Source organism: Microtus oregoni, unplaced genomic scaffold (assembly GCF_018167655.1).
Source record: "Microtus oregoni isolate MIOR12 unplaced genomic scaffold, Mior012 000019F_ref0000042, whole genome shotgun sequence".
NCBI lineage: Eukaryota > Metazoa > Chordata > Mammalia > Rodentia > Cricetidae > Microtus > Microtus oregoni.
The window spans coordinates 34822873-34892209 of NW_024543078.1; the positions used below are offsets into that span (position 1 = coordinate 34822873).

Sequence of the window (69337 nt, forward strand, 5' to 3'; positions counted from 1 at the left end):
CATTGCCATTCCTCATGCTTAAACCTCCTTAACTGAGCACGGAGGGCACAAAGATGCCCCTTTAACAGGCAGGGAGACACACTAGGCTGAAGGAGAGGTGGCTGGCAGACCCATCATCACCACATCTTTTCACTGCCTTTGACTAATGGAGAATCAGAACCTTAAAAGCACTGGCTGCAGCCGGGCAGTGGAGGTGCACACCTTTAATCCCAGCATTTGGGAGGCAGAGGCAGGTGGATTTCTGTGAGTTCAATGCCATGGATCTCAGTGAGTTGAAGGGCAACCTGATCTACAAAGCAAGTTCCAGGGCAGCCAGGACTGTTACACAGAGAAACAAAACAATAACAAACAAAAAGTGCCGGCTGCATCTTGCCTGTGTCAGCTTCTTTGTCACATGTGGTTCTGTGAAAGGTGTTTTTGTTTGTTTTGTTGTAGTGTGGGGAGTGAGCCTTATACGGTGCATGCTAAACTCTCTGCCCCAGCTCTCTGTACATAGCCCTGGCTGGCCTGAAACTGTGTAGATAGATAGATCATGCTGGTCTCAAATTCACTGGAGTTTTATAAGATACTATGTTTGTGGGGGAGTTGGGTGCAGGGCACGAGGGATCTTGTTTACTTCAATTGCATGTGAGTCTACAGTTATCCCGAGAGAAGGATTTAAGTTTAAAAGAAGTGGATCATCTGTATGATCTCACTCTGCTCCGGCCCCCACCTTACCCTCTGCCTTTTCCACAGCCACGGGGTTGTGGTGGCTGCTGTGTCCTGGGGGTGGGCTCCATGAGAAAGACAGGCTGTGCTGCCCACAGGGCTCCAGTACTACCAGGACCTGAGCACCCCAGTTGGGCGAGCCGATGCCGAGGCTCTGCAGCAGGTGGTGGAGGCGGCCGTGAGTCAGACTCTGCCTGGAGCCGCTGTCACGCTGACTGGTGGTTTCCGGAGGTAAGGGGGCCCACCATACCTTCTGAGTATGCACCAGGCTCTTCCCTAAGGTAGGGACTGGAGTTGTGAATGCTGAGGTGGCCTTTCCACTCACTGAAAAGGACATGGCTCTGTGCCGAGGCCAGAGAATCAGACTTTCTCTTTCAGGGGGAAGTTACAAGGTCATGATGTGGACTTCCTGATCACTCACCCTGAGGAGGGCCAGGAAGTGGGGCTGCTACCCAGAGTGATAAGCCACCTACAGAGCCAGGTGAGGCCTCCAGTGCCCTGCACAGGAGTGACCACTGACCAGCCTTCTACCTTCCCAGAACCATGGCAGCACCCTGCCACACCTGCCTCCCCTCTCGCAGGGACTGGTCCTGTATCACCAGCACCATCGCAGCCACTTAGACTCTGCCCACCTCCTGCGGCAGAACTACAACATGGACGCTTTTGAGAGGACTTTCTGCATCTTGTCCTTGCACCAACCCCCACACACAGCTTTAGAGGGGCCCCTACATCCCTGTCCAACCTGGAAAGCTGTGAGGGTAGATCTTGTAGTCACCCCCAACAGCCTGTTCCCTTTCGCTCTTCTTGGTTGGACTGGCTCCCAGGTAGGTCATGTGTTCCTTGGGGGTCTGGGCCTGGGGTGGCCCAGCCCTGCTAAAGGCAATTGTCCTCCCCATCTCTCCCCAGCTTTTTGAGCGGGAGCTGCGGCGTTTCAGTCGGCAAGAGAAGGGGCTGTGGCTGAACAGCCATGGGCTGTTTGATCCTGAACAGGTAAGTTGCCAGGAACTAGGGTTAAAAACAGCTCCCATAACCTGAGTCCTGGTTCGCAATCTCAAATATGCTGTACACTGCCATGTAGTATCACGTGATCCCAACTGCACTGTGCAATAACATGGCCTGGTCCCATCCGTGCATGGGAGCTTGGCCTGGCTCCAGCTCTGCTGCATGGGAGCATGGCCTGGCTCCAGCTCTGCTGCATGGGAGCATGGCCTGGCTCCAGCTCTGCTGCATGGGAGCATGGCCTGGCTCCAGCTCTGCTGCATGGGAGCATGGCCTGGCTCCAGCTCTACTGCATGCAGTCATGGCATAGGCCCCAGCAACTAACCCTCTTGTTCCTTGCAGAAGACATTTTTTCATGCAACTTCTGAGGAAGACATTTTCAGACTCCTGGGTCTCAAGTACCTTCCTCCAGAGCAGAGAAATGCCTGATCCTGCCCGCTGGCCGCCACACCCACCCACAAAAATGAGGGGTTTCCTCATGTTTGACCAGGGATGTTTCTAGACAGAAGGTGGACTGCCACCTCATGGCCTTGCCTGTGCTAATGGAATTTTCAGCTGCGGGCACATTGGCAAGATGTGGCCCTGAGTCAGCTTTCAGCCTCGCACTCCTCAGGGTCAGGGGCTCTGAGCAGTCCATACATCATGGAACTATGGCCGTCTGACATCTTGCTTCTGGTCCTGGTATGAGCATTTGGTCTCTCCAGCTGTGGCTGTCGTCTGCTGCAGGGTACCCTGTTCGGTGTGCTAGAAAAGAGACATGTGTCCCTGCCCTGTTCTTGAGCTGATATAGGAAATATAATTCTGGCTGTGAGGTGTTACACAGAGCAAGAATCCTGACCGAGGGCTATGCTGCCATGTCTAGAGGAAGAAGTGACCTAGGAAGGAAACCTCCTGTGCTGTGGCTGTCGGGCACCACCACCCACAGAGCTGGGAGCCAGACTTCATTAGCAGCACAGCCCCAGAGTTAGCACCCACATTCCTCCTCTTCCACTCCTCCACACTCCAGCCTGAGCTGAGCCAGGCCTGCCCACCCACAGTCTCTTGTGCATTCACAGTCCCAGCAGTGACGTCTGGGAGGGCTGGTTCCTCGGACAGACAGTGCAGCCCAGCCTGGCAGCGGTACTGAACACCAGCAAGATCAGCGGGCAGCAACCGAGGGCTCTCGCCCTCCTGAGTCGTGAGGTGCAGGCTTCCCTGTCCCATCTTTTCCGACAGCCCTGCAGCAGTCCCAGACCTGCAGTCCTCACGCAGGTCCTGTGGCTCTGGCATTTCTGTTGTCTCTTCCAGTGTCAGCTGTGTTCCTCTAGTTCAGTCTCCCCCCACTTTCCCAGTTCACTGCCCGTCCCTGTTTGCAGACCCTGTGTGACCAACCATGTCACCTTCTCTGAGGCAGACATACTGAAGTGCTCTCTAGTTCCTCATTCCCAGGCACCTCTGGCTCAAAAGGCCCTCATCCACTGTCCTAGTGCCCACTCTCGCTGCCTTCTTCAGGGCCTGACAGAGGAGAGCCTCCTAGATCAACCACGGCATTAGCAAGCGTTTTAAAGATTACCATTCAATAAAGTGCATTCTTACAGAGTATGAGCGAGGCTTACCCCCAACTCACGCATTTGGCTTTGTCCCTACAAATAGGTCACAGATGTGCAGCTAGACTTTGTGTCAGCCATTGTTGGTCTGGGTTAGCAAATGCTCTTGGGGCCCCTGCAGTGTTACATGTATCAAGCTTAGTACTCCAGCTGCTACACGTTGTGAGCATTCCACTGTCCGCTCAGGTCCTGAAGGTTTACACTGGCTTTGTGACCGTGACTAGGACTGCTATGGGCATGCATGTAAGTGTATCTGTGAACAGTTGCTGGGGTAACATACCCACGGGACATTGCTGTGCTTGGATTTCTTGTTTCCTGTTTCGTGAGTTTTCCCCTTCTAATAAATAAAATATAATTGTTTTATCCTTAGCTAGCCTAGTTATTTCAACATTGCCACCCCTTAATTCTAGACTTGTGGATCCTGGCTATGGGAGAAACCATACCATATATATGGGATGTTAACTCAAAGCCTAAATTGTCTTCTGGAGAATCCTGTCCCAGCCCTCCAAACTGCTGCCTCCTAGTTGGTGCTGTAACTGTGTCTTCAAAAGATTGTTCCATCTTTCTATCAGGTCAGCTGCTTCAGGATGGTGGAGAACATAGTAAGACCAGTGGGTTCCATGGTTGTGGCCACTGTCACACTTCTTTAGCTGTGAAGCTCCTTGGTAAGAAGCAATACCATGATGGTGGAGAAGGCATTCTGTAAGTCCACAGATGGTAGTTTTATGACAGGAAGCATGATGTGCAGGAAGGCAAACCCGTAACCAGAATAAGTATCTACTCCATAATTCACAGAACCATCAGTAAAGCAGGCCCTGTTCTCTTCCTTAGCGGATCTGACACAGCTCACGAGGCTATAGGTGCATGCATTGCAGCAGACTGTATTGTATTGGATTAGAAGCCATTTGGATGACTTCTTCATGTAACTCCTAACAGGAGACTTCAGGACCCGCTTGGGCCCAATCTCATGTATACCACTTCTATTTAATAATAGATTGCTGCTATGCAGGTCCCACTTGATGGCTCGATGGCTCAGACAACACCCAGCTCATGATAGGCAGCTCAGGTCACATGCTATCTTAGTAATATTGTTGCCAAACTCTATGGTCCAATAGCAGGCCAAGAGCTGTCTCTCAAAGGGAGAATAGTTGTCTGCAGATGATGGTAGAGTCTTGCTCCAAAATCCCAAAGGTCTTTTCTGTGATTCACCTATAGGGGCCTGCTAAATGCTCCAAACAGCATCCCTAGCTGCCACTGACACCTCAAGTACCATCAGGTCTGCTGGATCATATGGTCCAAATGGTAGAGCAGCCTGCACAGCAGCCTGGACCTGCTGAAGAGCCTTCTCCTGTTCCAGGCCCCATACAAAGCTAGCAGCTTTCCGAGTCACTTGGTCTATGGGTCAGAGTAACCCCCAAGTGGAGAATGTGCTGTCTCCAGACTCCAAACAGGCCAACTAAACATTGTGCTTCTGTCTTGGTGGTGGGAAAGGCAGGTGCAATAACTTATCCTTCACTTTGGAAGGAACATCTCTACATGCCCCCCCCACACCACTGAACTCCTGATAATTTCACTGATGTAGAAGGCCCTTGAATGTTGGTTGGATTTATTTCCCATCCTCTGGTGCACATGTGTGTTACCAACAAGTCCAAAGCAATTGCTACCTCCAGCTTACTTTGTCCAGTCAGCATGATGTCATCAGTATAGTGAACAATGTGACACTTTGTGGAAGAGACAAACAACTGAGATAACTTCCAACCAAGTTGTGACACAGGGCAGGAAGTTAACATGTCCTTGAGGTAAAACTGTAAAGGTACGCTGCTGGCCTTGTCAACTGAGAGTCAATTGCTTCTGGTGGTCTTTCTGGAGAGGTACTGAGAAAAATGCACTTACTAATCATACCAGGAGATGTGTTAGTCTGCTCCAGTAGACACCACATCTGCTATAGCAGCTGCAATTGAAGTCACTACCTGGTCGAGTTTTCAATAGTCAACTGTCATTCTCCACAATCCATCTGTCTTCTGCATAGGCCAGATAGCACAGTTAAAGGGAGACGTAGAGGGAACCACCACCCCTGTACCTTTCAAGTTCTCCAGGGTGGTACTAATTTCTAAAGTTCTTGCATGGATTTTGTTTTGTTTTGTTTTTGTTTTTTGAGATAGGGTTTCTCTGTGTAACAGCCTTAGCTGTCCTGGAACTAGCTCTTGGTAGACCAAGCCAGCCTCAAACTCACAGAGATCCACCTGCCTCTGCCTCCCAAGTGCTGGGATTAGTGATACTGTTTTTAACTCACTATTTTCCTTGTCAGGGGCAGCTCTGGAGTGGGACTGGGGAAATAAGCACAGGTGAGTTCAGGGACCCACCGGACCTACTGAGTTGGCCTTCAGCCAACCTCCATTAATCCCCTGAACTCCATAGCCCTTACTGTATCTGGAGGGCCACAATGTTACTTGGGGTCTCCTGGAATCAGTATCAATTCAGGACCTTAGTTAGGGTTTCTATTGCTGTGAAGTGACACCATGACCACAGCAACTCTTACAAAGGAAAACATTTAATTGGGTGGCTTACAGTTCAGAAGTTTAGTCCTTTATCATCATGGAGGGGCATGGTGGCATGCAGGAAGTCATGATGAGGGAGAGATAGCTGAGAGTCATACACCTGGATCCTCAGGTAGCAGGAAGTGACAGTGGCACACTGGCTAGGCCCTAGTGATACACCTGCTCCAACAAAGCTACATCTACTCCAACCAGGCCACACCTCCTAATAGTGCCACTCCCTATGGACCATTTTTATTCAAACCACCACACCAGTAGACCCTGGAAAGTCTGATGCTTCCTTTTTCCCTTGCGTACAGTTACCCTTGTAAAAAGGTCATAGGTCCTTCTGGGGAAAGGACTGGAGAAAATTTAACAATAAAACTCTTAGATGTTTTTTTTTTATCAAGGCTGTTCCTCAGAGGTCCTAGGTCTGCAGACTGGCTCAAGTCTGTTTCATGCCTGGAAACACCATTATTAAGTAGCCAGAACCAAAGGTCAGTACAAGTCATGCTACCATGAAAATCTTGCCTGTGCTGCCCATTATGGTTCAGGCTATTATAAACACTGCTTTGTCCATTTTCATAACCTTGATTTGAATGTTCAGTGCTGCCACCTGGGTGGGCCCTATTCCCCAAGGCCCAATTAAAGCCATTGTATTTAATTCATCCAATTAGACAGCAGCACCTCCAACCCTAAGGTCTGACACAATGAAAAGAACAACAAGGCTCTTCAAATGTGCGGGTGCCCCCTCACCATTTTGTGTCTTATAGGATCAGTGAAGGGTGTGTCTTCTGGGCCTTCCTGTTGCAGAAGATTATGTTTTAACACAGCATCCTTTCATCTAACCCAAGGGATATCAGGCATCGCCAACTCCTTTTCAGTAGGCCATCTGTCAACAAATGTTTCAGGGCTGGAGAGATGGCTCAGAGATTAAGAGCACTGGTTGCTCTTCCAAAGGTCCTGAGTTCAATTCCTAGCAGCCACATGGTGGCTCACAACCATCAGTAACAAGATCTGTTGCCCTCTTCTGGCCTGCAAGCATGAATGCAGGCCAGAACACTGTATACATAAATAAACAAATAAATAAATCTTTTAAAAAAATCAACAAATGCTTCAACCAATCATTCAAACAAACTTTTGACACTTTTTTTTTTCTGTGCAAGCTTCTGTTAAACTTAGAATCTCCACTCAGGGACCTATATCAACAAGATTGGTTTTATGTTCCTTCCACCATTATCCCACACCCTTGAAATCCTTTCTCACACATATTCCCCAGACTTCTGCCTAAATTAATTAGCGAACTCACCATGCTCTTTAGTAGTGTAACACACCTCCTCATGGACTTTTTACCGCCCCTCTAGGAGCCTGCTTTAAGTCTGGCTATAGGTCTAGAGGCAGCTATTGGTGGCCCTGAGAGACATCTCTATTGTCTTGCCGTGGACTATTATTTTAACTGACAAAGGTGTGTTACTTTTGTTTATGCTGCATTTGTTTAAAGATGTAAGGGTGTGTGTTTGATTATGTAAAGAGGTGTTGCATCTGTTCCACCTTGCCTGACTAAGGCTCCTGATTGGTTTAATAAAATGCTGAATAGCCAATAGATAGGCAGGAGAAAGGATAGGTGGGGCTGGCAGGCATGGAGGAAAAATGGGAGGAGAAATCTAGGCTAGAGAAGGAAGAGAGGACAAGGGCCGAAGCCAGAAGCTAGGTATATGCCAGCCAGCAGACACAAGAAGCAGTGAAAGTAAGATATACAGAAAGAACGTGAGAAAGGTAAAAATCCCCAAGCCAAAAGGAAGATAAAGAGAAATGGGTTAATCTGAGCTAAAAGAGCTATCCAGAAAAGAGCGAAGCTAAGGCCAAGCATTCAAAACTAATAAGAAGTATCCATGTCATGATTTGGGAGCTAGTTGGTGGCTCAAAAGAAAAAGCCTGGCACAGAGTCTCCTTCAGGGAAAATCCCTGTTGGCTTAGCATACAATGAAGATCGTTTTTCTCAGTCAAAGGAGGAAAAGGAGATATCTCAGGGAACAGAGGTAAGAGTACATCTTCTGCTGAGGTGGAGAGATTACCTCCCCAGGTGAGATAAACCCTCGAGAATCTGGGAGTTCAAGATTCTCAGCCTCATTGGGTCCTCCCCCAAGTTACAGGTTCCCATTTTTACCAATTAATGCCCAACCTCTGAGCCTGGGACTTGGATTTTCTTTGTAATTTAGCCAATCTTATAGTGCAGGCTTTGGTTTGATATTCTGAACCTGAGCTCTGTGGCTGCTGAGAAGATTCTCTTGCAGGGCAAACTTAGAAACCTTTATACTGTTTGTGTGTACCTGGACCTGGTCAGTTTTATCACTGAGTTTATTATCGTCCTTCACCATATTCTGAGACACTAGGAGTTGGTTGTCTTATTCAGCTTGTGTCACTGTGAAGAGACACCATGACCATGGCAACTTGCATAAAGAAAATAATTTAATTGGGGACTTGCTCTAAAGTTTCAGAGGTTTAGCCCATTATCTTGGTGGCACACCGGCAGACATAGCTGAGAGTTCTACATCAGGATCTACAAGCAGCAAGAAGACACTCTGAGCTTGGAATGGACTTTTTGAAACCTCAAAGCCCACCCCAAATGGCAGACTTTCTCCAACAGGACCACACCGCTTAATCCTTTCAAACAGGGCCACTCTCAGCTGACCAAGTATTCAAATCTGAGCCTATAGTGACCATTCTCATTCCAAGAGCCACATTGATTAATTTTTTTAATATTTATTTATTTATTTTGTATACAATATTCTGTCTGTATGTCTGCTGACCAGAAGAGGGCACCAGACGTCACTACAGATGGTTGTGAGCCACCATGTGGTTGCTGGGAATTGAACTCAGGACCTTTGGAAGAGCCGGCAATGCTCTTAACCACTGAGCCATCTCTCCAGCCCAACACATTGATTAATTTTATAATGGAGTTCATGCTTTTCCTCTCTCAGTTTATCCAAAAATGTTAGGAGCAACCAACCAGGAGCATCATTTTCCTTGTTTTTCCACAAATTGTCAAAAGTTGCTTCTCATAATTGGTGAATCAGGATAATCAAATGTATTTGTCTCCTAACGATTGTAAAACAGTTCACACCACAGACTTTCAACGCACTCTGAGCTTCTAAAACAGGCACTGGCAAACTGGCCTATTCCAGATACTTAAAGCAATTCATCCTTATACATCTGTTGTTTTAGAATCTACCATTTATCTAATTATAGAGAGAAAGGGGATTAGAATGACTTACTGACTGTGGCCCAGCTAGTCCAATAGTGGCTGTCTACCAACAGAGGCCCAGGAATCCAGTCATCGTCCAGTTCGTAAGGCTGGATGTCTCAGCTGGATTCAGTATATGTGCAATCCTGAAGAAACGGCTCCACGACAGTGAAGGAATGGACTTGCCAGCGGGGCAAGAGCAAGCGAAGACAGACTCCATCCTTCTTCCATGTCCTTCATAGAGGCTGCCGGCAAAAGGTGGCCCAGATTAAAGATGAATCTTTCAGCCTCGAAAGAGTTGGATTAGAAGCAGATCTTTCCTGGCTGGCATTTTGGAACCTATTACCTATGGTGGGATACTTTGCCCAGCTGATTCAGGGGAAGGGGCTTGGTCCTGCCTCAACTTGGTATCCCAGACTTTGGTGACTGCCCAAGGGAGGCCTTACACCTCTGAGGAGTGATGGGAGTGGGGGAGGCAAGAGAAGGGGAGGGAGGGGGAACTGGGATTGGAATATAAAATGAAAAAAAATTTAATTAAATGAAAGAAAAGGCTTATCTTTCCACCTCAAAGATCAATTACTTAATTAAGAAAAACAATCCCACAAGGTGGTGGTGGTGTACACCTTTAATTCCAGCACAAGGAGACAGAGGCAGGTGGATCTCTGTGAGTTCGATGCCAACTTGGTCTACAGAGTGAGTTCCAGGACAGCTAGGACTGTTACACAGGGAAACCTATCTCGAAAAATGAAAAATTTTTTTAAAAAAGAAAAAAAGTTCCCTCATAGGTGTACTTAGCTGTTTGAGTTTGAGTTAATTCCAGATGTGGCCAGGTTGACAACCAAGAATAGCCATCATAAGTGGCAAGTTTATGTCTAAGTTAAAAGAACAGCTTGTTGTCTGGCATGCCTGTGCCATTTCCAGTTCATTGGTGATGCAGTCACTGGGCAAGGACCCCAAGAACCAGAGCCTGAATTTGAGAGTCTTTACTAAGTGGGCTGGCAACTGCCTGGAGAGCAGCCCCAACTGCTGTCTGTAGGGAGTTTTAACAGTGAAAACCATAGCCTGGTTGGCTGTTGGGGGGGGGGGGGGAGTATAGCAAGCAACAGTTAGCTGGGGCATCTCAACCTCAGGTCCCTGAGGCACGGTGGGTTAATTTTCTAGGGGATTTCCCCACAGGAGGTGGTGTAGATGGGGGAGGGGGTCAGCCCTGAGTTAGACCTTAGGTGGCTGCTGCAAGCAGCGACAAGATGGAGGAACCTTAGCTCTGTCAAAGTGTGAGTCATGCATGTAAGTTAACAGTCTCCCCGGGTGATGGTGGCACATGCCTTTAATCCCAGCCCTTGGGAGGCAGAGGCAGGTGGATCTCTGTGAGTTTGAGACCAGCCTGGTCTATAAGAGATAGTTCCAGGACAGGCTCCAAAGCTATAGAAAAACCCTGTTTTGAAAAACCAAAAATAAATAAATAAACAAACAAACAAATAAATAATAAGTTAACAGTCTCCTAGGAGGCTGTTGTTCTGGATTTTTCCCATTCATCTAGCTGTTCTGATGGGACTGAAGGAGTGGTTCATTGTTATGTATACAATGTAACCCTCAAAAGCTCCTGTGCTGAATGAAGATTTGGTCCCTAAAGCAGGTGCTCAGAGATGGGGCTTTTGAAGAGTTAGACTAATCATGAGGTCCTGGATGTAATTAGTGGTTTAATCCACTGATGGATTAATATTTTGATGACATTACTTGGGGACAGGCATGGAAGCTAGAGGTGGGGCCTCGCTGGAGGAAGTATGTTTCTGGGGTTTTGCCCGGTATATGTGGTCCTCGTGTTTCTGAGACGCTGTGAAGTAATCAGCCCTGGAAATACCCAGACACTTGCATGCAGCACCTGTGGATGCCGGGAGACTGTATCGGATTCCCCTAGAACCCGAGCTACATGTGGTTTTGAGCTGCCATGTGGGAGCTGGGAACCAACCCTGGGTCCACTGCAGGGCAGCCAGTGCTCTTAACCACGGAGCCATCTGTCCAGCTCCACAAGTTGAGTGTCTTGTGGATGCCTTTTATCAAGTTAAGAAAATTATCCTTTATTACTAGTTTTTACCCCCAAAGTTTAAAAAAATATTACACCTAATCTCATGAGTTTTGTGTGGGCACATGAACGCCACAATGGTCATGTGGAGGCCGAGGTCAACTTTCAGGAGGTCTCTCCTTCCATGGTTCTCTCCTTCACCTTGTGGGCTCTGGGTCAGCAGATGCCTTTCCTCACTCAGCCAGGTCGCCAGCCCTCCCAGGTTTATGAGTAAGCTCTGAGTTTTGGTGGCTGTTTTCCTTGCATCAAGCTGTATGATCGTGGGAATATTCTGGTTTTTGTTGTTGTTTGCTTAGTTGATTGGTTGTTTGGTTATGGTGTTTTGTTTTTTCTTTTCTTTTTGGTTTTTCGAGACACAGTTTCTCCGTGTAGCTTTAGAGCCTGTCCTGAACTCTCTCTGTAGACCAGGCTGGGCTGGAACTCACAGAGGTCTTCCCATCTCTGTCTCCCGAGTACTAGCAATTAAAGGCGTGTGCCACTACTGCACGGCCTGGTTTGGGTTTTTCAAGACAGGGTTTCTCTGCATAGTCCTGACTGTCCTGGGCTGTAACACTTTCCCTGGGGAAACCTTCCCCTAGCTGAGCAGAGCCATGGTTACACTGCAGGGGTGGGTGGGAGAAGGGCTAAGCAGAATTGTAACCCTTCCCTGCTGGAGCAGAGTTGTTACATTGGGAAAACCTCTGCTTGGAACAGGGCTGTGAGCTGCTACACTTATGGTGACTTTATGGTATTCCTTGCCTCCTGACTGCCAGGATCCCTTTCTGTCCAAGCCGCAATGCTTACAGTCAGCATATTTAAAACACAATACAATTTGCAGGAAAGTTTCCAGGCAACAACTATTCTCATTCCAGGTTTCCAGGCAACAATCATTCCAACTCCATGTGCACAGAAAAGCTTAAAATGTGTTACTTAAAAACGCCTTTATAAAGTGTATGTGACCTTGAGGGTGGGTTTCTATATTAAAAGACCGATGATCTAGTGTGGTCTTTGACCGAGACAGGGTAGAAGTCAGCAGGCCATAAAGTACATATGACATCTCCCCTAAGATAAACATTCTGGGGGATTTGGGTGAGGTCTGCTTCCACAGATAGCAAAAAGGTCGCCAGGTCATTAACAATATCCATTCCCAGCTTCCTGCTTTGAGGAGAGGCCCCTTGGTGTTTGACATTTCCGGTTCCCTAGTGCTCTGTGGGTGCAAGGACTTTTTTTTTTTTTTTTTTTTTGCTTTTTCGAGACAGGGTTTCTCTGTGGTTTTTGGAGCCTGTCCTGGGACTAGCTCTTGTAGACCTGGTCTCGAACTCACAGAGATCCACCTGCCTCTGCCTCCCAAGTGCTGGGATTAAAGGCGAGTGCCACCACCGCCCGGCAGGTGCAAGGACTTTTGTGTCCCCAACAGTGTATCTATCAGCTGTAAAAGTTTCCTGGTGGAGTTTTTTTTGGGGGGGGGCGGGGGGAGCTCACTTGTGATGATATTTTGTTTGTGATCTAACAAAGTTTGCCTGAAGATCACAGTGAAGAGTTAATCTTTCTAAATTCAAGTCCACCCTGGGCTACATTAGACTGATCCAGTCTCAAAGAGAAACAAAGCCAGGCACTGGTGGCTCACACCTTTTATCCCAGTACTTGGGAGTCACATGCCTTTAATCCCAGCACTAAGGAGGTGGAAACAGGAAGGGATATGGCTAGGTGGAGAGAGGAATATAACACGAGAAGAGACAGCCGTCAAAGCATGCAGTCTGAGGTTTCATAGAGATGGATGCAGTCTGAGGATCTGTAGGGACAGGATCACCCCTTTGGTCTGAGCACTGGTAGAGGTAAGAACTCGAGTGGCTGCTGCTCTGCTTCTCTGATCCATCAGCTTTCACCCCATAGTTGACTCCGAGTTTTTATTATTAAGAACAATTAGAGCCGGGCGGTGGTGGCGCACGCCTTTAATCCCAGCACTCGGGAGGCAGAGGCAGGCGGATCTCTGGGAGTTCGAGGCCAGCCTGGTCTACAAGAGCTAGTTCCAGGACAGGCACCAAAGCTACAGAGAAACCCTGTCTCAAAAAACCAAAAAAAAAAAAAAAAAAAAAAAAAAGAACAATTAGAATTCGTGCTACAGTCTGCAAATAAAGATACTTTCCTTGACTTCTTTTTTCCTGTCTGTGTTCCCTTGATCTCCTTCAGCTGTCTTGTTGCTCTAGCGAAGACGTCAAGTACGGCATATTAAATGGACTGAAGAGTAGACAGCCTTGTCTTCTCCTATCGTAGTGGAAATGCTTTCAGCTCCTCTGTTTAGGTAGATACCGGCTGTTGCTGGAAACCGCCTTTATTATGCTGAGGTGGGTCCTTCATATCCATAGTTTCTTCTGGCTTTTTATCATGAAGAGGTGCTGGATTTTGTCAAAGGCCTTTTCTACATCTAATGAGATGATCAAGTGGTTTTTTTCTTTTCCTCTCTTTATGTGGTGTATTATGTTTAGTGATTTACATATGTTAAGCATCCCTGCATCTCTGAGATAAAGCCACCTGATGGTGGTGGATAATCTTTCAATCTTTCTCTTTCTTTCTTTCTTTCTCTTTTCTTTCTTTTTTTCTGTCTCTCTCTCTCTTTCATTCTTATCTTTCCTTTTTTGAGACAGGGTCTTTCTGTTATACATCCCCGACTGTCCTAGAATTCCCTATGTAGACCTTGGAGGCCTTAAACTCATAGAGATCCACCTGCCTTTACCTCACAAGTACTAAAGGCAAGCACTATCATGCTTCGCCTAGATAATTTTTTGACATATTCTTTTATTTAGTCTGCAAGTATTTTGTTGAGAATTTTTGCACCTATGTTCATAAGGGATATTGGCCTCTAATTTTCTCTTTTTGTTAGGTCTTTGTGTGATGTAGGTATCATGACAATAGTGACCTTGAAAAAGGAATTAGGAAATGTTCCTTCAGTTTGGAACAGTTTGAAGGGGACTGGTGCTGGTTATTTAAAGGTCTGGTAGAATTTCATGCTGAATCCATCTGGCTCTGACTTTTATTGGTTGGGAGACTTTTAATTACTGTTTCTATTTCACTAAGCATTATGAGTCTTTTTAAATTGCTTATTTGATCTTGATTTAACTTTGGTAGGTCATACATATCAAGAAATCAGGCCAGGCGGTGGTGGCGCATGCCTTTAATCCCAGCACTCGGGAGGCAGAGGCAGGCAGATCTCTGTGAGTTCGAGGCCAGCCTGGTCTACAAGAGCTAGTTCCAGGACAGGAACCAAAAGCTATGGAGAAACCCTGTCTCGAAAATTCAAAAAAAAAAAAAAAAAAAGAAAGAAAAAAGAAATCAATCCATTTCTTTTTAGGTTTTCTACTTTGGGGAATATAGATTTATAAACTTTGTTATCATTCTCTGGGTTGCTTGGTGTATGCTGTAATGTACCATATATAATGTAATATATATACATGCATATACACATATATATTTGGAGGTAGTTATTTCTTCTTGTTCTAGAGATTTCAGGTGCACCACTAAGGCTAATATGAAATCTCATTTTTTTCAATTTAGACACTTAGTGCTATGAACTTGCTTCTTAGAACTGCCTTATTGTCCCATAGATTTGGGTTTGTTCTGCTTTCATTTTCAATTCAGTTCTAAAAAGTTCTAATTTTTTTTTCTTGATTTCTGTCTTGACTTTCTTTTCATTCAGTAGGGAGTTGTTCAGTTTCCATGAGTTTGTAGGTTTCCTGTTGTTGATATCCAGTTTTAATCCATGGTGGTCAGGTATACAGAGAATTGTTTCAGTTTTCTTATGCCTGTTGATACTTGCTTTGAGTCCAAGTATGTGGTCAATTTTGGAGAAAGGTCCACAGCTGTTGATAAGAAGATAGATTCTAGACCAGGTAGTGGTGGTGCATGCCTTTAATCTCAGCACTCATGGGCAGAGGCCAGTGATCTCTCTGAGTTTGAGGCTAGCCTGATCCACAGATCTTTTGTCTTTGGGTAAAATGTTTTGCGATGTCTGCCAAGTCCATTTGACTTATGATATTACTTAACTCCAGCATTTCTCTGTAGGGTATTTGTTTTTTTTTTTTAGATTTATTTATTATGTATACAATATTCTGCCTCCATGTATGCCCGCACGCCAGAAGAGGGCGCCAAATCTCATTACAGATGGTTGTGAGCCACCATATGGTTGCTGGGAATTGAACTCAGGACCTTTTGGAAGAGCAGCCAGTGCTCTTAACCGCTGAGCCATCTCTCCAGCCCTGTAGGGTATTTGTTATTGATGAGAGTGGGCTATTGAAATCACCCATTATCACTGGGTGAGGGTCAATATGTGCTTTTTAGCTGTAGCAGCGTTTCGTTTATGAATTTGGGTGCTCCTTTGTTTGGTGCACAAATATTCTTAACTGCAATATCCTGTTGTATTTTTCTTTTGATGAATATGTAGTCACAGTCCTTCTTTCTCTCTTCTGACTGCTTTTGGTGTGAAATCTATTTTGTCAGATAGTAAAACGACTTCACTTGGTTTTCTCTTGGGTCCAGGTACTTGGAATACCTTTTTCCATCTTTTGACCCTGAGGTGAGTTCATCCTTGTTGGTGAGGTGGTATGCTTCTTTGATGCAGGAGAAAAGTGGATCCTGTATTCAGTCTGTTACATTGTGTCTTTTTGTTGAGGAATTGAAAACATTAATATTGAGAGTTATCAATGAACATTGTTTATTGATACTTGCTATTTTGTTGTTGCAAGTGTTACAGCTCCAAAGGGAAAGGTAGCGGGCAGTGGTGGCGCACGCCTTTAATCCCAGCACTGGGGGGGGGGGGGCAGAGGCAGGTGGATCTCTGTGAGTTCGAGGCCAGCCTGGTCTACAAGAGCTAGTTCCAGGATAGGAACCAAAAGCTACGGAGAAACCCTGTCTCGAAAATAAAAAAAATAAAAAATAAAAAAAATTAAAAAAAAAAAACAAGGGGAAAGGTATTCTGACTTGTTGGGAAATCGGTCTATACCCACAGCTGTGAAGGGAAGGTTTTCTGGATACTTGCATTGTGAGGAGAAAGGTATCCTGACTTGTTGGGACGTCAGGCTGAACCTAAAGCTGGGGTCCCATGGGGAATGGTCTCCCTACAGGATGTGGCAATCCTGCTCTTCTCGGAGAGAGAGCTGTTATGGCTGAACTCTGCTCTGCCCTCTTAAAGGCATTTCCAGGTGAAAGTATTCATTTCTACTCTGCTCCAGCCCAAGATGTTATTTCTTCTGCTTAGCTCTGCTAAAGCGGGAACCCCTGCAGAAATGTAGCAATCAGCTCTGGTGAGAAGTTGCTACCTCTGCTCCCCTCCCCTAAGGGGTTTCCTAGCAGAGGTGTCAGTTGCTTTTTCTGCTCTGTTCCCCTAAGGAAGTTTCCCAGCAGAGATTCTGCTCCTCGCAGGCAAAAGATTTTCACCCAAAACTCTTTGAAGATATTTATTTGGGAAGGAGGAGTCCGGGAGAGTGAACTACAGTCAGAGAGGCTTATGTAGGGCTTCTTAGGGGTGGCATTTTTCCAGGGAGAAGATTTTCAGAGAGGGAATTGGTCAGGTTTTGATCCCCTGCAACTCGGACAAGCTCAGATTGGCTAGATTTTGTGCCCAGGGATTGGTTGGTTTTCCTGCACAGCAATCGGTTGTTTTTGTGTTCAATTGGTCAGGGGCAGACTTTGCTCTGGTTTCAGGACCAGAGTATGTTTCTTTTACTGACCCTTTTTAGCCTTTTTTCTCTAGTTTCAGAGTCAGGGTGTGTTTCTTTCAATGGCTCTGGCTCCAAGGTCAATGGGGTTTTTTGGCTCTTGTTTCAGGGCCAGGCTGTGGTTCTTTGGTTCTGGTTTCAGAACTAAACTGTTTCTTTCACTGGCTCTGATTTGAGGGCCAGGGTGGATTTCTTTGGCTACAATTGTTATGATGTAGGTTTTTTTTTTCTCCCTCTTGATTTGCCATTCTGGGATTATTTATTCCTTGTGTCTTCTTGGGTGTGGTTAACCTCTTCAGACTGAAGTTATCCTTCTAAGTGACTTCTGTAAAGCAGGATTGGTGAATTAGAAATTGCTTTAATTTTTGTCATGGAATGTTTTCTATTGTGATTGACAGTTTTACTGGCTATGGTAGTCTTGGCTAGCATCTGTAGTCTCTCAGAATAATAAAACATCCATCCATGGTGTTCTGGCTTTCAGAATCCTTATTGAGAAGTTAATATAATGCTGCTATTTCTTTATTTCTGTATTTTATATGTTTAGTGCTTTGATTATTACATGTTGTAGGAATTTCCTTTCTGGTCCTATTTGTCATTCTTTATGCTTTTTGTACCTTGATTGATGCTTTTCTCATCTTTTTTTTTTTTTTTTGGACAGGGCTTCTCTGTGTGATGGAGGAAGGTCATTGGTTAAATAAAAAGAAACTGCTTGGCCCTCATTGGTTAGGAGATAGGTGGGAGGAGTAAACAGAACAGAACGCTGGGAGGAAGAGGAAGTGAGCTCAGACTCCACAGCTCTCCTCTCGGGGGCAGATGCCTCAGAGAGACGCCATGCTCCCGGCTCCTGGGCAGATACACGCGATGAAGCTCCGACCCAGGATGGACGTAGGCTAGAATCTTCCCGGTAAGCGCACCTAGCTGTGCTACATAGAATATTAGAAATGGGCTAGTCCAGGTGCGAGAGTTAGCCTAGAAGAGGCTAGATAGAAATGGGCCAAGCAGTGTTTAAATGAATACAGTTTGTGTGTTGTTATTTCAGGCATAAGCTAGCAGGCAGCTGGGGTGTTGGGGACGCAGCCCTGCCGCTCATATTACTACATCTGTGTAGCCCTGGCCATGCTGTCCTGAAACTCACTCTGAAGACCAGGAGTGCCTTGAACTCAGAGATCTGCCTGCTTCTGACTCCGGAGTGCTGGGATTAAAGATGTGTGTCTGTGTGTCACCACTGCCCTGCGGATACCTCTTTCTTTAGGTTAGGGAAATTTTCTTCTATGATTTTGTTAAAAATGTTTTCTGTGCCTTTGACCTGAGTTTCTTCTCCTTCCATTATCCCTATTATTCATAGATTTGGTCTTTTCATAGTGTCCCAGATTTCCTGGATGTTTTGTGCCTGGATTTTTTTAGATTTAATATTTTCTTTGACTGAGGTATCCATTTCTTTTATCTTGTCTTCATTGTCTGAGATTTTTTTTCTTTCATGTTTTATAATCTTTTCATGAGGCTTACCTCTGAGGTTTTTGTTTGATGTGCTATTTTTTTTTTCTGTTCCAGTTTTATTCAGGTTTCTTTAGTGATTCTATTTGTACTTTCATATCTTGAAATGTTTTATTATTTCACTCAAATATCTGTGTTTTCAGTCTTCATGAAGGAATTATTCATATCCCCTTTAAAGTCCTTTTGAAGTCCTTGTCTTGTGCTTTAGCTATATTGCATTTCTCAGGCTCTACTGTAATAGGGTCATTGGGTTGTGGTGGAGGCAGATTGCCTTGGCTGTTCATGCTTCTGATTTTGCACTGGGACCTCAGCATCTGCATTATGATGATAAGGTATTTCTAGGTGTTGATCTCTGATCTTGTCTTTGTTGGGTTGGTGTCCTGTTCTTTGGATGCTGTTGCCCTCTCTAGATCCTAGGCAAGTGTGCTGGCTGTGGGGTTCCTGGTTCCTGTTGTAGCCACAGGGAGTCCCTGGTATAAAAGTGTTTCTAGGTATTGGCAGCTGACACAAAATAAAGATGGGTTAGAAGGATAGGCTGAGCCCCACATTGCTATGGCCACTGCAGATCCCTAGTGGAAAGTAGCTTCTAGTTTCTTATAGCCTCATTACACCTGTTACCATCATTTTGCTTTGTGATGCTGAAGACTGAGCAAGGGACCGGTCAATGCTAGGCAAGTGCTCTACTACTGACCAACAACCCCTAGTCCATGACTGCCTTCCTAATTGCAGCTCTCTTAGTGGGTGCGAGGTGGTAGCTCTTTGGTGTTGTTCACTTGCATTTCTTTTAAGTGTCTAGTAGTGTTGAGTATACTGATCATTTCTTGTTAGGGAATTACCTGCTTAGGTCTGTTGCCCATTTCCTAGTGAGGTGTGTGTGTGTGTGTGTGTGTGTGTGTGTGTGTGTAAGCCACAGCACACATGTGAAGGTCACAAGACAACTTAATGTGTTGATCCTTGCCTTCCACCTTACTTAAGATGGTCTTTCTGCTGTTTTCTGCTATGTTCACCAGGCTAGCTGTCCCTGAGCTGCTGGAGATTCTTCTGTCCCCTTGCCACTTCCCTGTAGGGTGGTAGGATTGCAGAGACTTATGCTGTGTGTACATCTTTTATGTGGAGTCCTGGGATTCAAACTTAGTTAAGAATAAAATCAAACTCAGCCCCTCTCCTCCTGTTTGTGAAGGAAGTGCCTTTACCTCTCTGAGTCATCTCATTAGCCCCTGCTTAACTCTTTCTTACTGAGCTTAGAAGAGGGGTTTCCATTTGTTTTTGTTGGTTTGTTTTGAGGATTTTCTGTGGTGCTTTGGATGGAAGCTTGGCTAAACAAGTGCTATACCCCTGGGTGATATCCCCAGACCCTTGTTTTTATTTTATTATTGTGACGGTTAGTTTTACTTGTTGATTTGACACAGTCTAGATTCTCTTGTAGGATGAGACTCTCAAGGAGGAATTACCTAGATTGGGATGGTCTATGAACAGGTCTGGGGTTCATCTTCCTTTTGCTAATTGAGGTGGGAAGATCCAACTGTGGGTGGAGCCTTTCACTCAGCAGAGGACCCTGCAGTGTGTAAGAAGGGAAAGTGAGATCAGAGGACCCTGCAGTGTGTAAGGAAGAGAAGAGAGTGAGAGAGAGGACCCTACAGTGTATAAAGAAGGGAAAGTGGAAGTGCAGGATCCTGCAGTGTGTAAGGGAGGGAAGAAAGTGACAGATGTCTGTGAACTGAACCCAGGTTCTCTGGAAGAACAGCCAGTGTCCTTAACCACTGGCCATCTCCTGTACTGCCATCATGTTTTCTGTGTCAGGATCTCTTGCTGGAATCTGAGGCTTGCTGCTTAGGGTAGAATGGCTGGCCAGGGAGCCCGGTACTGGGGTTACATGTGGGCACCATTATGCTCTGCCTTTTCCTATGGGTTCTGGGGGGTCAGACTTGTGTCTTCAAGCTTGCGAAGTAGGCATTTTACTAACTGAGCTATCTCCCCATCCCTAGTTTTCACCCTCATACTTAGATTATTAATATGGTTTGAGGAAATGTATAGGAAGGTTTGAGGCAGTGACTTTCATGTGGCTGTCCAGTTGTCCACAAACTATTGGTTAAAGGATTATTCTTTGCCCATTGGGTTTTTCGGGCACACTTGTCAAACCACTTAACCACAGTGTGAGGAGAGGCTTCCTGGACTCAGCACTGTTCCGGGACCTCTGTTTATCTTACATAGCTACACTGTCTCTGTTACTGGAGTTCTGTACAAACACTTAGACACTGGGGAGAATAAATCCTCCAAGTTTTTGTTCAAATTGTTTTGGGAATAGCCATTCTAAGACCCCACTTTAAGCCAAGCAGCCAGCTAGGACTTCTAATAAGACTCTGCAGTGAAAGTCTAGGTCATTTGCCGAAAATTACCAACTTTAACAATAGACTGGGTTGGCCTCAAACTCACAGACATCTACCTGCCTCTGTCCTCTAACTACTGGTATTAAAGGCATGCATCACCACATCTAGCCCATAAACAGGGGGTTATTTAGATATACTTTAGTTTCTACTAATAATGTTTTATAGTTTTTGTTTTTAGATTTATGTGTGTGAGTGTTTTGCTTGTTTATGTATGTGTCCCACATGTGTGCCTGGTGCCTACAGAACTCAGAAGAGGGCATCAGATCTCCTGGAACTGGAGTTAAGGGTGGTTGTGAGTCACCATGTGGGTATTCTTTCTTAGCCAATCCTGGGCCCCCTGCAAGAACAGTAAGTGCATGCAACAGCTGAGCCATCTCTCCAGCCGAGCTTTATAGGGTTTCCCCCCCCCAATTTGCATTTATTTTGTATGTGTGTTCATCTCTGCATGTGTGTGCACACACACTAACCACAACATACATGTGGCGACCAGAGGCCAACTTGTGGAAGTCATTTCTGTCCTTCTATGTGGATTTTGAGGCTCTGACTCTGATCAGCAGTAGCCTTGTTACCATAGCCTCTCCCTGCTGAGCCATCCTGCAGGGCCATTTTCAGTGTTTAGAGCATACATTTCACACACCTTTGTTAACTCTAGTCCTAAATCCAGTGTGGGTGCACCCCTGTAGCCTCAGCTACTCAGGAAGCAGGGGACTGCGTAAGACTGTATCTTAAAACCAGCCTGGTAACTCTCTCAAAGACTGAAAAAAATCATGTGTTTTATTCTTTAAATGATGCCAGGTGACTCACGCCTTTAATCCCAGCACTCGGGAGGCAGAGGCAAGTGGATCTCTGTGAGTTCGAGGCCAGCCTGGTCTACAGAGTGAATTTCAGGACAACCAGGGTTACATAGCGAGGCCCTGTTTTGAAGAAAGGAAAGCAAATGACCCTGTCACTCCTTCATCTAGTCTTGGCTGACCAGCCTTACCTGCTCAAGGATTAAAGGTGGTTACTACCAAACCTGGTTCTAAAATGTTTTCAAGTTTATTTGTATTATTTTTAATTGCGTGTCCGTGTGTGGGAAATATGCACGCACATTAGCGCAGCTACCCACCGAGACCAGACCTGTGGGAGCCTCTGGAGAGGGAGCTACAGGTAGTTGTGGGCTGTGAAGTGGGTGTTGGAGATTGAACCTGGGTCCTCTGGAAGTGCTCTTAATTGCTGAGCCGTCTCTCCAGGCCCCTAGGGTATTCTGGTTTTTATTGGCACCTCAGCCTAGCATCCCTTCCCTGTAGGGCTCACAGCTGAGTCCTTTGATTTATCTGAGAGCAGCTTCTTCCTCATGCACCCCTCAAAGCAATCGTTTCCTCCCCTCCTCCCTATCCTATCACACCCCTTCCTTCCTAGCACCCAGCGCTTGTCACAGTAGACTTGGCAAGCCGTGGTATCATTGCTGCCCTTCAGGGCCACAGTCCCAGTTCAGTGGGTTTCCTAATGTGGCCAGGACAGACAGAACAGTCTTGGGTTAGGAGAGACAAAAAGTGAGACCCTATGAGGTGTCACGAGGAGGGATGGGGTTCCACCTGCAAGCCCTGAGATCTGCAGAAGTTCTCCCTCTGCCTGTCAGGATTCTTGAGTCAGCTTTGGCCCACAGGGCCTTCTGTGTGGGCTGGGACCAGTATGGAGGGTTCCCTGCACGTAAGGCCTAGGCTCCTACCACCTACCTGTTCTTGTTTCCAGATGGGGGAAGTAGGATGAGGTGTGGGGACTGTGTCCTCCAAGCTCAAATGTAGACATTCCAGACTCCATGCTGCCCATTCCCCGGGTCAGCTTATCCCTGGGTGCCTGCCACTAGAAGAGGTGGACATACCCTATAACTCGGTGCAGGGCTGTCCCTGAAGGTGTGGGCTTGCAGGTGCCATGAATTCTATTTTCTTTTCCAGGTTGGTCTCAGCTTGAAAGGGTAAGCCTGGCGTGGATGACAGTTCAGACTCCACAAGAGAACCCAGAGAGAAGAGTCCTTTTCCTTTGATTGTTCTGGAAACCAAACCAAGAGGGGTTCTCAGCCCATGCTTCTGTCTGGTGCTGTCCTCCACAAGGCCGGACCTCCCAAAAGTCATGGTTTGAACCTGCTCTGTTTCTGCCATGACTTTTCCTGCTCCTCTGTCTACCAAAGGGCCCCCCTAGCTTGGCTGCCTGTTGACGGCAGAAGAGGGCCCTTGCCAGGGAGATAGATGATCAGGAGCCCGAGGAAGGCCTCCAGCCGAAGTAATTCTCTACTAAATTGAGTGCAGGTGTGTGTGTGTGTGTGTGCGCGCGCGCGCATGGTGGAGGGGATTCTCCTGGCAACAAGTGCCTGCAACACACTAACACAGGCAATGCATGTGTGCTGAGACAGGGACCTGGGCAGGAAGCAGTCACCTGCTGTAGACACACGCATTAATGTATGCACCGACCTCTTCGGGTGGTGACCTATACACACACACAGCCATCTGCTGCAGACACACATTAATGTATGCACCGACCTCTTCGGGTGGTGACCTATACACACACACTTTAACACTAGGCTAGATTCGTTCCTGAGACAGGCTTGAAATCATCTTATTGTGTTAAGAGGCTGAGGCAGGAGGATTGCAGCTTGGGCCACATAGTTAAGGCCCATCTTAAACATCAGCAGTGGGCCTGGAATAGTTTTGTTTCTGCCTGAGCAGGAAAGGGCTGGTGGAGACCCTGAAAGTCCCAGAATGTCAAAGAACATTATTTCCATGGAGAAGAGCCCCAGGCTTGACTTCTACCCTTCACCCAGCCCCACCCAGCTTGGCCCCAGGGGCCAGCCGGTTATGGACTTGTCATCTGAGCCCAGGCAGAGCGTGGGCTATTTTTAAGTCTCTGAACTACACCCCACCCCCCAGTTCTACTACTGGTCGCCTGCCTCTGCCTGCACCTCCTGGAATGCTGATTGGCAGTTGGGGCTGGTGTGGGGGCTGGGAGAACTGTTATAAAGCTGAAAGAGCTAAGCAAGTAGCTGTCACCTGGAACTCCCGTGTCCCTTGCCACCATGGCCACACACCGCCTAGTAATGGTTCGCCATGGTGAGAGCTTATGGAACCAAGAGAACCGTTTCTGTGGCTGGTTTGATGCAGAACTGAGTGAGAAGGGGGCCGAGGAGGCCAAACGGGGGGCCAGTGCCATCAAAGATGCCAAAATGGAGTTTGACATCTGCTACACATCGGTGCTGAAGCGAGCTATTCGCACCCTTTGGACCATCCTGGATGGTACGGACCAAATGTGGCTGCCTGTGGTGCGTAGCTGGCGCCTCAATGAGAGGCACTATGGGGGCCTCACAGGCCTCAATAAGGCTGAGACGGCTGCAAAGCACGGGGAGGAGCAGGTGAAGATCTGGAGGCGTTCCTTTGACACCCCGCCACCCCCCATGGACGAGAAACACCCCTACTACACTTCCATCAGCAAGGTGGGCCAGGTGCTGGGAAGCCGGAAGGCTGGGAGCCTGCGTGGGAGGGCTACCCAGGGAGCAAACACAAGTGTTCATGTGTCCATCCCCAGGACCGGCGTTATGCAGACTTGAAGTCTGGGGAGCTGCCTACCTGTGAGAGCCTCAAGGACACCATTGCCCGGGCCCTCCCCTTCTGGAACGATGAGATAGCACCCAAGATTAAGGCTGGCAAGAGAGTGCTTATTGCCGCCCATGGAAACAGCTTGCGCGGCATCGTGAAGCATCTGGAAGGTGAGGCTCATCCTCAGGAAAGATGGGAGACAGGAACTAGTGACAGCCCTGACGTGTTTCAGATATTTTACATAGGTGAGGGTTTCAAAAGCAGATTGAGGTTAAGAGTTGAGAAATGCTTTTATGTTGTTCTATTCCCAGCATACACTGGGCTACTGTGACGAAGGTGGCAAGTTTAGTCGACACAGCACAGCTGAGCCACCCCACCCCACAGGCGCTAATTATAGGGTAGGCTTAAGGCACCCATAGGGGACAAGGGTGGTATTCTGCCCCAATGTTGGCTTGTTACTGAAGCTTGAACAAGCCACTTGAGTTGCTACAGAACTCTTGGCATCTCTCCTAGTGCTGCCTGCTTCCCCGCCCCCCACCTCCTTAAGATAGTCTCACTGAACCCAAGGCCTTGAACTTGAGGTCCTTTGGCCTCAGATATAGGCTACAATGAACAGCCCACTCCCTGCACAAAGCTGAACCACTGTCTCCCTCCCCACAGCTTCTTTAGGCAAAATGCGGTCTGAGTGCAGAGCTATGGTTATTTAACCATCTTAGGCTTGCAGAGCGACTCCCACTCAAGAGCAAGGGTTGACAGACTGGCCTCGGGGGCCATGTGGGCATAGGGAAGTCACCAATTATGGTCCCAACTGGGTCTTAGACACTGTAAGTCTATTAGATTCTGGACAACCTTTAGGTTTGCTGGGACCCTAAGAAAGGAGTGGGGTATGACCCATTTCCCCAGCTAGTGGGTGTACTAATGAACAATGTGCAACATGAGGGGGACACCTCAGCCCCTCCTCCCTGGACTGGGTTCTGAGAAAGTACATGGGGAGTGCTCCAGGGAACACTCCCGGGTTCCCCTGCTTGGTAGGGATTGGGTGATGGCAACGGCAAAGGTTGAACTGCTATTCCAGGCAGGGGCTGCTGGAGCAGGCAGGGTCAAGTTTCCTGTTCCTTCCCTGCTCAGAATTTAGAACCTCTAGAAACCAAATGTCTCAACCGTCTTTAGTCTGGCCAGTTCACCCTGGGCTGAGAGCATGCATGGCAACACTCAGGTTACAGCTATTGATGGTGGGTGTTCTTGTCTTGCTGCTGGGCTATTTCTGTAAGCAGGTCCGCCTTGACCTTTAGGCACATGTCTGTGGTCTTGCTTTCATGGACGGGTTAACTGGCAGCATCCTAGTACCAAGGCCATGTTGTATGAACTCAGTGGAAGGCGCTAAGAACACTGTTTCTGCTCCAGGGATGTCAGATCAGGCCATCATGGACCTGAACCTGCCCACGGGAATCCCCATCGTGTATGAGCTGGACCAGGCGCTGAAGCCTACCAAGCCAATGAGATTCCTGGGAGATGAAGAGACAGTTCGGAAGGCCATGGAAGCTGTTGCCGCCCAGGGCAAGGCCAAGTGAGGGTGTACATGGGCAATAAAGTTCCTTCTGCACAGTACCAAGTTTAGCATGGCCAGACTTGGTCTGCCAAGCTCAAAACAGTCATGAGGACTCCTGGGTCCAGGGTTGCAGCTATCCCTAACTCAACATTGATGGGGGGAGAAGTCCAGTACCCATCTCTGGTTATCGGGGGCTAAATCAGGACTATGCACACCCTGTGTGTGTGACCAATCCCCTGCAGTGACCCTGCAGCTCTGGAGTCATTGGTTACATTAAGGAGAAAAGCAATGTGCCCTGGGCTTCTCCATGAGAAACAAGAAGTGTGACTCTTGACCAGTTTCCTTCAGGGTGGCTTTCTGCTATCTATCTCTGTGACCTCTTAACTGGCATGCCAAGTGTACCTCCCAAGTCTATCCGACTAAGCCTGCAACAGTTTTAGCTCATAGGGCCTCCATGGCCTGCTGTCCTAAAGGATAGGCAGAAGATGGGGAGGAAGTAGGCTTGACCACAGCATGAGGTCGGTGGTTTCCCCGGGCACTTCCGCTCCAGGCTACCAGCGGGCAAGTCTGGGGTCAAGTATGTCCGCTACCTCCAGGCAGATGAGTGTTGGACCATGTTGCAGGGGCTCCTGGAGGGAACTCTGCAGCCGTGGTGTCTTCTAGAACTGAAATACAGGAAGGCTCCAACATGAGTTATAGCTTATTTATATACTCCAACCCCTTTTTTTGAGACTGAATTTCTATGTAGCTCTGGCTGTCCAGGAACTGAAAAAGAGCAGGCTGACCTTATGGCCTTGAATTCATGGAGATCCACCTGCCGCTGCCTCCTATGTGCTGGGGTTAAAGGCCACACCACCATGCCAGGTTCATTTGTACTTCCTATAGGAGGCTAAACAGCCAGTTTGTCTGAGGGCACATATGTGTAAACACACATGTATACTTATGTATGATGCAGATAGAGCCCCCAGGCTGGGCTTTCTTCCATGTGCGAGCAGTGATGAGCTGTGGGCCTCACTGCAGGTCTTAGATCGTTTATCAGACACAGATGGGCGGAGCCAGCAGACATGAGTGAACCACAAGATACATGTCATGTCTGATTTTTCACATTCTCAGAGATGGGAGCTTGGTCGTCCCATCCCTTCTTCCCACAACACAGGCACGGGGACAGAGAGGGAGTGAGGTAGGGAAGCCCCTAGTAAGAAAACCTCCTTGCTGTCAAAACCGTCATGTTCTACTCTGACTTTGGTCAAGACTTAAGTTCATGATTCCCGAGGAAACAGCTGCAGCTACCACCCCTGAGAAGCCACAGAGAGAAAGAAAGGCAGATGCAGAATGTGGCCCCCAGATGTCCCTGCTGACCCCAACTTCTCAGTGCTGCTGTCCTCGGGCAGAGGTCACCCAGGAGCAGGCCACAGGTTAAGCTTGGATCAATACGCCATTCCCACTGGGGTCAAGTGTAAGTCTGGTAGGAGGTCCTGGAGGTTGTGGTAAGCATTTGGGGGAGCAGCGGGAAACGGCTACATCTGGGGTGACAGCACTCAAGGCAGAGGGAGCCTTGTCCTCACTGAAGTTCCATTCCTGGAAGAGTGTCAAACATTAACTCTCAGGCCTCCTCTTTGGGTGGAGAAGGAAGACAGGCCTCGGCCTCACTCTATGAGCTCCACGTAGTTGGCAGGAAACATGCCAAAGTGGCCGTCAGGCCCGTAGCCACGCCACCAGCCTTCATCAATCACCTCGATGCCCGTGATTAGGTTCTCAGGGTCAAAGGAGATCTCTGTGTCATCAGCTGCAGGAAGGGAAGCCGAGGGATGGCATCTTGGTGCCTTGCCGCACCCCTCCCCTGTCCCCAAAGAGCCCAGTGCCATCCAGTCCGGCGGCACCAATGTGCCTGTACCTGCACTGGCCACCACTCAAGGCAGAGCATCCTAAAGATCACTTCTTTAAATCCTTGTTCCCCAGTGCCCCAACCCTGAAGGCTGGGAGCTGACACGCAAGCCCCACTTCTCCCATCAGACCTGGAAGGTCTACAGTAAGGATGGCTATAGGGATTCTGTGAGTGGGTGGTGGATGGTAGGCAGCCAAGTGGAGGCACGTGCTCTTCAGGACAGACATTCCAAGGCTGTGGGCATTCCCACTACAGAGGGCCTTCCATCCCATCCCATATCTTTTCTTTCAGATACCCTCTGGAGCTAACCCCCAGAAAGCCCCTGTACACATTCTTGTTCCCTAATCTCGGGATTTGTGACCCGTGACGGTTAGCTAGAGGAATCTTACCTGCCTGGTAGTCGTACAAGGCCCGGGCACACAGCCCCTGCCCACTGAGGCCCTGGCCCTGCATGTAGTTGTCGATGTGTACGGAGTCAGCCCCTTGCTGCTGTACCTGTTGGACGTGAGAAAGATGGCATTACCCCAGTCTCAGCCTTCGCCCAAGGCTCAGACTAAGCTGGGACCTGGGGCAAGGGCATCGAGTACGAGAGGGCCCTGTAGGGCAAGGGGCTGTGGCTGCCTGGTACACTTCAGCATGGCTCTCATCTCAAAGGTAGCACACAAAGGAGCTCTTGGCATCTGTCATCAACCACACAGGGCACTGGCACACACGACTACGGCACAGCACGGTTCCAAGGAGAATGAGCAGACTCACAGGTAGGCTGCTTGTCTACCATGCTCAAGGCCTTGGATTCTATCATCCAAGCCACAAACCAAAACAAAACTAAGCTGTGATGGGGGCAATCCCCACACTCAGGAAGGCCGGGTCAACAGGATCTCCAGCTGAAGACTACACAGTGAGACCCTGTCTTCAAAATACAGTGGAGGGATGGTTCAGTAGTTAAGAGCATTTGCTGCTCTTGCAGAGGATCCCAGCTTGGCTCTCAGAACCCACGCAGCTCACAACTGTAATCCCTGTTCTGATGTTTTCTTCTGGCCTCCACACGTACCACACACATACACATACAGGTCAAACACTCATAAAATAAAAACAGAAAAAACAATACAACCCTAGTACCCTAAAACATGCCACAGGAACTCAGACCTATGTCCAACCCACCAGTGGCGGTTCCTCGTAGAGAGCCTCCTGCTCTGGGGCTTCTTCATATGTGGGTTCTTCTTCTGTCTGGACTGCAGACAGACTGCTAGGTGCTGGCTCCTCACAGACACCTACAGCAAAGGCCACAGCAGGATATGACCTTCTTTCTACAAAAGTCCCCCTCTCAATCATCATCTCCCCCCCCAGGGCTGTACAAGGTTACAGGGGTCTTGCCTGCACTGGGCCTTGAGACGGTGGGAGTTGGCTCTCTGCCATAGGAGGCTTCTGGCTGAGTGAGCTGCTTCTGCAGGAAGGGGCTCCTCAGCTTACCTGAACAACCCAGAAAACACCAAGTCATTACTTCAGCTATAACACACCTGCACTCCACAGACCTGCCTAGTGTGTCTGAAGTAGGGCCCCTGCTAACACAGGTAAACACCCCAGGGTTTCGGGCTGTGTGAATCTGTGGGCAGTAGAAATGCAGGACAAAGGGTCACCTGGATTCTGGCGGCTCTCCTCATTCTTTTATTGCCCTTTAAAACATGCCCTGGAGGCCCCTGCATGGACTCTAGGCTTCCCCTCGGTCCACCCTGTTTTGTTGCCAGGCCCAGAGGAGGTCTCACCTGGCTGAGAGCTGGAGAGAGAGGTGGTGGACATAGCCCTCTCCTTCTGCTTGAAAATCTCTCGTGGGTGTGGGGCCTGCTGCCCAGCAGACTCCTGGGAGAAGCACAGAAGCATGCTTTGACCCCCGCGGTGACTGAGAACCCAAAGGCTTCTCACCTGACTGCCCTACCTCAGAAAGCAGGCCCTCAACGCTGTGTTAAGTGTGTGTAGAATGAGTTAGAATGGGGACTAGGGAGACGAGGAGCTGACAGGGCCTCTCCCAAGATGCGGCTTCGAGCCATGCCCAAAGCTTCTGTCCTGGTTTCCCCCACTGCTTCTCTGTGTGCACAGATGCGCCTCAGGTCGACTGCAGAGGTCTGGGCTAAGCCTCAATCCGACAACAAGGATTTCACCAAGTGGCTAAGACAGAGCCAAACTAGCAAATCCCCAGGTCTGTTGAAGAGATGCCTGAAACTCACCCATTCCTGTCTGCTCCTTGAAACCACTTCTTGCTCCTGCTCACACGTCCTGCTGGAAGGGTCGAGATTAGGAGAGCTGAAGCTGGCAGCAGCTCCTCATGCTGTTCCCTCAGTGTTCCTGCCCCAGAACAGGCGAGCATTTGGGGACAGCCATAACTACTTGCCCAGGGCATGGTGGGCTAACCTTGGGGTTCCAGATGATCTGTGCTGTTCCTGGTAGCGCTGCTCACGGCGGGCAGCCTCCTGCAGCTCTCGCTCACGCCGCTCCTCCTCCAGCCGCTGCCGCTCCTCCTCAGCCCTTCGCTTCTCCTCCAGTCTGCGGTTCTCCTCTTCCTTCTGTAGAGGGAGCTGCACACTCAGCCATGTGCAGCCCCCTAGGCTTCAACCCCTGCCTGGGACGGGGTCCCTCAAAGGGCCATGTCAAAGAAGGAACACTGTAGCCCATCGTGTCCTGTGCCTTCAGTGTAACCAGCTGTCAGTGTGCCCGCCCCCACTACTACAGCACTCACCTCAGCCTTGGCCCAGAAGCTATCTTTGCCAACCCTCTTGATCTCAGACTCGGCGTTGGTTTTCTGGTACACGGAGCCCTAGAGAAGACACAGTGGATGGTCAGGCACGGGTGGAGCAGGGTAAAGGGAATTTGTCAGCTCTAGAGAGCACGTGAAACCTTCTAGGTCTGCACCTGGGAGGCTCAGAGGAGCCTGGACTGCCACTCACAAGAAGACACACCAAGACGTTCAGAAGAAAGTCTGGAGCTGGGTGTGGTAGTGCACACCTGTAAGCGCAGGCTGAGGCAGAAGGATCTTGAGTTCAAGGCCAGCCTGGCCTACAGAGCAAGGCCCCGTTTCAAAAACTAAACAAAACAAGGTCTAGAAAGATGGCTCAGGGGCTAAGAGCACTACTGCTCCTGCAGAGGACCAGGTTCCCAGCACCCACATGGGATAGCTGTCTGTAACTCCAGTTCCAGAGGATCTGTTGTTGCCCCTTTCTGGCCTCTGCAGGCACCGTACACATGTAGTGCACAGACACACATACAGGCAAAACACCCAGACACGCTACACATGAAATAAAGACAAAATACATCTTTAAAACAAACAAAAAAACAAAAGCTCAGGGAGACCACCCCAGCAAGGACATGGCACCCTGAGAGCACAGGGTGTGTGTCCATGTCCATGTGTGTCTATGGTGGCAACTGGTCCTCACTGATGGGAACAGGAGGATTTTTATCCTAGACTCCTGGCAATTCTAAAGTAGGCCGCTCTTCAGACAGCTGACTGCTGGCAACATCCAGAAGCATCACCATGGATCCCACTTGTATGACTAATAAGTGGTTTGCAGCCATAAGCGCCACATGATGCCAGAGCCACAGGCCTGTGTGGTTTCAGGCTCCGCAATCAAGCTGCCAGAAGTTCTCCACAACGGCTCCCCCGACCATCTAAGTCATGCGGACTCTATAGCTCTTGGGGTATTAGACTATCACAGCTGTGGGCAGTTGCTGAAGAGCCTCTGCCACAAGCTGGCTCTCCAATAGCAAAGCCATGGGGTTGGTGCCCATCAGGGCATAGGGTCACCATCAAGAGATGCCAAGCAGAAGGAACTGTTACTCAAGACACTAAAAACTACATTTTTGGTCCCCTGCTCTTAGGCATGGAGGGAGGTCCATGTCAGGGCAGCACTCACCACTGGGGCCTGAGGCCCTGTATCCTGGAAGCAGGCGCTTTCCCTATGGAAGCTGTAGTTAGCTCCAGAGGCCTTGGCGACCTTCTCCATGATGCACTCAGGCTCCACGTCCTCCTCAGCCCGTGCATTGATGGTCACATGGGCGCCCTAGAGCAGAAGCAGCACTTGAAATATAAGCTTTGCAAACTTAGGAGAGAACAGGCCAAATTATCTGTCCATATAGCAAAGGCCAGCACTGCACACAAGACTAGTATCAGGAGACACCAGGGGCCAGCTCTCCCCAGCCGTCAATGCTACAAAGTTCCTGTTGCAGTTCAACAGATGCTCAGGCACCTTCCATCTATTCAATGAAACTGACTCTTTCTTGACCTGAGACCTCATTAGCGGTTATTATATTGGAAGCTCACCAAGTACTCGGAAGCAGAGTCCTTGCCTAGCATGTGAGAATCTGGGTTTGTTCTCAGCACAAAAATTTGAAAACTTAATTAAAAGCTTTCAGACCAGATGGGAGAACTAAGGTATGTCTAAAGACATACTGGCAGAAACAGAAATCAGTCTCAAGTCTCCTTGCCAGGAACCAAGCAAATGCAAAGTCAGCTGACAACAAAATTATAAATTAATTGTGATAGCAATGTCTCTGAAATTGGAAGACACTACAGCTGTTACAGCTGTGGGATGAGTGACACAAATGCTCGTATAGATGGGCAGCAAAGGGATGCATCAGAGGGTACGTGGGCAGGGCGGCAGCAGCTTCTTCCTTCAAGTCTTGCTGCTGCTGCTTAACCTCTCTTTCTCTCTCTTCTCTCCCTCTCTCTTTTCTTTCTTTTTTAGCTTTATGAGACAAGGTCTCAGTAGGTAGCCCTAGCTGGCCTCAAACTCAAAGAATCTGCCTGCCTCAGCCTCCTGAGTGCTGGGATTAAAGGCGTGTGCCATCATGCCGAACACTGCTAAACCACAGAGAGGATCAGCAAAGCAGTTGGGTCAGTCCTGGAGTGGCCCTTATCTTGCCCTACTGAAGACAGGGAGAGGTGGCTTTGCCCATATCCTGCTGCTCAGCCAGAACATTGGCCATGGTCCTGCTCCTGTTTCCAGCTCCCTTCCAGTTTACCTGTATTCAGGAATCTAGAGTACTGGATCCTGCAAGGCCCTTTGCAGGGCTTGGCTTAGCCCTCACCTTCAGGAAGTTGGCCATGGTGCTGACGTGGTTGGCGCATGCTCCCTTCCGCACATCATTCACACCCTCGCCTGTCTGCAACACAAGCACAGACAGCATGACCCAGGCCTCCTCCAAAGCCACTTCCTGGCCCACAATTCTCAGGAACCCAAGAGTTTCCCTATCTCTCCTAAAGGCACTCCGTCCCCTCCTCCCAGACAAAGCCATTCTCCCGAATGAGTCACACAGATGAGATCAGTCTTCATACTTTCCGAGCTCAGGGTGCAATCTGAGAAACATGGCTGCTGGCTTCCCAAGTGGGGGCATTTCTCAAACATTCCTGGTCCCCGACTAGGGGGACCTATGCTGTTGGAGTTCCTATCGCTATACTTTCAAGGCTCCTGAACACAACCGCAGGCCCTCTCTTTCATCAGAGCCATCTCAGGGCGGGGATTTTTTTGTAATAATTTCTACTCCATTCTGCAGGAATCCTTCTGGGCTTTGGGGGTGAATCCCAAGCAAAGCCATTTATTCCTTGGTTCACTCTTCTCATCCCCATTCTTAACCAACAGTCCTGCTGACCTACTGAGTGGTGTAGTGAACCGCTGTTCCCAAGGCCAAGTCAAAGGAGAGGAGACAAGGGGCTGCTGCAATGACATCAGCCATGAATCCACATACCCAGTTGATGAGGACAAACTTGGGCAGGCCGGAGTTGGGGTCCTTCACCCTGCAGAAGGCGTACATCACCTTCCCACTGTTGAGTTCCTCCACCAGCTCCTCCAGGCCTCCCTCTGCAGAGTTACAGGAAGGCTCAGAGGCAGCCTTCACCCCTGCCCACCAGTGCTCGCCCCAGCCGCCTCAGAATCCTTCTGGGACCCAAGTTTAAAATCAGACTCCAAGGATGAACGGGCAGCTCAGCGGCAGAGTGCCCGGCTAGCACCTATTAGGTCCTGGGCCAATCTCCAGCTCCACAAAATAGTAAGCAAACACGTAAACGAACATAAAATAACCCGACTCTTGGGTCCCAGCCCCACTCAGCTGACTCAGCAGAGCTTGTGGGACTCAGTGAAGTGCGTTTCTGGCAAGCACGTCAGGTGCCCCCACCACCTCCCAGTTTTTTTTTAACCCACAATAGTTTGTTTTTGTTTCTGAAAATCGCTTCTCTAAGATTGAGAAGGAAATCATAAATAAAAGGCTATTTTTACTATATTTACTTTACTCCTTTCTTTTTTGTTTTTGAGACAGGTCTCTATATAGGCCCGGCTGTCCTAGAACTGTAGACCAGGCTGGCCTCAAACTCAGAGTGCTCCACCCGTTGGCTTCTGTCTCCTGAGCGCTGGGGCTATAGGTGTGCACTACTGTGCCTGCACAGCACCAGATCTCTGAATGGAAGAGCTCTATGACAATGTTACCAAGGAAGGCCTGGGACAAGAGCCTACTAATGCTCCCTTGTCACAGACTACATGTCCACCAGAGTCAGACCTTTTGGGACATCCCAGAGATAAACATTGAAAACTCTCACAGTCTTGGCTGGGGACGATGAGCTGCCCTAAGCCATTCTCCCTGACACTGTGCTTCAAGCTCTAAATTTCCTGGGTCACACATTTCAGCTACAGGGCTCCCCAGAACCCAGGGCAGCAGCATTCTGATGGGCAACAGAGTCGTGCCTTGTGCCAGCCAGAAGCTCCGACTGCTGATATGTGCAGCTCTCAGGCATACACAGTGTCATGTGAGATGACCAATTGGTGGTGATTCTAGAGGGAGGATGCATCAGCAAGAATATCTCACAGTGGAAAGGAACTTTTCTATCAACAATAGTACCTAAAACCACACTCTCATTTGCCCGAGCAGAGAGCATGTTCCAGGCACTCACTTGGAGTGGGGTGGTCAGGCAGGCCCTAAGGACAGCCATGCTAGCCTCGAGCTTGGGAGAGCCAAGGATTTCAGCTGAGAGGTCTGTCTCATACCCCAGGCATTTCTGGCTTAGCTGACTTGCCTATTTCTCCCAGTGGTAGCCAAGAGCCAGTATTTCTTTGAAATACCAAATCAAGGTCCTCACAATCACCTGCGGCCACACTGGCTCTCCCTAAGGAGGGTCACACCTTTGCATGTAGTTGCCCAAGACCAGGGCAGTTCAGAGTCAGACAACATATATGTTGTGGGTCTTCACCTACACCAGCTTGAAGACTGGCATCCTCAATCTGTAGTGCCCTGGACAAGGGCTGCCCATAAGCTGGAGGGCGGGCTGCTTCTTAAGACAGCAGCAGTGTCCTGGCCCAGCCAAGGACAGCCAAAGAATGTCTTCATTAGCAAACGTGAAACACATCAGTGTGTCATGGCTGACATGGCTCTGGCCATGGTCCTACCGGACACTGGTCCACATTCAGATCAGGAGTAGTCTGGAGCGAACTCAGTAAAAGGTCTGCGAAAAATCAACTGGGGGAAGGGTCACTGCGGCTGAGCTGGAGAAAGGAGACACCTGTGTGCCCGAATTCCCTTCTGCTCCTGTGATGGCTTAAATGTCAGCTGAGGTGGTCCAGAGCTAGCCACAGCCTCTCCCCGTTGTGTACCTCACTCTCTTCTCTTCTGGTGCTGACAGCCTGTGCGGGTTCATACTCACCGCCTGTGCCAGCCACACGGATGTCATTGCTGTTGCCTTCATAGGTAAACAGAGCCCTGAAAGGAAACACAAGCGGGCTCAGTGGCCAGCACCCACACTCGACCCACTGCACCTACATGGCAGACGCAGGCTCCACTGTGCCCTGCCCTGCCTTGGCACGTAGGAGCAGGCTACTCTGAGGCTAGCTAGCCATGGACTCCCTTTGAGAGAAAGCCATGGAGATTGTGGAAGGACATACATACATCTACTGAGGGGAAGATACAAGCACAGAATTGTGTGTTCTTTCTGCACACTCATGAAAGAAACACTCAACTGGATTGTAGGTGCATAAATTTCAAAAGGCATAATATGTCTACATATTTCCGAATCCAAACACCTAAAGGAGAAGCAGGAAGGAGAAAGATGCCGTGGGTACTCCTGAGTGTATCGGCCCTGCTTCTACAGCCTGTGGGTGGGGCACAAGCTCTTTCTGTCTTGAGACTCTCTTAATATGCACTTTACCGGGAGTATACAGCAACAGAAAACAGACAATTACATAATATCGAGTCCCAGTTAAGACCATTGATCCAAACTGGGCGGTGGTGGCGCACGTCTTTAATCCCAGCAGTCAGGAGGCTGAGGCAGGGGGATCTCTGGGAGTGCAAAGTCAGCCTGGTCTACAGAGTGTGTTCCAGAGCAGCCAGGGTTGTTACACAGAAAAACTCTGTCTTGAAAAACAAACAAACAGGGGCTGGAGAGATGGCTCAGTAGTTAAGACTGCTTTTCTAGAGGGCCTGAGTTCAATTCCCAGAAACCACATGTGGCTCACAACCATCTATAATGAGATTTGGTGCCCTCTTCTGACGTATAGGTGTACATGAAGATAGAGCACTCATAAACACATGAATCTTAAAAAAAAGAAAACAAAGGAGAAAAAAGAAAAACAAACAAAGGCCCCCGGTCCACCGAGCCTCTGATGGACAGAAGCCCACAGGCTTTCCATCCAGCAGAGCCTTAACTTGATGAGCCAACTCCAAGCTGGGTGTGTAGAACTAATTATTCAAACAATTCTAGATGATTTTAGCTTATACACTTGCTCTCTAGAAGCAGTGAGGAAATACGATGAATCTGTTTAGTATAGGCAATTGACCAGAATGAAGGCCACTGATGGAAGAACCTGGAGAGGTGGCCTCAGGAAGGCAAGCTGTACCTGAGGGTCACAACATGGGGCCCAGGCATTAAACGATCTTGCACCAACACTAACAACCCCAGCAGGGGTGAGAAGCATGAGGCACAAGAACTGACCCAGGTGACAGCAAATCAGCTCGAGAGACAGAAACTCTAGACTAAGTTCCAAGAGGTTGTCAGTGCCACGATAAATGCATGTCCTGAGAGTCACAGGAGGTCACCAGGAAGGAGATGCTGCTTCCCAGAGCAGAGGACACCAGCCAACAGATATTCAGCCCGAATTGGTAGAGCTCTCTGGAAGAAACAAGTCCCTTCCTCTTGGTGACGAGCGCTGGCTGTTAGGGCGGGGAGGCTAGAAGAAGCAGCAGAGGACAGAAGGGATCTAGCAGCAAAGAAAGACCTGCCTGGTGTATAGGGTCTAGACCTCCAACATCCCCCACTTTCTCCTGTGTTCTATCTGAAACTACCTTCGGAATGTTTTTCAGTTCAAGCTAGGTATAGTGGCACATGCTTGGTAATCCCAGCACCAGGAGGCAGTGATGGAGGGAGGCAGAGGCAGATAGATCCAGGTAGATTCAAGATCAGCCTGGACTACATAGCGAGATTCTGGCTCAAACAAAACAAAACAAAAATCTATCAAGACTGGGAAGGCAGCTCAGTTGACAAAGTATTTGTTATGCAAAACATGGGGACCCGAGGTCCATCCCTGTCCCCATGAAAAAGCCAGACACAGCTGGGGAAGACACACATATGGAACCTGGAACTTCCTGGCCACCCAGTCTAGAAAATTAGTGAGAATGAGGTTGAATGAGACCCTCTCTCTCAAAAAAAGAAAAAGGAAAAAAAAAAAGTAGGGCATAAGAGTCCTTTCTGCTCTTGCAGAGGACCCAGGTTTGGTTCCTATCACTCACATGTGACTCACAACAGTCTGTAAATTCAGTTTTTGGGGACCCACACCCTGTTCTAGCTTCTGCAGGCATCAGACATGCACATGGTACACATACATGTAGACAAACACTCATACACATAAAATATAAACAATAAAGTAAGGCAGAGAGTGACTGAGAAAGGCTGACATTGATCTCTGGCCTCCACACACACATTGACATCCATTTGTACCCGTGAATGCATCCACACATGCATACGTGCACGTACACGCATGCACGCACGTACACACTCACACACACCCCAAAATAGATATTCTACTTCAGAGGCTTTTTCTTGTCTCCACCCGAGCTCCACCCTTATCACAATCAACGTGAGGAAAGCATGGCTCATGGGGCTTTAACAGCAAGAGAGCACCTTCACCACCCAGTCACTCTCGGAATGCGCACACGCTGACAGCACTGCAGCTATGAACACTCCCTGAAAGTCCTCCCCACGGAATTCACCCTCCAACAGGTCACACACACACCCCTAATGCTAATGTACTGTCAGGGAATGAAGTATGCACGGGGTGGAATAGGAACCAGGGGCGCAGAGGTCATGCCAGCTCTTTGGGGAGGAAGCTGAAGCTAGATTGCAGATGGGGAACTAGAGCTGTGGCTCTGGCCTATAGTGTAGCGTGGTACCAGCTCTGTGTGCAGCTTTTTGTGACCAACAATTGAAGACCACCTCTTTTTGACTGTCTATTTACTTTTTCTTTCTTTCTTTTTTTCTTTTCTTTTTTTTTTTTTTTTTGCTTTTTTCGAGACAGGGTTTCTCTGTGGTTTTGGAGCCTGTCCTGGAACTAGCTCTTGTAGACCAGGCTGGTCTCGAACTCACAGAGATCCGCCTGCCTCTGCCTCCCGAGTGCTGGGATTAAAGGCGTGCGCCACCACCGCCCGGCTTCTATTTACTTTTTCTACATGGTTTAATCCATCCATCAAAAACATATCTAGGCACTAGGGACAGAAACAGGCCTACCCCACCACTTTAGGGAAGAGAAAGAACACACAGATGAACACACACAGATATACAAACTCACACACAGATGCACACTCACACAGATACATAAATTCACACACAGATACACACACTCACACAGATACTCACACTGATAAACACATCACTACTCCATGAAGGTTTCCAGTGTGTATCTTATTTATATCACAAGGAAGTGAAAAGAAACTGGGGGAGATGAGAAAGTAACTATAACTTTAGTTTCAGGGGACCCCACACCTTCTTTCAGACTCTGAAGGCACCAGGCATATACACGGTCCACATATGGACCTGGAGGCCTCTCTGGGAAGACAACCTCAGTGCAGATATGAAAGACAAGACACCATCAAGACACCATAGAAGCCAGTTCCATGCAGGGGAAGCAGTAAGATCAAGGCTGTGATGAGGAACTAGCTTGCAGTTTTGAGGAAGAGAAAGACTTTGGTTCAAGGGTGCTCAACAGGTGTGGCCAGTGTAGGAAGCAGGAGGGGCAGGCAAGAGTCTGGGCTTTCTTCAAAGTGCAACAGGAAGCCACTGCAGTTATGGGCAGGGAACCGAGATGGCTCAGATATTTTCTCAGCTAGCGAGTGGGGACCTGCCACACAATCTTGCTGAGTAACTAATGAAATGGCTATGGCAGTGAGGGTGGAGGCCAGAGGCTCGTTCAACTGGAGTGGCGCAGTCTGTGGCACTGCAGGAACCTAAGCAGTAACATGGCTGCCTGGGCAAAGAGAAGGCTCTGCACCCTCAAAAGGGACATGAGTGGTGAGGCAGGGCAATGTCAGACCGAAGTGGAGCAGATGATTCCAGTAAGGGGCTCAATGAGTACTTGGGAGACAGAGGCAGGGGAGCTCCAGGCCAGCCAGAGCTATGGAGTGAGGCTTTGTCTCAAAAAAGCAAGCAAGCTGGCTAGCTCAGCAAGCTCGGGAGACATGCGCCGCTAGCTAGGCTGTGGGTTATCACTCCCAGTGATGGTTCCTGAGAAGACTGAAGGGCATGAAGATTGAGGGGATACAAAGCAGCAGAAGAAAGATCACAGGACCATGCGATAGGGGTAGTCTCCATGGGAGATTCAACACGGGCAGACTCGGTATGTCGTCCCTCAGTGCTGACCAGAGGGCAGTGGTGATCCCACCACAACTCCAAGGTGCAGTTTGTACTCCCCAGCATTTGTTCACCTTAACCTGCCGTGCTCAGCATATTTCTCGGAAATTTAAGCGCTAAAAATTGGCTAATGGAAACATTTTAAGTAAATGGGAAAGTGAAAGAGAATTGCTATAAGTAGCTGAAGGGGGGAGGGGCTCAGCAGGGTCACACTTGAAACTTCAAATCCAAGCTCACAGTACTGTATGTAAATCCCGAGTAAATTGCAGGATGAAACCGAAACACTGACAGCTTAGCAGAGGAAGTCCTAGGGTGCTGGAGGAAAGATGGAGCCTTTCTCAAACAGGTGACAGTATCCCGTTTTCAGTCCCCTTCCTGTAACTCAGAAATGTGATCGAAGAGAACCAGGGACCCAGACCTGACATCCCTGACTGAGCCTTCAGTGTGAGTTCATGACCTCAACCCCGCAGTCACACTGCTTTCAAGGTCTATTCCTGAATCCGGGTTGGGGAGCTGCGCGGGACCCCTTTGTCCAGGAAGTCCCAGAAAAGACAAGAGGCTGGCGGACAGCGATCACTACCAGACAGAAACCTTCAAGAGACTCCCAGGGCAGAACCGACAACAGGCGGCAGGGGAAAGGTCTGGGGGCAGAAAGCAGTGGCGAGGACAGGGTAGCACCGCGCTAGGGTGCAGGGAGTCGGGAAGGTGATCCAGCAACACCACGGCCACGGTGCGCCCCGACCTTCCACTTCCAGGGTCTCCCCGGACCCGCCTAGCTGCCTACCAGTCGGTCGGGGATTTCTCATTGACCACACGCACGTAGGCTTCCTGCAGCGCCGGCCCGTTCCGGCTCAGGTTCACCGCCATGGCACGCCCCACGGTCCCAGCGATTCTACAGCCTCAGCTCTCCACCGGCCTCCACTGACGACCGGAAGCTCCGCCCCGACGGCCGGAAGCCTCGCCTCTGACGTGCGGAAGCCGCGCCCAGGAGGACGGAAGCGGAAGTAGAGGATTTGCAAACTAGTTTGCCGGTAAAATTGAGGTAGGATGGCTATTGGTGAATTAGAATCCGAGAGAGGCAGGCGGGGCCTTGTGTCCTCGTCCGCAGTCCCCAGGGCGTGGCTTCGAATCGAGCACCGCACTTTTTCTTATTCTTGTTTTAGTTGGTATATTTTGTTTGATAGTAGATTCCCAAGTCGCTCCGGACGAGTAATCCTGAACCTGTGTGTGCACTCGCGCCTCAGAAATTTAATCTGATAGCTGGTGCGGTAGCGCACCCCTTTCATCTCAGCACTCGCGAAGCAGAGGCAGGTGATCTTTAAATTCAGACTAGCTTGGTGTACAGACCAAGTTCCAGGACAGCCAGGGCTACACCGACAAACCCTGTATGGAAAAAAAAAAGAAAAGAAATTTAATCATCAGTATCCTGCGTGATGGTATGCGCCTGTGATCCTAGCACTCAAGAGGATCTAGAACTTGAGTTCTAGATCGGCTTGGGCATCATCTACATCATCTATAATAGAAATTAAAAAATTAGCTCGATAGTGGGATAATAAAGAGAATCTGCTTTGTGGTTCAACTCTAGTTCAAAAATAGTTGCCTGAACTTCTTTATGATGGATCATAACCTATAACTGTAAACCAAAATAAAGCTTTTCTCCTCTCTCTCTCTCTCTCTCTCTCTCTTTCTCTTCTATCTTTCTTTCTTTTTTTTTGAGATAGGGTCTCTCTGTAGCTTTGGAGCCTGTTCTGGAACTAGCTCTTGTAGACTTGCTGGCCTCGAACTCACAGAGATCCACCTGCCTCTGCCTCCCGAGTGCGGGGATTAAAAGCGTGCGCCACCACAGCCCAGCTCCCTTTCTTCTATAAATTGCTTTTTGTCAGGATATTTTATTTCTCTGTCACAGCAGAGAAATGAAAGTAGAAATTACTACACTTAAAATGTTGCAAGAACGGGACGGTGGTGCTGGTGGTGCCGGTGCTGATGCTGGTGGTGCTGCTGGCGCTGTTTGTTCTGGTGCTGTTGATGCTGGTGGTTCTGTCTGGTGCTGCTGGTGCTGGTAGTGATGGTGGTGCTAGTGCTGGTGGTGATGCTGGTGCTGGTGGTGCTACTGGTGCTGGTTTGTGCAGGAGGATGGTGATGGTGGTGGTGAGATAGCTTGGTGGTTAAGAGCACTGGCTGCTCTTTTAGCGGACCCAGGTTCAATTCCCAGCACCCATATGGCAGCTTACAACTTGTAACTCCAGTTCTAGTGTGCTTGCTGCCCTGCTACCCTCTTCTTGTCTCTGCTGACACCATGCATGGACATGGTGCACATCACACAAAGGTATAAAAATAAAATGGGTGTGAGGGAGGCAGAGGTAGGTAGATCTCTATGATTTTTGAGGCCAGTTTGGCCTACTCAGTGATTTATTGGCTAGAAGTGAGACCCTGTCTCAAAAAACAGAAGTATTAAAAAGAAACTTTAGCGCTGTTTAGCAAACCCAAATCTTCAAAAGAGGTAACATATGTTGTGTGTGTGGTACATGTACAAGGGTGGGGGTGTATGCGTACTTATGTTGTCTGTAGAGGCCAGAGGGCAATGGCAAGCGTCCTGCTCTTTCATTCCTCACCTTATTCCTTCGAGGCAGGTCTCTTACTGAGCCTGGAGCTAGGTTGGTGGCCAGCAAGTCTTAGGATCCTCCTGTTTCTGCCTCCCCATAGTACTGAAGTTATAGACACACAGAGCTAAACTCAGCTTTTAAAGCAGGTTGTTTTTTTTTTTTTTTTTTTTTTTCAGGTTTTGGGTGTCTGAGCTCAGGTTTTCAAGCTTGTGAAAAAGTGCTCTTTCCCACTGAGCCAGCCCCTTAGCTCCCGCTGTCATTTGTTCTTCAGGAATCACCTAAACCAGTGGTTCTCAGCCTTCCTAATGCTGCGACCTGTTAATACAGTTCCTCATGTTGTGGTGACCCTAAGCATGAAATTATTTTGATGTTATTTCATAACTGTAATTTTGCTACTCTCATGAATGGTAATGTAAATATCTGATATGCAACCCCCAAAGGGGTCTCTGCTCACAGGTTGAGAACCACTGACTTAAACTATGTATCTCTCTGATCTCTATGGTCCACTGGGGGTGGGAGGAGGAGATCATACTACTCCACAGATGACTTTCAAGATCTGCTGTTCAGTCACTGACCAAGGACTGAACTTAGTAGCGTCTGTAGATGTGGATGACACAGGACCAAGCACACCACGGTTCATCTTCAAAATATGGCTTTTGACCCAAAAGCCTATTCCACAGGTTGAACTGGGAGCATGACAAATAGGTGAGCCCCCTTCTCAGTGGCAGAGAATTCAAAGGATTGAGCGCAAAACTGCCCAAACACAAGACTGCCCAAACACAAGACTGCCCTAACACAAGACTGCCCTAACACAAGACTGCCCTAACACGAGACTGCCCAAACACGAGACTGCCCAAACATGAGACTGCCCAAACACGAGACTGCCCAAACACGAGACTGCCCAAACACGAGACTGCCCAAACACAAGACTGCCCAAACACAAGACTGCCCTAACACAAGACTGCCCTAACACGAGACTGCCCAAACACGAGACTGCCCAAACACGAGACTGCCCAAACACGAGACTGCCCAAACACGAGACTGCCTGAGCACAAGACTGCCTGAGCACAAGACTGCCCGAGCACAAGACTGCCCAAACACAAGACTGCCCAAACACAAGACTGCCCAAACCCGAGACAGCCCAAACACAAGACTGCCCAAACACAAGACTGCCCAAACACAAGACTGCCCAAACACAAGACTGCCTGAGCACAAGACTGCCCAAACACAAGACTGCCCGAGCACAAGACTGCCCAAACACAAGACTGCCTGAGCACAAGACTGCCCAAACACAAGACTGCCTGAGCACAAGACTGCCCAAACACGAGACTGCCCAAACACAAGGCTGCCCAAACACAAGACTGCCCAAACACGAGACAGCCCAAACACAAGGCTGCCCAAACACAAGGCTGCCCAAACACAAGGCTGCCCAAACACAAGACTGCCCAAACACAAGGCTGCCTGAGCACAAGACTGCCCAAACACAAGACTGCCCAAACACAAGACTGCCTGAGCACAAGACTGCCCAAGCACAAGACTGCCCAAACACAAGACTGCCCAAACACAAGACTGCCCTAACACAAGGCTGCCCAAACACAAGACTGCCCAAACACAAGACTGCCCAAACACAAGACTGCCCTAACACAAGGCTGCCCAAACACAAGGCTGCCCAAACACAAGACTGCCCAAACACAAGACTGCCCTAACACAAGGCTGCCCAAACACAAGACTGCCTGAGCACAAGTCTGCCCAAGTCATATGAAGCTCGTTTTAGGGTTCCAAAAATTAGTAATTTGCACTGGGAACATCAAAGGGCTCGTTTTACTTTTTCTACTTGTTCTCCAGCAGAGAGGACTCACTTGGGGGATACTCTAGATCTAGAAAAATGGATGTTTGCTTGGAGTTATAAACTACTAAACTTGAAAGACTAACATTTAGATGCTCATAGCCTTAACACCATGTTGTGCCAGGACTTTCCTGTCTGCCTGCCTCTGATAGGAAACTATGTCCCTTTGCTGGCTGAGTTATCATCTACAAAGTGCTGTGTTCTGCTGAGCTGAAGTGCACATGGTGTTACAGCTTGGGAGAGAAGATGTGGTAGCAGCCTTGCAGAACACTTCAGTAAGAACATTCTTTCCCCTAACATTTAAGAAACAGAAACTTAAAGAGTAATACCCAGCAGGGTGAGAAGGTGAGAAGCAAGAAAGCCCAATGCCCCAAAGGCTGGTGACTACAAAGTGGTATGAATGAGCTCAGAATCGTACTCACCGGCATTTGTTAGCTTCTTTTTAGGTAGTCTTATGTGGCTGAGGCTGGCCTTGAACCTCCTTCACTTCTCCTGCATGCTGGGATTACAGGTGTGCACAGCCATGCCTGGTTACTTGTTTTCAGAGCAAATCAATCTCCCTTGGCTGATCCTCAAGTGTTAGGTCAGCAGACTTCTTCCTTGCCCTCATAGGCCTCACCTGGTTTGGGATGGCATAATTTTTCTCATCTCTCCCTGTTCTGATTCACCAACCATTACTGTCTGGGAATAGACCAGCTTTATAACCAATTCAGAAGACTAAGTTAAGGCTAGGTGTCCTGGATACACCTGTTATCTCGCAGTGCTTAGACCAGGGCGAATGATTTCTAGTAAAAAAAAAAAAAAAAAAAAAAAAGAGCCCTCTAAAGAAACTCCTTAGATCTCGTCTCTTTGTAGTCCTTTCTAGAAGTTTCTTTCCTAGCCAGATGTGGTAGCATATGCTAGTAAGCCCAACTTTCAGAAGACTGAGACAGGAGGAACCAGAATTCAAGGCCAGCTTGAGCTATGTAGCAAGACTGTCTTCAAAAACACATTTCACACACACGGATGTGCTCGCTCTTGCTTTTTCCTAGGTAACTAATCTCAGAGCCCTGCACTTTTTCTTTTTCTTTTTTTTTTTTTTATTTTCGAGACAGGATTTCTCCGTAGCTTTTGGTTCCTGTCCTGGAACTAGCTCTTGTAGACCAGGCTGGCCTCGAACTCACAGAGATCCTCCTGCCTCTGCCTCCCGAGTGCAGGGATTAAAGGCGTGCGCCACCACCGCCAGGCTAGAGCCCTGTACTCTTAAGAGCAAACCTTACTCCATCAGAAAGACCACAGAGGAAGCCAAGCACTTAAGGCCTATTCAAATCTCTGGAGAACCTGCTAATTCTGTCTGAAAGGAGAAAAAAATGCCAATTGTCATAGTTCTGAAGGAATTTCATTTTTATTTGTATTTGAAGTTCCTCTCCTTCCATGTGTTCCAGTCTGTGAATGTCTTATGCTTGAACTTCTTGTTAAGTTCCCAGTGGGAGAAGAGTGGGGAAAGCCTCACCACATACAAAAACTTAACCCCACCTCTCTGTCTGACGTCATCCTCCTTCTGGGGTGTTGCATGCTTTATACATCCTGATGTTTCCCACTTGCTGTGGGTGTGAGGAGAGGAATGCAGCATATAGCACTACAGAGGGCGGAGGTGGAAGACAGCAGAAGCACTCTCACGGATTGCTCTTCCAGTTCCCAGGAGCTCCTGAGGACATGGTTCTGTGGCAGACAGAGTGTGAAGAAAGCCCACCCTGCCCTGGGCCCTCAGGATAGCACTGTGTTCTAAAGGCAAAGGCCATGTGGTTAGGGAACAGACTGGGTGGCACCATTTGAGGACAAGTAGGGGAGGCATGCATGGCTTGATTCCCCAGAGACAGGCAGTAACCGGGAAGACTGTAGATCATAAGGATGGTTGCTGATTTGGCATCAAAGGTGTGATACTGTCAAGGCCACAATGGCTGAAAGTGGCACCACCAACATGCTGCAGCCAGAGGAAGCGAGTGGCCAACTCGCATATGAATGGAGGATGTTCTGTGAGTGCCTCAGCCAATAGCTCAGAGCTTCACAGGAAGGCCACTCTGCCTGGCAAGCTTCTCTTGGACAGTGTCTCCCATGGAGTCTTCGAGGCACTTACATAGCATATTTCTGTGTCCACTCTCTTGCCAGTCTGTTGTATCTGGAAGACAAAATCAGATGGAGCAACACCCTCACTTGAAATGTTATCCTTTCAATGTGGAGTAGAGCACATGAGGGGGTAAAGCTGCCACTTGTCAGGCATCTGGGACTGATGGATGAGCGAAATAAAGGCTTTCTCTGGAACAGGACTTTGGTTATGGGTGTAACCCGTTAGCGTGGTGTTTCCTGTTGCTCCTCCATAACTACCTGTGGTGGTTTGCAATAATGCAAACCTAATCTTTTCTCTCCCATGCCCTTCATTATGAATGAAAGATGTGGAAGGAGTTCAGCTTGGAATATTCCAGGCTGCCTGGCACACAAACTCCAGAATGCTGGCATAGTCTGAATCCACGTGACCTTTTGTAGCTGGGTCACCTCTCTGTGAATGGCTTATCACATCCCTTGACTGTTTACCTTGAAACATAAAACATCGTCTGCTTTGTGGGGTCACAGGGAGACCTGGACGGCCCTGTGTAAAGCTCCCAGGCCACACCTGGTACCTAGTCGGGGCTCTGTAGGTATCTGCACTTAGCTTCGTACTGCAATGAGAACTGATGCCATACATACAATAGTAAACTAGAAATGAGAAAGCAGCTCACACCAAACATTAAAATAAATACAGTTTAAGCTGGGCACGGTGGTGCACTACTATCCTAGCACTCAAGAGGCAGAGGAAGGTGGATTTCTGTGATCAAGGCCAGACAGGGTTACTCAGTGAGATCCTGTATCAACATCACCAAAACAAACAAGCAAAAACTTTAAAATCCAGTCAATTCAAATTCATTGAATTTGATACTGGGAAACTTCACTAAGGAAATCAGATTTATAAAAGCCTCAAGAAGCTGGGCAGTGGTGGCATACACCTTTAATCCCAGCACTTGGGAGGCAGAGGCAGGTGGATCTCTGTGAGTTAGAGGCCTGGTCTACAGAGTTAGTTCCTGTAACAGCTACAAAGAAACCCTACTTAAAAAAACAAATGAATGAAAGAATGAATGAATGCCTCAAGAAAAAAGGCTTGAAAAAAATCCTTTTTTATCCTAATCTCTTCAGACAAAAGTAATTGATGAACTAAAAAGACTTAATAATCTTTTGGGTTTTTTTTTGTTTTTGTTTTTATTATTATTTTTTTTGAGACAAGATTTCTCTATGTAGCCCTGACTGTACTGAACTCACTCTGTAGATCAGGCTAGCCTTAAACTCAGATCCACCTGCCCCTGCCTCCCTAGTGCTTAGGTTAAAGGCGTGCACCACCACTGCCCAGTTTTTTTTTCTTTTTTGCTATCTTTTAAAAGTTAGTTTATTTCATGCGTGTTGATGTTTTGCCTGCATGTCTTGTGTGAGGATGCCAGATCCTCTGGAACTGGAGTTACAGACAGTTGTGAGCTGCCATGTGGGTGCTGGGAACTGAAACCCTCTCCCAAAAAAATAAATCCAAACCAGACAAACAAACAAACAAACAACAACAACAACAAAGAGCACTGGCTGCTCTTTCTAGAGGACCCAAGTTCAATTCTCAGTACCTCATGGCAGCTCACAACCCTGTGTAACTCCAGTCCCAAGGGAGTCAATGTCCTCTTCTTGCCTCTGCTGGCACCACATATGCACATGGTGCAGAGATGCACATAGGCAAAACACCCACACACATATAAATAAAATCTAAAAAGAAGAAAAAGGTCTGAATCTAGTGCCACACAGTGGGCTGTGCCATCAGTAGGTCTGCTGCTTGGGCTCTGGCACCCTTGACCCCTGCTCAGAGACTGCATGTGCTCTAGCATAAGGCTGTACCTGGCCAAGGAGGGGAGCCCTACAGTCCTGGGTCTCCCTGGTGTGGAAACAGCTGGCAGTGAGGGCAGGCGTGCTAAAGTGCAGCCACACACTCTGGACTTCTAATCTTCACAGCAAGCTAACCTTGGCAGTGCTGCCTCATTCTGGGGATTTCCAAGAAGACAACCCCCTTATTTTATGTCATAAACTTTGTAATTTAATCCAGAATTTCCTTGTCATATTCTTCTGGGTCCTTTGTTGACTGACCACTGACTTAGCTGTCCTTAGGATGTGTTAGGAAGAGCCAGGAGGCTAAGCCCAGGGCACACCTGCATACACTGCATACATGGGCTTGGCTCGGGAGGAAGATGTCCGTGGGAACTGGGGCAGTTGCACACAAAGCCAACCCAAAGAGGATGCATACTTCTCTCTGTCGGCCTTGTAGGTGTGGGCTATTTCCGGCACCAGTGGGTCATCAGGGTTGGGGTCGCAGAGAAGAGAACAGATGGACAAGAGAACTAGGAAGAAAAGAAAGCGTCAGTCAGCAGGGGCCGTGGGCCTGTGGATCACGGGTGGGTCCAGTGAACCTCCTGAACTGCACTTCCTGTTTCCCGCAGCGCTCCAGTTTGATGATTCTGTTCAACTCGTGATATTTGCTGTTAAAATAGCAGCATGCTGCACATCACAGGGTAGTTCCAGCACACTGTTCTAGGACACCACCTCTGCTGTGGTCCGAGACTTTACCTGCCTACTTCACAGAAGCCCCTGAGGTCTTAGTTCTCACTCTCCCAAAACCCTCATCTGTGCCCATCCCACACACGGACAGTGCTCCAGATGTCTTTGTTTAGGGGTAGGAAGACAGGAATTCAGAATCTTGAAGCTCGGCTGAGACTCTGAACCAGGACTGCAAAGCCAATGCACCTTCCTACTGCGCTCTCCCGTCAAGGGCCTTGAGCAAAGAAGTTATTTACCAGGGCCTGCTAAGGAGCAGAGAAAACTTTGAGAGCTGTATTTGTGCTTTGCCCTAAATCTACCATGACTCAAAACAAACTGTCCAAAGTCCTGACAACAGTTTCCTACTGATGGGAAGAGTGGGTCCCCTTTAGTGAAGAGATTCAATTCTTCTAATGTTCTAAAAGTCTGCCACTTGAGGGCTGTAAGCTCCCTCCACATCACTCAGGCTGCCTGCCCTTTGTAAGAGCCCCTTGCTGCTGTTCTCCTTTTCCCCTTCTTTTCTGACTCTGATGGCGGCCCCTGACTTTCCTGGACAGTGGGATAAGGCTGTCTACCTGAGGAACAACCCAGAGAAGAGATATTTTGGCAGAATGTTGGCCTGTTTCCTAGATGTGTCAGTCTGACAGAGTCCACTGTGACCCTGCACAGCACAGAGGTAGTGGCTCTGTCCTGAATTTACCATATCCATCTCTGCAGGCCTTTTCTAGTATCTAAAGCCTGTCCTGCCAGTTGTCCCACGCAGTTTGGAGCCTCTCCCAATGTCCAAAGCTCAGCCATTTGCTTTGCCTATGTCCCACTCATCTGGAGGTGGGAGTAGGTGGCTTGTTGTACCACCTACCCATACCCAATCTTAGTTCAGGAGTACCTATAGTTCTGTAGCATGGTTTAGATTGGATTTTTTTTTTTGTTTTGTTTTTTGAGAGAGGATTTCACTGTGTAGTCCTAGCTGTCCTGTAGGACAGGCTGGCCTTGAACTCACAGGGATCTGCTTGTCTCTGCCTCCCAAGTGCTGGGATTAGAAGTATATGCCACCATGCCCAGCTAAACTGAATTCTTAATCTCATTCACAACATGCTCATTATCACTTGTTTTGGGAAAGGAAAATTTCTTCACAGACTCTTGAGATCAGGTCCTGTATCTGTCCTTTCAGAGATGACTCACAGTCTGTGTTGGTCCTCCTTGGACGAATGAATGAAGGAAAAGTTTAATATTTGTCTTTTGACTTTTGGGTGAAAAATGCAAGTAGAGTTGTCTTCTTGTACCCGCTTGGCTGTTTTGAGCATCACACAGCAACTGACTGCTGAGAACCACTAGGGCACAGGTACGGTGTTTTACATGCCATCTCCTTACAGGGTAGAGAATGAGGTGGCACAGAACTGGGCAGGACTCTGTGATCTGGGGAAGTCGTCTGTCCTTCATGCGTTTCCATGTACACTAGTCAGCAAAGGGGTAAAAGTACATGAGACAGGCAGGCATGCTGAGTACATGTCAGTGTCTCTACCTTTGGACACAGTCAATGCTGGGGACCACTGTGACCTCAGGATGTCCAGGCAGATGCTGCCACTGCTGTTTATATTAGGGTGATAGATTTTGGTAGTGAAAGCAACCTGTAAAAATAAGACACCAAGTCAGATAAGCCAAAGGAGATCTGGAAAAGAATCCAAGTGAAGAGCTTTCGGCAGTGCACCCATCCCAGCTCCTAAGGGGGCAAAGGCAGGCCACTCCAAGAGAAGTACTCCAACCCATTTCTTGCTGGATTCTCATTTTGAACATGGGGAACTGATGCCAACTTCCCTATGCACTGTGCTGTGAAGAATAACAAGCAAGGTGGTAGAAAGAACCCAAAGCCCAAATATCTACGCAAAAACCAACTTTAATTATGTTTATGATGAGCAACCGGTCACCATAAGAAACAGCCATAGCCGGGCAGTGGTGGTGCATGCTATTAATCCCAGCACTCAGGAGGCAGAGGCAGGTGGATCTCTGTGAGTCTGAGGCCAGCCTGGTCTGCAGAGTGAGTTCCAGGACAGGCTCCAAAGCTACAGGGAAACCCTGTCTTGAGAAAACAAAAAAAGAAAAGAAAAGAAAAAAAAGGGTGTTACTATGTAGCTCTGGATGTCCTGGAACTCACTCTGTAAATCATGCTGGCCTTGAACTCAGACACCCCCTCCCCCTGCCTTGGTTCCTGAGTGCTGGGATTAAAGGTGAGTGCCACCTGTAGGGCATTTTCTTGATCAATGATTGGTGTGGGAAGACTCAGCTCACTGTGGGTGATGCCACCCCTGGGCAGGTGGCCCTGGGCTGAGTAAAAAAAAAAAAATAAGCTGAGTAAACCATGAGAAGCCAGGCAGTAAGCAGCATTCCTCCACAGTCTCTACACATGGCCCTGTGTCCAGGTTCCTGCTTGAGTGTCTTCTCTTAGTGATGGAATGTGTGACCTAAGAGTCATAAGATGAAATAAACCTTTTCTTCTCCGAGGTGATTGGCCATGATGTTTTATCACAGCAGGAGAGACCATAAGACAAGGACTAATCATGAATATCTGAAGTTTAATGTCCCAGCAGGTTATAGCCATTGTTTGGAACAGCAGAGCATCGGGAGAAGGTACACACAGAGCTCTCTACTTGTGACACAGAATGTCATCGTGAGCTGTCCTTTCATCAAAACGTTGTGGGAGTTGTGGGCAGCCTCACCTTTGGGGGCTTGAAAGGATAATCTGTAGGGAAGTGGATGGTCAGGAAAAAAACACCTCCTTGGTAAGGACTGTCATTCTGGAAGGAGGAGACAGGAAACAATCAGTGCCTGCAGGAAACTGACGTAGAACAAGCTGGAGTTGTGCATGCAGCTTTACCTACCGGGCCCATGATGCTCGCCTGCCAGTGGAACACTACAACACAAAAGAGAGATGGCCATGTAAGGGACTCCTCAGCCCAGGGGGTGTGTTCTACTGAGAAGGTGCCACCAAGCTCAGGGCACAAGGCCCACACAGAACCGCTTCATTTCTGACACTGACTACAAGTTTGGGACTTTGAAAAGCACCCTCAAGTTCCAAGACTCACAAGGGCTCCCAGGGATCCCCGGGAGTTACTGTCGCCAGGGTTCAAGGTACTAAAGTGACACAGATGCATACTGATTTCCTAGACACAGTTATGGCCATCAGGAGCGCTTACCAGCGCAGCAGTGCGAGCCGATAGCAGACCTCGCCATGACACGGCTGATGAGCAGCTCTCAGAGACCGAGTTTTAATAGCTCACACATCTTTTTTGGTTAAGAATAATTCTTTTCTTTTTTTCAAGATTTATTTTTATTTGATGTGTGTGGGTATTTTGCCTGCATGTATGTATGTGTACCACACATGTGCCTGGTACCGAGAAGGCTGTAACAGTGTTGGGTTCCCTGGAACCACAGCTGAAGAGAGTTGTGGATGCACATGGGCTGGGAACTGAAATCAGGCTCTCTGAAGGGGCAGCCAGTGCTCTTACCCACTGAGCCCTTTCTCCAGCCCGTGACTCATTTACTACACAGGCAGAACTACAGCTTAGTGCTCTCTCTGCACAGAATTATGCCTCAGCTAGTCTTCTGCCACTCTGTATGTTGCTGCTGACAAGGCTTTTCTGCTCCCCAGTTTTCCCCTTGATTCATTTTGAAGCTCTTTTCAGAGAGTCTCTTTCAGGCTGTGGGGCCCCTTGGTCACACACAGCATCTCACTCCGTGACCCAGGCAGTGTTCCGAGGACTTGATGACTAATCAAGATGAAGCTTTCCTGTTCTTCTCAAGTTCCTGCCCTTCGGCAACCAGACTTTCTTATCAAACCTGTTCTCTCCAGCGTCTTGGGCTGTCTTCCCTGCTCTGCCTGTGTCCAGAGCAGCTCCTTTGAAGGCTCCAAATAGCCACATCCAAGGTTCCAGAGTCCCTCAGGACAATGGACTCCAGAGCCTCTGCTGAAGCCGGAAGCCGTCTTTTCACTCAGGGGTGGCCTTCTGAGTTTTTAAAGGTCTTTATCTCAAGAGGATTCATCTCATATAAATTCATGACAGGTATGAAAATAGGGCCAGGGTTAAGGCCTGGGCTTGTCCTGGTTTTCCTTCACCTTTTCAAATACTCTATCAGCTGAGTCCGTGCCAGCAGGACAGAGACAACACTGTCTAGAACACAAGGACTAAGGAGAAGCTTCCGAAACCCCTTGGCTGCAGAAAGGCAGCCAAGCAGCTCACAGATCTTCCTCAGTATTTCAATCAAATGCTTACTTACAGTTGCCTGAGCTAATGGAAACATCACTTCTTTAAAGCAGTTTTAAATGCTTACTTACAGTTGCCTGAGCTAATGGAAACATCACTCGTTTAAAGCAGTTTTAAATGATTATGGTGGTGTGTGTGGTGCCACAGCACACACACAGAGGTCAGAAGATGAATGGAGGAGTCCCTTCCTTCCTTTCATCTGTGAGTTCTGGGGAGTTGACTCAGACGTTAGCAGCAAACACCTTTACCTGCTGAGTCACTATGCCTAGCCATTTATTCAACTTTTAAATGTATAATCCAGTGGCATTATATGCATTAATATTCTTTTTGTAAGCTTTACTTTTATTTTCTGCATGAATGTTTTGCCTGCAAGTATGTATAAGTACCATGTGTGTGCATGGTGCCTGCAGAGTCCAGAATAGGGCTGGACTTGGAGTTAAGGATGGTTGTGAGCTCTCATGTGAGTGCTAGAAATCAAACTGGGTTCACACTTTATCTATCCAATCACCCGATAGGCATTGGGGCTGTATTAGCTACTGTTCTTATTGCTACAATGGAATACCTGACCAAAGCAACCTAAGGAGGGAGGGAGGGGTTTACTCTAGTTCACAGTTCTGGGGTACAGTCCAGCATGGCAGAGAAGGCAGGGCAGTAGGAGCTCCAGAAGCCGACCATAGCCTCTACAGTCAGAAAGCACAGAAAGGATGCTGATGCTTAGCTAGCTTTCTTCTGATCTATTCTGGGACTCCCCGTGGAATGGTACCACCCACATTTAGTGTGGATCTCCTCACCTAAACTAATCTGGATTCCTCCCAGGCAAGGCCAAGGTTTGTTCCTACAGTGATTCAGTCCAGATTAGCTGCCATGGGCTGTTCCATTGGATTAGACCCCGCTCTTCAAGAATCCACCCTTCCTCACACAGTTCTCTCACTGTGCTGCCCTTGTACAGTGCAGAGGACTGTCTAGAGACCCAACAGCCCACAACCAGCCTGTGTGAGGTGGCAGAGGTCTGGCTAGAGCTGCTTCTCCAGTCTCCTGTGGAGAAGCCCAGAGGCAGGAGAAGAGCTACTCATACTGTCTTCTCTTGGCCGAGGCACACAGCAGCGGCCACGCCCTGTCAGTCCTCTGCCAGTGCGCTCACAGGTCCAGTCCTCTTCAGCTAGCTGTGTACCATTTGCAAAGTATCCCATGTCTGATCTGGGACAACCTGTCTTCCTTCTGACTCAGTAGAGAATGATTTCCGACAGTTCAGGCTCCATCTGGAATGTAACCTGACCAGTCACCCTGAGGTGAGCTCAGGATCCCCACTGAAAAAGTACTTCAGGCAGGAGCTTGCAGATCTTCACTGTTTAGTCTGCCCACTTTACTGAATTCTGGAACTTTTCCATTCTTCCCTTTCTATTTTTTTTCTTTTTTGGATACTAGCCAAAATTAATCCTAAGCATGCTCGAGCTGCCTCTTTTCTGGACTTTTTAACTAGATCTCTTTACTTTTTTTTTTTTTTTTTTTTTGGTTTTTTGGTTTTTTTCGAGACAGGGTTTCTCTGTGGCTTTGGAGCCTGTCCTGGAACTAGCTCTGTAGACCAGGCTGGTCTCGAACTCACAGAGATCCGCCTGCCTCTGCCTCCCGAGTGCTGGGATTAAAGGCGTGCGCCACCACCGCCCGGCTTCACTAGATCTCTGAAGAATCCAGTCCCCAGCTTCATAGAGGCTGAGCTCCATTGCGCAACACACCTTTCACGGACTCTAACTTAATAGGTAACTATTTCTCTTCTCCATCTCTTTCCTCCTGGCAATTGCTAAAATTTACAGTTTGCCTGTCCTGTTGTTATTGTTCCCAAATTATAATACAATGGAGAATGTTCTTGAGCTTCAAAAACAACAAACAAACAAAAGGAATGAATGAAAAGCAAAGCAATCCACACTGGGCAAGGTGGCACATGCTTCCAGCAATCTGGGAGATAAGACAGGAAAATTAAGAGTTTAGGCCAAGCTGAGCTACAAATATGTACTCCAGGTCAACCTGGCAGTCTCAGAACAAACTAACACAAAGCAGTTTATAAGCATGTGAAAGAAAACAATTAGATTTCTTAAGAACTGTTCAACTAAGGAGAGTGGGAATGAGGTCTGGCCCTGATAACATTGAAGGTTTTGGTTACAAGCCTTCTGGAATCTTCTGGAAAAATACTCACAGTCATCACCTACAGGTCCTGCAGAACACTGAGCAGGCGGATCCCTCTGTAAGTCAGTCAGTTCCTAGGATACAAGACAGGAGTTAGGTTGCTATAGGCCTAGGGAGCTGCCTCTATCACTGCCGTCCAGCAGAAGGCAGAGGCCTTCGGAGAGAGTGGGAAAGAAGGTCAGGCAGGAGGCTACTCTCAGAGGAGGATACAAATGGCCAAAGTTCATGGTGACAGACTACAGAGATGGCTCAGCAGATAAGAGCACTTGCTGCTCTTCCGGAAGACCTGAGTTCTCATCCCAGCACCCACTTCAAGGAACTTATAACTACCCTAACTCCAGCTCGAGGGGATCCAACATCCTCTTCTGGCCTCCAAGAACATCTTTACATATGTGACATAGACATACACAAAGAAACACAAACATATGAACAAAATAAAAATAAACAGGGTTCAAGGTGAGTAGTAGTTTGTATCTAGGAACCAAAGGAACATCAAAATGCGACACCTTGTGGGATGGCTAATCTTGGTGGTCAACTTGACTAGATCTGGAAACAATTAAAATGCAAGCATCTGGGCACACCTATGAGAGATTTTCTTGACTGGATGATGTGAGGTGGGAGGACCCATGCTAACCTGGGCCACTGTCTGCCCACAGAAAAGGACATAGGAGAAGGAGGCTTTTGCTGTTTACTTGCTAGCTCTCTTGCTGGCAAGCTCACCTATCCTGCAACCCTTTGCTGGTGGTAAAACTTACTTCTTTGGGATTCCAAGAGACTGAAGACCAGCTGAGATGGCCAGCCTGGTGTTCAAAACAACCACCAAATTCTTCACTTTTCCACAGAGAGACAGTCACTGTTGGACTAGCCAGACCACAGCCTGTAAGCCACGCTACCAAGTTCCATATATATTTTCTCATTCTATCAGTTCTGTTCCTCTAGAAAACCCCAGCTAAAGCCGGGCGATGGTGGCGCACGCCTTTAATCCCAGCACTCGGGAGGCAGAGGTAGGCGGATCTCTGTGAGTTCGAGGCCAGCCTGGTCTACAGAGCTAGTTCCAGGACAGGCTCCAAAGCCACAGAGAAACCCTGTCTCGAAAAACAAAAAAAAAAAAAAACAAAAAAACAACAACAACAACAACAACAAAAAAAAAAAAACCCCAGCTAATACACCATCTGAGAGGGACTTCACACTGTGAGCCTGACCAGCCTGACAGCTATCACACTGCCTAAAAGTACATCCTGGTATTATCACTGGGGAGTCAAGCCTTAGAGACCAGAAAGAAGAACAGCCGAGGAGGAGCCCAATGAAGCATGTTCTTGTGAGCCTATCAAGGGATTCTAATAGACTTTGGACATTTTAAAATGACCTCTGTTCTGTCTTCTTGGATGTCTGTCTAGAGCCTATAGTCCTAAGATTTTATTATAGCTCATGCCTGATCTTGGGGAATGGAATAATTTTCTCTGCTCAAAGGGATCCAGTTTCACGTTTCCCTGACGTTTCTTTCCAGGTACTTTCAAGAACTTCTTTTCCTCACTACATCTGACTGTTACAAATGGAACTATTAGTGTATTTTCAGGGTCCTTTAGATAGACCCACTGGTAACCCAACTGACACACTTGATGACCCCAATCAACACAAAGAAGCCAGATAGACTGTCATCCTAATTCCCTAGTGAGAGTCTGGGTTAGTTCTTCAGGAGGGGGGAATGATGAGGCAAGGAGCTAGAGATGGGCTAGACAGTTTAGGGGCAGGGATGCCAAAAGCAGCAGTTGTAGGAATGGCCTTGATTCCTTGGCTAAGAACACCAGTAATCTTCCTAACTTGGACACTCTAGTCCAGACATTAATCCCTTCCAGTGAACAGCTATGGAACTGTATCTCTGGGTTTTCATGATAGGAATAGGTTTTATTTATTCCCCAATCTTACTTAGCTCATCCCTTAAATGATTTTAGAATTACATCTTCAAAGGCATTGAGTGTCCATTAAGAGAAAGCTATCTCCTGATACAGATAGTGGAATCAACTTTGGGTTTGGATGGAGACCTAATATTACAAGCTACCCAAAACCTAATAGTTAATCCAGTTGGGTGATCAATCACATGGCTCGGACCACAGTTCAAGAAGGAGGATTAACCTAAAGCCAAGCTAAAGTGGTAATAAACAGTCCCTATACTGGCCTAAGTCTGGGCACGATCTCCCAACACTCTGGGTATCCTTGCTCTTTCTCTGAAGCTCCATACCTTACCCCATAAGGCTTCTTGTCTGCCATGCAGCTGCTTGCTAGCTGAGCTCCAAGCCTAACTCAAAGGCATGGTTTTGTCTTCCTCTTCTCCATCTCCCTTCTCCTGGCGTCAGCCTATGAGACTAACCATGTGTGTTATGGAGGGCAGAGCCAGGTGAGCGAAGCTGCCCAAGCCCTTTGGAGCTTTTAAGACCACGAGTCCCAGAGGTCACACACTGAGCTATTTACACCTCTGAGAGGATTTGGGTTTTGTTTCGATTTGATTGTAACTGTGCCCTGGTTCTTCCCTTTGGAATAGAATGTTTGTAACATTTTGATTTTATAGAATTTACAGTTAAGAGACTTTAGGTATTTATTTTGGTTTTAGGCACAAAATTTCCCTGTATAGCCCTAGCTGTCCTAGAACTCCTTCTTTAGATCAAGCTGGCTTTGAATCAGGGATTCTCCTGTCTCTGTCTCCTGAGAACTGGTATTAAAGGCATATCCCACCATGTGGCTTTGACTTTGGATATTTTAGAGAATGAACTTTAAAAACTTTTTAAAATTAGTTTTTTTTCCATTACATTTTAAGTGTAAATGTTTTGCCTCTATGTATATATGTGTCTGGTGACCATGAAGGTCAGAAGAGAGCATCTGGGGCTGCAGAGATGGTTCAGAAGTTAAGAGCACAGGCCACTCTTCCAGAGGTCCTGAGTTCAATTCCCAGCGAGCACATGGTGGCTCACAACCATCCATCATGAGATATGGCGCCCTCTTCTGGCCTGCAGGCATACATGTAGGCAGAACGCTGTATACATAATAAATACATCTTTAAAAAAAATAACAAGTGCTCTTAACTGTTATGCCATCTTTCCAGTGTGAGACTGAACTTTTAAAGTTTGAGGGTTGTTTGTTTGTTTGTTTTTTTCAAGACAGGGTTTCTCTGTGTAATAGCCCTACCTGTCCTGGAACTCGCTCTGAGTTTAGCCGGGCGGTGGTGGCGCACGCCTTTAATCCCAGCACTCGGGAGGCAGAGGCAGGCAGATCTCTGTGAGTTCGAGGCCAGCCTGGTCTACAAGAGCTAGTTCCAGGTCAGGAACCAAAAGCTACGGAGAAACCCTGTCTCTTAAAAAAGGTTGGCCTGGTCGACCAGGTCAGTTAGGACTGCACAGAGACCTTGTCACAAAAACAAAACAAAACAAAACAAAAAAAACCCAAATCAGAACAAATCAGAATTACAGCAAAAATTTTTTTTCCAGGATCAGGAAAAGAACGAAAAGCAGATATGCTAAAATGTTTACACATGGTAACAAGTAGTGAGGGGGAACAGAACTGGGCTTTACTTTTTCTGCGATGCACTTCCCAAACTCTAGGATAACGGATTAACAGAAGACTGTAACCTACAGGACGAGAGACTCCTCCTCACTAGTTACCTTGTTAGGCATAAGCGCCAGCCCGCAACTGCGCGCGCACGTGACACGGTCGCGTGACCCCGCCCCAGCGCCGCCCGCTCGGCACGCGCACCCGGCTCCTAAATCCGCGCCGCCGGCGGTGGCTCCGCTTCGCACGGGGCAGGTGTCTGCGTGCATCGCCGCGGGCTTGTCGTCGTTGCAGCAGCCCGCGGAGCGGAACAGCGGGAGGACCCCGTTTCCGCCACTCTTACCTTCTGGATCCGTTTCAGCGCCATGCTCCCGCTGCTCGGGCCCGGTCGACCCCGCGGGGCTTGCCTGAGGCGGCCGGCTGGGCCGCAGAGCTCCACGCCGGGAGCGGCGGTCTGCGCGTGCGCGCCGCGGGGCACTGTGGGGCGGTTGTCGTTCGCGCCGCGGGCCCGCGCCTGAGAACCAGGTCCGGCATGGTTAGTCTGTCACCGTCCCCGGGCCCTGTGGCGCTGGTTTCTGCTAGGCGAGGGCCTAGGCACCGGGACGTGCCTGACACCGCAGGTGCCACACGTCATGCTCTCTGCCCCCGCCTGGGCTCCTCCCCAGACTGTCACAAAACTCCTGAGTTTAGCCGGGCGGTGGTGGCGCACGCCTTTAATCCCAGCACTCGGGAGGCAGAGGCAGGCGGATCTCTGTGAGTTCGAGGCCAGCCTGGTCTACAAGAGCTAGTTCCAGGACAGGAACCAAAAGCTACGGAGAAACCCTGTCTCGAAAAATCCAAACAAAACAAAACAAAAAAACAAACAAAAAAAAAACAAAAACAAAATCCCCCCAAAACCCAAAAGCTCCTGAGCTTAGTGGTTCTCAGCTCTGTAAGTATTCATTTGCTTTTGTATGCTTGCTGGGCAGAAGTGTTGCAGATTTTTCTGAATACGCGTAGGTGCTGAGTACAAATACATCCACATATCCGGAGAGCTGCATTTTCAATAGTACTTAGGAAGTTTTGATGCGCTGCCGAGGTTGAGACTCAGTCTGAAAGAGCACACCGCAAGCTAACCTCTGTCTGCTTCCCCTTCCCCAAGACATCGGAGTGTCTTAAGACCGAGTAGTTACAAACTAATCAATATGTCACAAAATCGGTGTGCTAGACTGTAGCCAACATCTTAAAACTAAAGTAGGATACAATAAAATACACTGTATCAACGTATATCCTCCAGTAAAGACTCAGAAAGGTTGTTACTGTGTCTATAAATAACATGTACCTAGGCAGATAGGGTATACTAATACAATAACTCCAGTACCAAAGGTGTTCCAAGGTCACCCTGGGCAATGTAGTGAGTCTGAGGCGAGCCTAGATTACAGAGTAAGAGCGTGTCATTAAAAAGGAAAAAAAAATCCCAAAGGGAATATTTAAAGCACATTGGAGGAGCTAAGGAGATGGCTTAGTGAAAGAGAGTGCTTGCTGGGCAGGCATACACCGAGTTCGTGAGCACCCACAGAAAAAGTGGAGCATGGCTGTCCAACAGGAGGATCCCCAGAACTAAGTTAGCTTCCAGTTAAGTGAGAGATCAGCCGCAAAGGCAGTGATGTAGACACCAGTAGATGCCTGACATTCTGCTCTGGCCTCTTGTCATGTTCCTGCACCACATCCTGCCCAAAACAAAATACCTTGAACACTTCTGTGCTTTCCCAGCCAGATGCCTGTGTTCCCTTCTCCTCTTTCCCTAATCTGTCCTAAATACACGTCACAGGTATAAGCTGCCCTCCAATCATAAGCCTTACCAAGCTCCACCCTCTTTCAAACTTCTTAAGGAGGGCTGGAGAGATGGCTCAGTGGTTAAGAGCACTGACTGCTCTTCCAGAGGTCCTGAGTTCAATTCACAGCAACCACATGGTGGCTTACCACCATCTATAATGAGATCTGGTTCCCTCTTCTGGCCTGCAGGCATACATGGAGGCAGAATTTTGTATACATAATAAATAAAATCTAAAAAAAAAAAGCCCCACCGAACTTGTTAAGGAAGCCCCATAGCCTATAAGAATATATTCAGGGTTCTTTGCGATCCCTCATGATCTAGTGTCCATTTTCCTCTAATTCTGCTATCAAGATTTTTTCTAGGGCCAGGAAGCGGTGGTATATGTATTTTATCCTAACACTCAGGAGGCAGAGGCAGGCGAATTTCTGAGTTCCAGACCAGCCTGGTCTACAGAGTGAGTTCAAGGACAGCCAGGGTTACACAGAGAAACCCTGTCTCGAAAACACAGGGGAAAGATTTTTTATAGGTACCTCTTTTGCATTATTTATTTGGAGACAGGGTCTCTGTACATATCTCTGGCTGTTCTGGAACTTATATATGAGATCTGTTTCCCTCTTCTGGCCTTATATAGACCAGACAGGCCTCTAACTCATAGAGATCCACCCACTTCTGTGTCCTGAGTGCTCGGATTAAAGGCATGCGCCATCATGACCTGTATCTTCTACATTTTAAAATCTTGACTGACTTTCTTTTTTCTTTAGATTTGTTTTATATGTATGAATGTTTTTGCCTGTATGCTTGTATGTATGTGTCCACAGAGGTTCAAAGAGGACAGAAGAGGGGTTGAATTTTCTGGAACTGGAATTAAAGATGTTGTGAGCCATCTTGTGGTTCTGGGTCCTTTGTAAGAACAAATGCTCTTAATAAAATGGGGTACAGACCTAAACAGAAAACTCTCAATAGAGGAATCTAAAATGGCTGAAAGACACTTAAGGAAATGTTCAACATCCTTAGCCATCAGAGAAATGCAAATCAAAACAACCCTGTACATCTTATACCTGTAAGAATGACCAAGATCAAAAACACTGATGACAACTTATGCTGGAGAGGATGTGGGATAAAGGGAACACTTCTGCATTGCTGGTGGGAGTGCAAACTGGTACAGCCCCTTTGGATATCACTATGGTGATTTCTCAGAAAATTAAGAAACGACCTACCTCAAGACTCAGCAATAGCACTTTTGGTTGGTACCCAAAGGATGCTCAATTGTGCCACAAGGACATGTGCTCAACTATGTTAATAGTATTATTGTCTGTCATAGCCATAACCTGGAAACAACCTAAATGCTCCATCGATCGAAGAATGGATTAAAATGTGGTACATTTACACAATGGAGTACTACACAGCAGAAAAAAAATAATGACCTCTTGAAATTTGCAGGCCAATGGATCTAGAAAACATCATATTGAATGAGGTGACCCAGACACAGAAAGGAAAATATGTACTCACTCATACGTGGCTTTTAGATATAAAACAAACAAACAAACAAAAACCAGCCTACAATTTACAATCCTAGAGAGCCTAAACAACAAAGAGAATCCTAAAAGAGACACACATGGATCTCATCTACATGGGAAGTAGAAAAAGACAAGATATCCTGAGTAAATTGGGAGCGTGGGGACCATGGGAGAGGGTAGAAGGGGAGGGGGAGAATGGGACGAGAGCAGAGAAAAATATATAGCTCAATTTAAAAAATTCAAAAAAAGAAAAAAATTCTAATGAAACAAAACAAATGCTCTAAACCAGTGAGCCATCTTCCCAGCACATTGCCTTCCTTCATCTGGAGAGCTTCCTTTATTTTTCTTGAGTGATCCTCCAAAGCCAGTTTGAGCATCACTCACATGGCTTAGGTAAAAGGTCTTCATTTTGGAGTTACATTTCCACAGCACACATTTCCAGCTGAGTTCAGTGGCTCTCACTTGTACTCTAGAGACTTTGGAAGCTGAAACAGGGATATTGTGAGTTGGGGTCAACCTGGGCAATGAGAGTCTGCCATTAAAAAAACTGTAAACAAATGTAGCAGGGGGGTTGGTGCCTTGTACCTGTAATCCTAGCACTTGGGATGCTGAAACAAGAGGATTGCTGTTAGTTCAAGGCAAGACTGGAATACAAAGTGAGACCTAGTCTCAACAACAACAACAAAACCCAGGCATAATGGCACACACCTTTAGTCCTAGCACTTAGGAGGCAGAAACAGATCTTTGTGAGTTTGAGGCCATTGAGGCCAGCCTGGTGTATATAGCACCAACCAGGGCTACATAGTGAGATCTTGTCCTCCAATGAGACCTGTCTCCCAAAAGAGCAGGCAAGCAAACAACAATAAAGCAATGCTTCCCCCAATGTTGGTCACCTTGCAGAGAATAAGAGACTTTGGAACACTCAGCCCTAAATAGGACATCTGCATCACACCGATCTCCTCAAAGCCCAGAGATCTCTGTTGATGAGGGGGCAGAAAGACTGTCAGAGCCTGAAGTGATGGATAACTTCAAGAGCCTTTTCCAGAGACATCAGGGGAGATGCATGCATGAGCTCACAGACTGACAGTATGCATAAGACTTGCACCAGGAGGCAGAGGCAGATCTCTGATTTCAAGATCAGGGTGATTCAGTGATGGAGGTGGGTCATTTGTCTATTGATGGAGGAAGGTCATTGGCTAATAAAGGAACTGCCTTGGCCCATTTTATTGGTTAGGATGTAGGTAGGTGGAGTAAACAGAACAGAATGCCGGGAAGAAGAGGAAGTGAGCTCAGAGACTCAGCAGCTCTCCTCTCGGGAGCAGATGCCTCAGAGAGACGCCATGCCCCGCTCCCGGGATGAAGCTCCGACCCAGGATGGACATAGGCTAGAATCTTCCTGGTAAGCGCACCTTGGGGTGCTACACACAGATGATTAGAAATGGGCTAAATTAATATGTGAGAATTAGCCTAGAAGAGAATGGGCCAAGCAGTGTTTAAATGAGTACAGTTTGTGTGTTGTTATTTCGGGCATAAGCTAGCCGAGCAGGCAGCCGGGGTGCTGGGAACGCAGCCCTGCTGCCCTTATTACTACAGTCTATCTGTTGCTTTCATTGGTTAATTAAGAAAGAAACTGCTTGGCCTTTAATAGGACAGAAAATTAGGTAGGTAGAGTAAACAGAACAGAATGCTGGGAGAAAGAAGCCGAGTCAGGCAGTTGCCATGATTCTCCCACCTGTCACAGACGCAGGTTAAGATCTTCCCTGGTAAGCTACCTCATGGTGCTACACACATTATTAGAAATGGGTTAAAGCAAGATGTGAGAGTTAGCCAGTAAGAGGCTAAAACTAATGGGCCAAGAAGTGTTTAAATGAATACAGTTTCCTGTAATTATTTCAGATAAAGCTAGCCATGTGGGAGCTGGACGGTGGGAAGCGCCCATAGCTCCATCTACAGTTCACAGAGTGAGTTTCAGGACAGCCAGGGTTACACAGGGAAACCCTGTCCTGAAAGAGGGGGAAAAAAAAACTTGTTCAAGTCAGATAAAATCCCAGCACTGCAGGTGACACAGATCCTACCCAACCCTAGCCAAGAAGCTCTTTGCAAGAGACAGCTGGTGGGAGAGGGAAAATCAATTCCCTTCATGGAGTGAGGCTGGGTATACGAGCCACATTCCAGTCAATTTGGACTTCATGTATTGGTGGGGCTTTTTTTGTTTTTATTTTTGTTTTATTTTTTTTAGAAAAAGAGGTCTGATGGGGACCATGGGAGAGAAGTAGAAGGAGAGGGAGAGAGAGGGAGGGGAGTGGAGAAAAATATATAGCTCAATAAAAACAATTGAAGAAAAAAAGAAAAAGAGGACTGGAGAGTGTTGTGATGAGGTGAGCAGGCCTGCTTTTCATCCCGGCTGGCTCCCGCATGGCTAGCTTCACACCTGAAATAACACACAAATTGTATTCATTTAAACACTGCCTGGCCCATTAGCTCTAGCCTCTTACTGGCTAACTCTCACATCTTGATTAACCCATTTCTTTTTTTTTTTTTTGGTTTTTCAAGACAGGGTTTCTCTGTAGCTTTGGTGCCTGTCCCAGAACTAGCTCTTGTAGACCAGGCTGACCTCGAACTCACAGAGATCCGCCTGCCTCTGCCTCCCGAGTGCTGGGATTAAAGGCGTGCGCCACCACCGCCTGGCTTGATTAACCCATTTCTATTAATGTGTATCTTCACTTGACAGTGGCTTACTGGCATGAGTCTAACCACCATCCGTCCTGGGTAGGAGAAGCATGGCGTCTGCCTGACTCTGCTTTCTTCCTCCCAGAATTCTGTTCTGTCTACTACACCCACCTAAGGGCTGGCCTATCAAAAGGCCAAGGCAGTTTCTTTATTAACCAATGAAAGTAACACATAGACAGATGACCCTCCTATATCAGGAGAGATGGCTCAGTGGTTTTGAGCATTGGTTGCTCTTTCAGAGGTTCTGAGTTCAATTCCCAGCAATCATGTGATGTCTTAGAACTATTTATAATGGGATCTAATGTCCTCTTCTGTCATCCAGAAGTACAGGAAGGCAGATCAGTCATTACATAAATAAATTTTTAAAAAGAAAAAGACTGTGAAGTTGGATGAGTAGGGAGGTGGGAATTGGGGAGGGGAAAATATGATCAAAATACAGTGTATGAAATTCTCAAAAAAGAAATAAGAGTTATTCAAAAAAAAGATCAGCTCACTCTGTCATTTTAAGCTCTTGGCCAGAGGATAACTGAGTTCAAGGGCAGTTATGACAACATAGTGAGACTCTGACTAATAAAACAAAACCCTGGAGTAAAAATAAACAAATAAATGTTAGTTCATAGGCCTCCCATCCATATTACTTAAACTTCTGCACATACCTTGGGACGACTTACACCAAATCTTTGTAATGGTTGATGTGCTTGTCTAAGAGTAGAAGCCTAGTGAGCCTGAGAGATGATGGTAGGAGTTGTTGAGTAGTGGCTTTTTAAATGGCTGATTCTCAAGATCTTCTACAGGGAATTTGATTATTTTCATGATCCAGGAAAAAAACCCGAACCTAGACCTCCATAGGATAAAAAGGAAAACTTTGATATCGACTTTCTGTTGATGACTTAGCCCGTAGCTTTCTAACCTTTTTATTATGCTTATGCATAATGTTTAATATTGTGCCCTCTGAAATAATATTAGGTATATAGATGCATTGCAAAATAATACAAAAGGATAGGCATGGGCCTCTTAAGAGATGGATTAGTGGTTAAGAGCACTAGTTGCTCTTTCAGAGTACCCAGGTTCCATTCCCAGCACCCCTATGTATCTTACAACCATGTGTAACTCCAATTCCAGGGGATCCATGCCCTCTTTCTGGCCTCTGGGCACCAGACATATATACAGTGCACATACATGCATGCAGGCAAAACACATTAAAATAATCTAAAAGAATTAAATAAAGTCAGGCATGATGGCTCACACCAAAAATCCTAGCACTTAGGAGGTAGAGGAAAGCAGATCTGAAGTTCAAGGTCATTCTTGGCTACAAAGCAAATTCAAGGCCAGCCTGGGCTACAAGAGACTCATTTCAAACAAAACCCAGTAACAAAACTTGTATGGGAAGGGGAGAGTTACTACTTTGTTAGATTTAATATACCCATATAAAGAAATCAGAAGGCATGCAAAGAAAAAATATGGCTCATTCAAAAAGAGGAAATGTATATTTCTGAAAAAAGCCCCGTGACAGTTTTACATGATAGAAATTCAAGCAAAAACTGGCATTGTGATGCACAGCTGTGACCTCTGCACTGAGGAGGGAAGTGGAGGCAAGAGGCAGAAATCCAAGATCTTTCTTTGCTGTATAGTTAGGGTCGTGTGAGACCATATCGCAAACAACAAGCTCAAAGAAATATATTGGTGGCTGGAAAGATGATTTAGTTATTAAGGGCACTTGTTACTCTTGCAGAGGACCCAGGTTTGCTTCTCAGCATCTACACAGAGGCTCACAACCACACTTACCTCCAGTTCTAGAGGATCCCAATGCTTTTGGCTTCCACAGGCACCAGGCATGCACACACATAAATGTAGGCCAACGTGCTCACCCATTTTATTTTTTGAATGATACATGATGTGGTAGTTTGATTGGGGAGTAAGTGGTCCCCACAAGCTCAGGGAATATCACTACTAGGAAGTGTGGCTTTTTGGAGTAAGAATAGCCTTGTTGGAGGAAGTGAGTCACTGTGTGGGTGGGCTTTGAGGTCTCATATATGCCCAAGTCACAGTCCAATTCCTGTTGTCTTCATATCAAGATGTAGCCAGCACCATGTTTGCCTTCATACCACCATACTCCCTGCCATGATGATAATAGACTAAACCTCTGAAACTGTAAGCGAGCCACCACAATTAAATGTTTTCCTTTATAAGAGTTGCCACGCTCATGGTGTCTCTTCACAGCAATAGAAACCGTAACTAAAACACATGAAAAACAGTTTCTTATGCATATGATATGTCTGTGTACCACATGTGTGCCTGGTGCCTGATGAAAGCAGAAGAATATTTTTTGGATACCCTAGATATGGAGTTATAGATGGTTGTGAGCTGGGCGCTGGGTTTGTAACCCAGGTCCTCTGCTGGAGCAGCCAGTGCTCTTAACTACTGAGCCATCTCCTAGATACTAAAAAGATTACATTTATTTGTAGATGAGTGTATGGGTCGGTATATGAGTCAGTTCTCTTCTTTCATGTGGGTCTCAGGGTTTGAATTTGGCTGGTGGAAAGTTCCTTTACCCATTGAGCCATCTCATTAGCCCTCTCAAAGATAAATTCTTAAAGATGTTCAAAGAATTGATAATGTGAAACATTTAAGGAAAGTATATGTGGATAAGATACCAAGGCAACTAAAGAGATGCAGAAGCTGGGAAGAAGCCAGGTGTGGTGGGGCATGCTTATCCTGGTTAGCTTTGGCTACCAACTTGACACCATATAATCTGAGAAGAGCTTCAATTGAGACGTTATTTAGATGGGTTTGGCCTGTGAATATGTCTGTGGATGGGCAGTTCCATTCTCTAGTAAGATAATTTCCAATTATATAAGAAAGCTTAAGCATGAGCCTGCATGTCAGCCAACAAGCAGCAACCTCCATGGTCCCTGTTTTATTTCTTTGTTAAGTAAATGAGTTCCATGGCTGGAGATAATGTTGTGTGGAATAGCAAGCAGGCCTGTGTTCAAGTTCTGTTTTGACTTCCTTCTGTGATAAACTGTGACCAAGAATTTTAAGTCAATGAACCTTTGGGCCAGAGTGTCGGAGTCATGGAAACGAAATGACAGCAATGCTTGGAATCCTAGCATTTAGGAAGTGGAGGTATAGGGATTTTTTTTCTTTAAGGCAGGGTTTCTCTGTGTAGCTTTGGAGCCTGTCTTGTCTGATCAGTAGACCAGACTGACCTTGAACCTCACAGAGTGGCCTGCCCTGCCAGGTATAGGGATCTTAAATTTGAGTTCAGCCTAGACTGTTAAGAGGCCTGTTTATTGTTGTTGCTTGAGACAGTGTTTCTCTACCTACCTTTGTCTCCTGAGTGCTGGAATTAAAGGCATGTGCCACCACTGCCCAGCCAGTTTTTGTTTTTATTTATTTTTTATTATTTATTTATTTTTGATGTTTGAGACAGGGTTTCTGTGTAGTTTTTAATGCCTGTTCTGGAACTAACTCTTGTAGATCAGTCTGGCCTCAAACTCCGTGGAGATCCGCCTACCTCTGCCTCCTGAGTGCTGGGATTAAAGGCGTGCATCATCACCACCTGGCCAGTTTTTGTTTTTTAGTGTCGCTGTCACTTAGTTCACAATTCTGGTGACTAGACGAATAAGGTTGGAGAGCTGTATCTGCTCCGTCTCTATCTCACATGTTCCATGGTGGAAAGCTGGAAGGGCAAGTGGTAGTGCAAAAAGACAAAGGTGCTGAACTCCCGTGATAGCTAACTTATTCCCTTAAGAAAAGCATTTGAGAGATGGCTCTACTCTAAGTCACCCATATTATGTAAAATCCTGTGGGTTGCCCTGAGAGCATTTTTTTTGTTTTGTTTTTTTTGAGACAGGGTTTCTCTGTAGCTTTGGAGCCTGTCCTGGAACTAGCTCTTGTAGACCAGGCTGGTCTCGAACTCACAGAGATCCGCCTGCCTCTGCCTCCCGAGTGCTGGGATTAAAGGCATGCGCCACCACCGCCCGGCATGCCCTGAGAGCATTTTATAAGCAACTTTTGACTTGACTTTGAAGTTGGAGGATCTTGCTCTAGTAAACACCACCATCTGCCAGCAACAGGGATAGATACCATTCATGGAGCACACACTGATTAATGGCTTTCTCCTGGAAGAAGAGAGGGAGCCATTTTGTAAACTAATTGGGGTGAATAGAGGCTTTGGAGTATGTGGGTAGATTAAAATCATACCAAACAAATCAAGCCTAAGGACTTAATCTGACATACTAGCCAGGGGAAAGGGTGTAATTCCCTCAACCTGGAATTCAACCTAGTGGCAATGGCCCAATTTACTCTATCTTCTGATCCCTGGGCCTGAATTAGTCTTGGTCCACTACTGTTGACATGGTCTACCTGCTTTCCAGCCATCTACCTGTTTGCTTTGTGTGTACCTGAACTTGTCATTTCTTGCTCTTAGACCTGGTTCTGCCTTTGACCTTGGAGCTGGAACTCTGCAGCTTTATTTTCAATCCTGTTAAGAAGAGCTTCTTCCTTTGTCTTGTGTTCTATTGCTGTGAGGAGACACCATGACCTAAGCAACTCTTATAAGAGAAAGCATTTAATTGGGACTTGCTTACAATTTCAAATGTTTAGTACATCAT

At 47.5% G+C, this 69337-nt stretch overlaps 4 protein-coding genes across 16 annotated transcripts in view; 2 read left to right on the top strand and 2 right to left on the bottom strand.

Moving 5' to 3' along the window:
• The window catches only part of Polm (DNA polymerase mu), a 10835-nt gene extending 7179 nt beyond the window's left edge, over window positions 1-3656 (top strand). The window contains exons 7-11 of one of the 2 annotated variants that reach the window (XM_041669236.1): window positions 807-939; window positions 1087-1189; window positions 1290-1532; window positions 1615-1698; window positions 2050-3656. In XM_041669236.1, the coding sequence (XP_041525170.1) occupies window positions 807-939; window positions 1087-1189; window positions 1290-1532; window positions 1615-1698; window positions 2050-2136 (650 nt within the window). In that variant the 3' untranslated portion in view covers window positions 2137-3656. The remainder of the gene's footprint in view (window positions 1-806; window positions 940-1086; window positions 1190-1289; window positions 1533-1614; window positions 1699-2049) is intronic. The other variant, XM_041669237.1, reaches the window with a different exon arrangement.
• Window positions 3657-23721: 20065 nt separating this feature from the next.
• Window positions 23722-25941, top strand: Pgam2 (phosphoglycerate mutase 2). Its single transcript, XM_041669515.1, has 3 exons — window positions 23722-24191; window positions 24284-24464; window positions 25699-25941. Exons 1-3 carry the CDS (start codon window positions 23778-23780, stop codon window positions 25863-25865), a joined length of 762 nt encoding a protein of 253 aa, XP_041525449.1. The 5' UTR covers window positions 23722-23777; the 3' UTR covers window positions 25866-25941.
• A 917-nt stretch (window positions 25942-26858) lies between these two features.
• Window positions 26859-40535, bottom strand: Dbnl (drebrin like). Of its 7 annotated transcripts, none has more exons than XM_041669509.1 (13): window positions 40379-40535; window positions 35404-35459; window positions 33462-33574; window positions 32805-32879; window positions 31631-31777; window positions 30460-30537; window positions 30135-30286; window positions 29951-29999; window positions 29492-29585; window positions 29103-29198; window positions 28890-28999; window positions 28118-28223; window positions 26859-27629 (listed from the first exon to the last, which is right to left on the bottom strand). In XM_041669509.1, the coding sequence occupies exons 1-13, from the start codon at window positions 40459-40461 to the stop codon at window positions 27490-27492; spliced, it is 1299 nt and encodes a 432-aa protein (XP_041525443.1). In that variant the 5' UTR covers window positions 40462-40535; the 3' UTR covers window positions 26859-27489. The 7 variants fall into 7 exon arrangements, with proteins under 7 accessions (XP_041525443.1, XP_041525442.1, XP_041525445.1 ...); XM_041669508.1 differs by having other exon boundaries at window positions 29951-30002; XM_041669511.1 differs by having other exon boundaries at window positions 29951-30002; window positions 40414-40498.
• A 4873-nt stretch (window positions 40536-45408) lies between these two features.
• On the bottom strand, window positions 45409-59185 carry Ube2d4 (ubiquitin conjugating enzyme E2 D4 (putative)). 6 transcript variants are annotated; one of them, XM_041669978.1, is made up of 7 exons: window positions 59002-59185; window positions 55129-55192; window positions 51555-51586; window positions 51393-51470; window positions 50201-50306; window positions 48294-48482; window positions 45409-46201 (listed from the first exon to the last, which is right to left on the bottom strand). In XM_041669978.1, exons 1-7 carry the CDS (start codon window positions 59023-59025, stop codon window positions 46080-46082), a joined length of 615 nt encoding a protein of 204 aa, XP_041525912.1. In that variant the 5' UTR covers window positions 59026-59185; the 3' UTR covers window positions 45409-46079. The 6 variants fall into 6 exon arrangements, with proteins under 6 accessions (XP_041525912.1, XP_041525913.1, XP_041525908.1 ...); XM_041669979.1 differs by having other exon boundaries at window positions 48389-48482; window positions 59002-59153; XM_041669974.1 differs by lacking the exon at window positions 51555-51586 and having other exon boundaries at window positions 59002-59071.
• Between the last annotated feature and the right edge of the window lie 10152 nt (window positions 59186-69337).

Bases quoted from the DNA above. Each gene is read 5' to 3' on its own strand.
- Ube2d4 (XM_041669978.1), bottom strand. From the start codon at position 59,025: ATGGCGCTGAAACGGATCCAGAAG. The intron at 51,471-51,554 runs GTAGGTAAAGCT...TCCTCCTTCCAG, and splicing joins AGGCGAGCATCATGGGCCCG to AATGACAGTCCTTACCAAGG. The intron at 48,483-50,200 runs GTAGAGACACTG...TTTTCTTCCTAG, and splicing joins AGCATTGACTGTGTCCAAAG to TTCTCTTGTCCATCTGTTCT.
- Pgam2 (XM_041669515.1), top strand. From the start codon at position 23,778: ATGGCCACACACCGCCTAGTAATGGTTCGCCATGGTGAGAGCTTATGG. The intron at 24,192-24,283 runs GTGGGCCAGGTG...GTCCATCCCCAG, and splicing joins ACTACACTTCCATCAGCAAG to GACCGGCGTTATGCAGACTT. The intron at 24,465-25,698 runs GTGAGGCTCATC...TTTCTGCTCCAG, and splicing joins CATCGTGAAGCATCTGGAAG to GGATGTCAGATCAGGCCATC.
- Dbnl (XM_041669508.1), bottom strand. From the start codon at position 40,461: ATGGCGGTGAACCTGAGCCGGAACGGGCCGGCGCTGCAGGAAGCCTAC. The intron at 35,460-40,378 runs GTAGGCAGCTAG...GTTTCCTTTCAG, and splicing joins GAGAAATCCCCGACCGACTG to GGCTCTGTTTACCTATGAAG. The intron at 30,538-31,630 runs GTGAGTGCTGCC...TGTCTTCTCTAG, and splicing joins CAGGGCCTCAGGCCCCAGTG to GGCTCCGTGTACCAGAAAAC.